Here is a 70,728-nt window from a genome sequence, read left to right as displayed (position 1 = left end):
CTGGTCCGAGCGTCATGACTCCCTTCTTCGCGGAAATACCTCTTCTTCTGCTGCCTCATTAGCATACATGAAGCGTCCAAGGTTAGGTCAGGAGCAGTCCGTACCGCGCTGGTTCCAACCGAATAATGAGACCCCGGCTCCTATCTAACCTACCTGTGGTCTACTTTAGCGTGGTCAGGGCAAATCTTCACGGGCCAAGGAAAAACCGATAAAAGATCAGACTCAGAACCATAAATTTCATTTCAAACCGATTATATTGCTATCTAAGGTCGCAGAACCATCTGGTTATATACAATCCATACGGTAAAGCCAATTACCGACATGGATATAAAGTTTTTACAGCGCTGAAATGAAACGTTGCTCGATCAGGCGTCGCTAATCATAGGCTATAGATGTCTGGATGAGTAAACAGTCGACGATATAACTACCCTATAAAGCTGGAGCAATAATAATGCTGTAAAAAAGACGTCTCTAACTATACGTCAACAAGACTTCACCTTCTCTGAATAGTAATCATTCATTGCAACTTGAACAGTACAGACCTCTACGTCCATTATAAATGGTAAGGAAATGTCTGAAGGAATAGAAAACTACCCACAATCTTCGCAACCTGTACACCTTTTGGCATCACGGTGTGGTGACATTTTGAGGGCGAGAAAGTGACATGATCCATGATATTTGAATTTCCTGGATCAAAGCAGCCGCATGGAGGATGATCACGACCTCTTAACTGTACTCTATTGACGTCACACTTCTCCGTGACTAAACCTTGGCGATGTTTACACGATCCTTTAATTCATGGCTAGAATGGGAGAGAACGGACGGTCATTTGGTGATGTAAGTGCATATTGTGCACGTATTACTCTATGCAACTTATATATTGCAAAATACCTGCTGTTTCAAAGAAGTTGCCATATTTTCAAACTATTGCAGACGTCCAGAAGTTAGCAGTACTATGTACTAGTAGTCGGGCGATAAATGAAGATACACTGAAGAAATGACTTCTTACTCAGACAATACGATACCCTAGACACCAAGGCAACTGGGCCAGACGACCTGACTTACTTATGAAGAGAATGAAATATGATATCTCTGATGCCTTGTGGCTTTGTATTTGATATTTCATCTTTGGATTGTAGAAATCAATGAAACTCTAAGACTCCAATAATCCTCAAGGTTTATTGCAGGTGATGGATGTACTCCTGGTTTCAAGGGCAGTAGTGCGCACACAGATCTCATATCAGTTCTGCCTGAAGTAAAGATAATGCCTCCCACACGGCACAAAATTTGTGAATTCACTGCTTTGCAACTTTGGTTTTCACACCTACATTGTTTTATTATATAACTTAAGTGTGTTTCTTGCATACGTTCATCATATCTTGTCATAACTTTATCAATTTTGTGCTGACTTCTAATTTTTGTACACTCCAATACTAGTACTACTAGTATGTCTGTCTTTCTCTCTTCATTTGATAAAAACACACTAGTGCTCAGAATATACAGCACAGAACAAGCTAAAAAAAGGGTCGGCAAATCAGCAAAGACTTCTAAAGCATTGTATCAAACTTATCATTCTCATTTCCAATGGTGCTTACGTGACATACGTGACTCAAGGAAGCATTGCTAAATGTGCTTTTCCCACAGATGTAATGAATTGTTACTCTAAGGAGTGAATGATGTGGACAAAAGAGTCCTGAAGCTAACAAATCACGTCTCCCTGTTCCCCGTGGTGTAATTCCATTCCGTCAGTGTTGATGAATGACAGTTGTTCCACAGATCAGGTCAACACTGATTCACTTCAACTCCGTAGCTTTTGCTTGGTGTGAATTGGGTTCTGACCTCTAGTACACTTCAGAGGCGTAAATTGTTCTTAACCAACAAATTTCACTTTTTATGACTAGCGGCATTTTATTACCTGGTTGCTAGTGTTGCCAACGTATTTTCTGATGAATCATTGGTGACTCGTGTGCACTTGTATTGCTTAGCGGAATGATTGCAATGTGCGTAAAACTGGCCATAATTCTTGCTTTTTATATCTCTAACAGCTGTTCATAGAAACGTATTACCAATCTATCATTCGACATACTAGTATTAATCAAAAAGTTCCAACAAAACTTTGTAGACGTGCTAAACTTCAAATTCCGTTGGGTGCCCACTTCGTAACATTACCAAAGGTAACTGTAATACACTACTGTCGGGAGTAAAACTACTCACCATTGCACTAGACCCCATGTGATAATCTGACAACCCTTTAAGTGGTTAAGGGCAACAATATTGTACTTTAAATCTAGTTTCAGCGAAGGGTGCGGACTCATAGGTACTTTGCCTGTATCCTCTTATCCATCACACCTCCAGTTATTATTAACCTTATCACTCCCAGTCCGGCTGTGGTATCTCTGGCGTGTGGAGTACGGATTACCTACTGGCAGATGGAGACTTCACCAAGGCTTCAAACCTGTCACGTCCCGCTCAGGAACGTCAAGAGCAAACGTGGAGCCGCCTCTCGGGCTAATGATGGAAAACTGCCGCCACTCCAAATTAAGCCCAGGGCGGACAATAATCTCACAAGTCAAACAAGTGGCGTGCTCGCAAACTCCACAGGGGATCGCAATTATCTTAACCTATTTATGTGATGAATGAAAAGTTGAAGCCAATTATACCAATACACCCAATATATTTCATGGTTGCGGACAAAAATTATAACATTTAAAGAATTTGCTCCTGGGAACCGTCTACTGAAACATAATGAAGAATTCTGACCAATGAAAAAAATTGCAATGCTCTAAAGCCTGTGCCACGTTGCGAAACGCATTTTATGTATTAACTCTCAGGCTGATTCATTATATGTGACGCCGTGGAATACAGAATTTTCATTTTGATGAATATCTTTTTATTATTTTTCAAACAAATCATCGGTGACGCACGCTGAGTAGATCACAGGGCAAAGGTGACTGTAGCCAGGAGCCGCCGGGGCCATTCACCTTCGGCCTCACCCTATCCACCACGCACCACATGACGTATTACATCGGTACAGATTGGCTCCAAACTTTCTCATAGATAGACAGGCCGATCTCTCCTAAATAATGGTAGAGTCCACACATGCCGGCCAACTCTACACTGGCAACTGTTCCGGTGAATATGTTACCTCTTTTGACAGGATATTCTGTTTCTAGCTCAAAGCTAACCTTGCTCACCGTAAAACTAAGCAATAAAAGTAAGTAAGATTACGAATGTGAGTAAGCCTCTTTTCAACTATGGAGTATACGGTACTCACGGCATTTGTCCTCGTTGCCTGAAAGGTTAGACGTTGTTTTAGCATGCAGATCTTTTCTATCCACTCTCATTACAGTAACGTAACGATTCCTGTGTGTGCACTTTGCTCAATGATGTGGCCTTAATGCAACTAAAAGGATGTAATAATAGTGATTTCCCCGGCAGTGTGCTGGGCGTGATGAGACCGGCAGCTCATACCTTCTGCTTAAGTAGCACTCTGGCGTACTCATCAGATCGTGCGCAATATCAGCTTTGACTAAAGGTGTAACTAGGACCAGCAGACCATCGGGAATAGAATACAGACTATCACTCGGTCTCGCTTGCCTGGTTTCAAAAATAACGGTTGCGTCAGTCCGCATTATTTCAGCTCGTCAGGGATGAGATGTCATTGGCTCAGAGCTTATGGCAGCATGCGCAGTACGGATTGCGCATCAACAGTTGTATTGACGCTCATTTCTCTCCCACATCCCCCAACCTGAACAGGGACAAGAACGCCGGGATCCGGGATGGAACTGTGGAAAGTTTTCCTGTGGTCTTTTCTGTTCTTCCAGTGCTGGTGGTATCCCAGGTGTCTAGCTGCGAGGGGTGAGTTCTTCCCTTTCCTATTATATATAACATTACCTTTCTGAACTATCATAAGCATGCGTCCTCTTGCGATGATGATACAATCTTATTAATTTCAAACTCAGGTTTGTTTCAGCGATTTGACCTTTCATTTGTCATTTTGCGACCTTCTATCAGAGTTGCTGGTGTAAATACCATGTGCAACATTATGGACGCTGAACATTAATTTAGGCATGTTCTAGGACGATCGCAAAGCTTCGTGTCAGATCCCCTCAGTACAGATACATCAGCATTTTTCTTTAACAAGCTTAAGCTATCAATGAATGCCGCCGTGCCGATGCGAATTACTATAGACAGCATCCAAGCAGTGTGCTCTGTCCATACCTGTAAGATGTAGTTGTAAGTATAGTGGTATAGCTAAACTATCAAGAATGCGCTTAAGAGAGGAGTGAAATTAATAGGAAAGACTATTCTACAAGTAGAACATATTGATCGAAATGACGTCGTTTGCTTAATAATTGATAAACCCGCGTCATATAGTTTCGACTAAGCCTAGTTTACTAAATAAATGATACCCTGTATCACCATCACAGCTACCACAGTATATCGAACGTTCCTATGATGGCTGGAAATATCTGGAAGTTGGCCATTTCCGCTGGCGGTAGAGTATGACATATAGTGTACAATTATCCCTCACCGTCCGTCCATATGCCTCATTTCCAGAAGAACAGTCTCAGACGGAATAGAAAAGTACCTGAGATTGACAAAATCGGTTCCAACTGACGAAAGCGTCGCGACTTTGGATTGAGGCAGGACCTTGTGGAGGTCACACAGCCGTTTGAAAGCATCAGCTCTTCATAATGTCTTGTGTATCATCCGGTAACCCGTTCGCTATAGATCCTAGCCTCCAGTACAATGTTCTAATATCGCAAATGTGCACTCTACACTAGTCACAGGCAACGTATGGGAATGTCAGATAACAACACGGATATCAATTGCTCACAAAGCGATCCAAATACAGGCGAAGGACGTTTTGTAGTATTGAATAGAACCTATATAGCATATCTTTACTTTTTAATTGACCCACAGTAAGTGAACAAAAACTAAAAAGAACACTTGAAAAACCTAAGAAGTGCGGGGAGGAGTATAAGGACAGATTTGTCATACAGCTTGGATTGTATAACTGTGAAATTAAGTGCGGCTCAAAGAAATTATATTCATTATTGTACACTCGTTATGTCATTATATGTAATAATTCAGCGACGACAAAAGTGGATGATTATATTGTCTTGCGAAAGCGTCGGGTCTCAAGAAGCTATTACCAAAATAACACTACCTTCAGAAATATGGTCTTCACTTAGGAAGCTAGTCTGATGCTATCGATCGCCGTGATATATCCAAAGTTCCGCATGATTGATGATGGAATACTTGGCGGGAAAGGTCAGAATTTCTAGAAATGGCTTCATATTGCGCATCCATTACAAGTACTAGTGGAAGAATATTCTCCATCCTTCAGCAGAGAACTGCCCGCTGGCTTACACTTTCGCTCAATCTCCGATCCTAAGGAACTAACAGAGACACATTCAACGGAAAAGTTGGGTAATTCAGTGTTGCGGAGTTCTGATAAATTTCCTTTTAGTGGATCCAATCCGACACGGAAGTGCGGCGTCTTCTTTTCGCATTAACAACAATCTTCCCGAACAGACATTCAGAGTATAGATTGCAGTGCGGACTGCAGTTCTGTAAGTATGCAGGGATAATTCCTGTGTCTAATAGCTGAGAAAATTGCCCCAAACTTCTCGGACGTCCTACGTCAAACGCATGTGTGTACGGTCAATAATATCTGGTAGGAATAACAAACAGCTGCACTTTACGCTGAACCAAATACATAGACATGAATGTTATATTTCTGACGCACTAGCATTCATTTAAAACTTTCATTAACGTTAAATGCGATGGAAAAAGCAGGAAGATCTCAATTACAGACACTTCTAAGCCGCCGGTCAACTATGACGCAGGAATGATTGTACGCCAGGTCCATCATTTCATCTTGTCGCAGCTTCGCGAATGGTAACTTAATCAGTTCCCAAGGTGCCCCTGGTAACAAGCTTCGGCCATAAAATGGCCTTTTGTGCTGCTATAAAGCGCCCTGCAATACTGTCACTAAGTGCCCTTTATTGCGCTCGCCGTACTTGGTTATTACATGTAATATGCGCGTGGACCCTGGGGTGACTTATACGTCTTTCAAATATGTTGCAAGGTCTAATATATATTCTATAGAGACCTACTGCCAGTGGCAATAGTATCATTTTAGGACTAACTGTACCTGTCAGTAAGCACGTAAAGCACTACCTGAAAAACGTAATCATCTCCTACTCTCTCTCAGAAAAAGGAAAGGGCATATGATACTCGTAGAAAGGTCACAATGTTCACCACCAACCTCAGCTTGGAGAGTAATCATCTCCAAACCACGGTGATTTCGGACGACTAACCTGCCCTTGGCCTTGTCGCCCCTGCTGTCTACAACACTCAGTCAAAGACATAGACGCCATTGTTTGTACAGTAACGTCAATCATTGAACCAGTGTGGCGATATAGAAGTTTCATTAACTTTCCTTTGTTCAGTACGGTAGTTAGGACATTCTTCTCGCGAGTTATCGACCTGCTGTTAGGCTCTGCAATCAGGAAGGCCATTAACCAATGGAACTGCCACTGCTGATTTCGTGACTGGATCTGACAGGGTAACCGTTTTCTAAACGGAGAATTGTCAGAGAAAAGACGCAGGCAGAAAACGTTGCCAAATTCTGTTTAGGCATAGCGCTCAAAGCTTATATCAGCATCATGTTGTCTTCATTCAAAATATGTCGTCAAAATATACTTTGATACGTTACTCGTTGGGAAAACCCCCTAAATGTCTAGCTGTGCCCATGCGTCGTTAATATGAATAGACTACCTGTGAGGTGAAAAACACCTGTTCATTCCTACAAGTCAATATATAGATTCACTCCCAGTGATTAATAGGCTAGCTATAGGGTCTTTCTTCCAGTAAAGCTCAGGCGTGATAGATGGATAAAGGAGCAACTTGTAGTATGTATTTCTAATCAATTACAACGTTTAGGATATCACTGACTCTATTTTATAGTACTTATTTACACGACGTTTGTATGCTATAAACAATCATTTGCCAGTCAAAAGCTGTACAAGTTGATGTCCGAGAAGTTAGATTTGACATCACGAGCGTCTTTTATTTTAGACTTTTTCAGTTTGTAAATATATGATATTGACAATTTTGATTAAACTATTGTCTGGAACAAACGGTGAAAGTTTTCCCGCATCCCTCAGAAAATGGTACCCGGCTATACCACCACCTGTTCAACCACTACAACAAGGCGCTGAGACCGGTCAAAGCGCCGGACGACATCCTGATGGTGGAGATCGGGGTTACCCTGACGCACATCATTGACATGGTGAGATTGTTGTTCTTGATTTGTAGCACGGGGTGTGACCCTGTATTGATCCTCTGCAACATACGCCATACCTCATCCCAACTTGGGACATCAAACTTGTCCGTACTTGGACCAACCTTTGAAGCAGTGCCAAAGTTTTCTCTTACATTACGCGTGGTTACAATCTTTGAGTTCTGTTCTACTTTTTCACGATTTTCACCATTGATTGTCGAAATAACTACCAAGAATGAGATTCGATTTTCTGTCTCAGTCTCTCACCTTCTTGCAAAGACATCGACTTGTTTTTGTTGAAGTCCTTTGACTTTTTGAAGTCCTTACTGCAGGTGTGTCCAGGGTGACAAAGGTTCTTATTAGATTGACTCAGATTATTATACATTCGGGTATTGCACAGTTTAGTCTGGCAGTGATACTGAGAAACAAGCGTCCAGGCAAAAGGAAACTCTCTTTGCATACGATTCGCAACAATAAGGAGAAGGAGAACAGAAACAGACCATCTTTCCAATCAAGAGAACATCAACTAGCTCTTGGATAATTGTTATCGGAAAAAGCTCTAAGCATTCAACTTGTTTCATTCTTGTGAGCTTCTGACGAGGTCTCTTGCATTACTACTGCTAAACATCGTTTTAAGTGTTAGTTGGGAGGTTCTGTACGTCCTCAGTGGTTCCCCAGAGTCTTCCCCCATCATCGAGCAGTACTGACCCCGATAGGACGTGTACGACCTGCCGGTCCCAGTACCCCAGCAGAGGATCTGTTCTAATTAATCATGTAGGAAATCTCGCCCTGGCACCTGTCAGTGTTCTCTGGACGTGTAGCCACCTGTGGAGTCCTCGTCTCTTGTGGGGTAATTACCCACACAGGAGCAGGGCGAGACGTGATCGGAATAGGCTATGTTACGAAACTTTCCTCCCACTTTGAAAAGTTCTGCTACACTTTTGAGGCGGCAGTTTCAATTGGATGGTGGAAGCAAAGGCGGATCTGTCATAATTGCAGATCATTAGAGAATGACGCAATGTCCTTGAAGCTTCATTAGAGGATACTCCATGCCCTTGGTACTTTATCCAGTCTTTGACCGCTTCAATTCATTTGATCGTTCGCGCTGTTAGATTGAAAAGAAATCCGCTTTGAGTGCGAACCGCTAGGTTCCATTGACCTTGGTGCAGTTCTTTGTCAAACATTACTCAATACAGAGGGTACGCTCGTGGCGAACTGTCTACTTTATTAACTGAACGTGGACACAAGATTTAACCAAAAGGATAGCACCTCCAGTGTGCTAAACTATCTTGTCAACGCTGATCAACGTGTGGACACATCCAAAGGATTCAGCCTGGTGTCCAGTCTATCGCGGTGTATGCGGGCTCCCTTCGGGCCTGTAGTGGTTCCCCGAAGTGGAGTTGATTAGCAAACCGCGGCGTGGAATTACTACAGCTCCGAAGAGAGCCCGCCCAAACCGCGATAAACTAGACACCGGGCTTATAGGCTTGTTTTATTTAGCTGTCGTGTACCCACTCTTCTTCCCGTTACATAGCGCAACTTTTTGCAACGGGACGGAGGCTATTTTTGTTGCTTGAGAGAAATTGAAGCACAATCAGATGCGTACCATATCATATAAAGTGCCTACCCTCACGTGAACCGCCCTGAGTGCCTACTAATGACGATGAAGTACATGGCAATCTACCAAGAGTAGAGAGATCTATCAGCTGAATCGTCACGCGACCATCATGCTTTTCCGCACCACGCAGTCCCGTAAATAACAGCGCCATGCCAGCCTGCAATATCCTAACTCTACAGTCGTAATGGAAAAGATACCAATCTCACAATTGCTACCTGTGTGCTGCCTGGAGTGCAATTATTAATGTAGGTTCATTATTCCCAAGGGACTGCGCAATAACTATAGCCTTTTGGATATGGAAAAAAACCTTTCAGTTCTGATGACAGATCCGTCTTGCGTCATATGACTTTTAAACCATTTTATGATTTAAGATTCAACATATTCTTAAAACTGCTTTTCTAGAAAGACGAATAAAGTCGAAATCGGTCACTCCGTCAGCACTGCCATTGTCCCAAAGTTACGAATGAGATTTTAAACATACTTACATGTATGGTGGTGGATGGGACAGGGGATATGATGGCACAGGTTTCCCATATGGAGTCCTGTGTTTTTCGCTAGTTGGGCTACAATGGCCTGTAACAATATAACTTAGTTTAGGTATACACCAGAGTGGAGAACACGCTTAGTTAGTATCATCATGGCTATTTGTCAGTACATGTATCAACATTACTTTCACCCTGTTGACTAAATATTGCTTCTGTCCTGCCCAGAACGAAAAGCACCAGACCCTGACTGCAAACATATGGATGACAATGGTAAGTAATGACACCCATGACTTCGTCTCAGCAGCTTGAAAACAGATCTAGCATCTAGATAATCCAGTGATAACGACTTCATAAGGTAGCCAGCGAACTTTCTACAAAAAGCCTCTCTCTATATAAACACTGGTGAGCATTAGTGTTCTTGAAAATCGATTCCATCGTCTATTTTAGGAACAGCTGGGCAGCAATTAGGTCGTCCTGACGCCCGGTTGACTGTATCAAAAGCCCCTCAAAGTGACCAAGTGATCAAACCAAAAGTCGGGAAGAAAGGCGACACGGACGATTTGAGTCCTGCAGGTCGTTAATTTGCAGTTTCTGATGTATGAATTAGAAATGGAGGTTACCAGGGGAGCTGACCCGGGGTGGAGAAAAGTTGGTCCGTATCAGGTGTGTCCATGGCAGGGATCCATAACAACTGTCCTCGGGGAAATCACCTGTCAGAAATGAGAGCGATGATGAGTTATTGATGACTGTCCTACTCACAGGGGAGATTCTCATTAAGTCTTAGATGGGTGTCTTGGAAATAATCACACCGGAGGGACACGGGTGCACCTTGTTGAGCTTAAACTTAAAATCTGCTGCATCCTGATGTGGTTTCTATATACACCGATCCCCGATATCAACGAGCTATTTCTCTACCTTCAAAGTCTTTCACGTTTCTGACGACATCAGTATACACGTCAGTATAAAATTGTAATAATTTTGGTTTACTGAATCGACTAGGCACAAATTTACATATAGTAACTACGAACAGTTTTAAACACAAATGGACATTTAACATATATACAAGCTCGAATTGTATGAAGCACCTGCTGTTTTTATTAGGATACAATCAAATGACGGATACATTGTTTACTTGATAAATTTGCACGATCACAGCAGAACAATTCCTTACTGTCCATTTGTCCTATAACTTACGTGACTGGTAAATTGAGTACAAAGAGTCATACATTATTTGGGATTGTCGTGGGGAACAGAATGACTGTTACTCGAACTATTACAATGAACAAAATTAGTCGATGGATCGTTTAATCAAATGAAGATGTACAATCATACCGGTCCCATATGTGTTCATTGCATGGATACTTTTATTGACCATTGCTGATGAAGCACTTCGATCACTATATCAATCAAATGTATCCCACTGTGGGATGTTTACGTGTTTCATGCTCTTTCGTAACACATTGCCTCCGCGATATACATCGACGTATTCTATATTGCGTAAGTTCCATCAAGGCAAAAATGTGTTAGTCAAAGTCTAGTATTGACAAAAGACGTTTAGATAATGCCCTCGGATCCTAACCCTTTTCATCAGCTTAAATAATCTCTCGAGTTTAATTTTGCCGAGTACACCTCGCAATGTGTACCTTGTACAAAACAACTTTTTACAATCCATCCCATAATTGATGTTCGATTACATCCTAGAAGGAGGTAACCCTTACTGTGTACAGATAGGCAAATACATCAAAGCATGTTTAGACCGCGCGGTAGAACGTAGTGTTCACGTTAGATTCAACATGTTGATTTATCCATGTACCGCTCGTACATGTATGTGTAAGTTCATTTCTATCCGTTTGTTAGTAGCATAGATTTGATGTTTTTGATGTTGTTAACGTCTGTGCATATATGTGTGCGGTCCGCAGGCTTGGAACGACTCGCACCTCACATGGGAACCCGAGGAGTTCGGCGGATTCAAGGCCCTCACTCTCCCGGCAGCCGAGATATGGAAACCCGACATCGTCTTGTATCAAAAGTGAGTGCGGTGGTTTCTTCAGAGATGTTTTCTTTGTGAAGTTCTTGTCTCTCTGTAGTTGCCATCGATCTCTCATTTGTACAAAACGGTTTTGGTTTTCCATTCCCTCTGTCGTTTAGCAGCCATGCGCTGTAGTTCTCACCAGTTCAAGTAACTTTCTGTCATATCCATGCTAGCTGTTGTATTTGTGCCTGTATAGTCGGTATTTTTGCAAACTTCCTTAGTTGCAACACACCAGCTCGTAGTAAATTACCGTATGGTATCAGCAAGAACTAGATCTTGTAATAAACTAACCACTGGGAAACTGTAATATTGCCAATCAGCTTGTATCCGTTGCATCTTATTGGCACTGAATGTTTTGTGTCTGTTCAGTGTTGATCCATACTTCAACGGGTGGTCGACTGACGACACGTACATCAAGGTGTACAGTACGGGGTACGTGCTGTGGGAGATGCCCACCGTCACCATGTCCTCCTGTCACCTCGACGTCTCCAGCTTCCCGTTCGACACTCAGACCTGCGTGCTCAAGTTCGGGCCGTGGATCCACAGCGGCAACGAGCTAGACATGCGCAGCATGGCTGACGAGGGAAGCCTGGAGAGCTTCATCGTGCACCCCGAGTGGGAAGTCGGCTCCTTCAAGGCAAAGCGGCACATGATCTGGTACGGCGAGGACTTCAACATCGGGACGCCCTACGCTGACGTGACGTTCCGGCTCGTCCTGAAACGGAAGTCGACGTTCTACGTGTTCAACCTGCTGCTGCCGTGCCTGCTGCTGACGTTTGTCATGACGGCCACCTTCTTCTTACCGAGTAACTGCGGGGAGAAACTGTCCTTCGGGGTATCGCTGCTGCTGTCCATGGTGGTGTTCCAACTTGTCCTGACCGACGTGCTACCAGAGTCCGACAACTTACCATGGATAGGTAAGGATTAACTTTTTGTCAGGCATAACGTAGCTATTTCAGCTACTCGTCTTTACATTTTTTCACTTATCTTCGCCAGAAACAATGATTCTACGTTCAATGGGTGTAAGTTAGAACCGCACTCATAACCAGCTGTGCGAAGCAGTGACTGAGTTTTCCTCCTTCCTGTCCACAGGGAGGTTTGTGATCATCACGATGATCCTGATGGCCGTGTCTCTCGGCATGTCTGTGTTCGTCATGTACGCCTGTGACTCCTCCATGGGAGCCAGAACCATACCGGACTGGTCCAGGAAGGTTCGTTACTTCCTTTCTCTATTACTGACTTTCATTATCTGTCTCTCACTTGCTTTCGTTTCCTTCTTCAACTCCTAGATGCACCGAACTTTCAAGTAATTCTGTCCTTTGGCAAAGGACAACGCTTCCTGTAAATCGTCCTTTTAGTAGTAACCTCCATTGTCTTTTTACCGTATGGAATAACACGTGTCTGTCTGACATGTCGTTCTCCAGGTGTTCCTGAAGTACGTGGCGACCCTGCTATTGATGGGAGACCTCTCCAAGCAGAGCCTGGCGGAGTCAGCCGACAGCCCGGGGGAGTACAGCCCGCCAGACCTCACCACGCTCAACAGCGTGGACAGCAACAAGCAGCACAACGACAACACCACCAACTCCAACGACAAGACCACGTTAGCCCTCCATCACATGGTGGACAATCTCCAGTGCGTGCAGCAGAACTTGGCGGGACTGCTGACGCACGCGCGCAGGGTGGAGAAGAACAGAGCCCTGGAGAGGGAGTGGAGGAGCCTGGCCAAGGTGCTGGACCGCATCTGCATGCTCCTGTACCTGGTCACAGCAACGTCGTGTCTGATCGCATTCGCCACAGCGGCCTGATTCACAACCAGAAAGTACACTCTAAGGCCCCATTCCCACTCGGATAAGATTGTCCGGATTGAGCCTGTTTGATCCGGCGTCGATCCGGCTCGATTCGGCTTGAAGCCGGATCAAAGCGAATCAATTAGGATCGATTGGGACAAGTTTATCCTAGTGGGCATAGGGCCCTAGGACATTCATCTCTACACCGATGACTAATCTCACCTGGGAGTGAGGATGTAAAAATAAACAGAGAAGGAATTCGCCAGAAAATACCATATGACATCGGCAGAAAGAAGATTTGAGTTGAGACTGAGTTGACAGTGCAACAGTAGATGGAGTCACGCTTCAAGTATGATATCATAACATGCATTAGCCTGATAAGTCCGACTGATAAGTGTATGATTGATAACACCGAATTCTGCGAGGGTGGCAGTGACTACTAAGATTGGTAAGCCTAATCCATACTAAGTAAATATACTCTGAGTAAGTTTAGCATACAGAAATATCTTCCAATAGGTACCTAACATAGAAACTAGATATGCATTATGCACTATATTGCCTGATGATTATAGTTTATCCTTGTTACACGAAGCAGTAGATACCTGTATCTTATGTCAGTGGAAAACAAAAGGAACTACGCGGTACTGATTTTTAACGCGATTTTACCTTGGTGTTCTTCATGAACCGTCACACTGTACATATATATATATATAAAGCAACAAGGCAGTTTTCTAAACCGAGACGTGCACGTGATATTATAGAGAAAACGTATGCACCAAATAGAGCCTTATATCATCTCCCAATGATCATGCTAGGTGGAAGAACTTGCAATCCAACGCTAGTAACGTTTCATACCAGTCCTTACACTGCGTTATGATGTTGGTTGGATTTAAGCTTCGTCCAGACTTCGTCACATGATACTGTTCTATCTTATCACAGCAATTATTCGTCATCCATGCGAGAAATGAAATATAGAGATGTTATCATTGAGAACGATAGTGGCGCTTATTCATCAATTACAGATAGCTAGGGAACCAAGACAGTAAGATCTTTACGTCAAGCAAACGGTGTTTGGTAATTAACACGAACGGGTAATTTTAGCTCTATTTTTCCAAATGGGAAAATAAACACACACTATTACATTCACAATTATCGAGATCTCTGTGGAATTCTTGCTCAGATGAGCTTTTACGTCATGTAATTAACAGAAAACATTTGTGTTGTAACAATCAATTACAAAAGACCATTACATATTAGGTACATTATTCAACTGACTATAGTAGACAGACGCAGCATTATATACGTAACATCTGTATATGAATATGTTTTATCACGTTATGCTGTCTGTAAATGGCAGAAAAATTACGTCTGGCAAAAAACATTAAATTCAGTTTTGCGTTTAACAACTGTACATAAACTTTACTCCTGTTTTCCTATTGTGTTTCATGGCAAACAAGACCTTTGATGGTGACATTTCCGGTTCATTTGATTTGGGCCATCAAATGATGACTGTGACTCATAAAAGTTGCCAATAATGTTGGCAAACTACGTACGCAATCTCTTAATCCTGACTCAAGCTGAAAGTCTTCACGCATGTTTAGAAAGTAGAGTTCCCAATTCCACGGACCACTTACTATGCCCAGTGAGTGGTCTCAACCACGGAAATGGCCTAGTTCCAAGTTGAACTTCTGCACCCGGTGTCTTTAGTTTTATGAGTTCAAGCCATGGAAGAGCACACTTGGCTATTTGGCGAGTCTCCAATATTAAAGGAATCAATGGTCAACAGCAACTAATACAGATGCATCAATCACGCTCAAAAGTTTAACTGTACTGCGTCGAAAGTTTGGCAACAACGGTCTCCAAGGTACTCACAAGAGGCGCCAATGGGCCGTTTCCCAGACATGCATAGGTCCAGCCTATTACCTTCTGCCTTGGAACTGGCGCATCCATGGCCATGGGTCAATATTGGATCTCGAGAGAGACAGAAGATTAGAACCAATACGTCTGGAGAGATGTGGAGCCTTAGTTATATCTCATACTCGTACACGGCTGTGATGACCGGTTGCGGTAATAAGGCAGCCAAGCACACAGCATCAGCTGGCAGACAAAGGAGACATGTACGTGAAACACTCACCGAACACAGAAAAAAAAATTACTGGCAATTGTAAAAGAGTGATTTTAAATGCAAGTTAGTTCTGGGTTTCTTGGTGTAACGTTATCGTAATTAGTGTTACCCTACTTCAGGGTCAGGGTTTAGGTTGTGCAGGGTTAGTTTAACCCTAATTTAGGGTTAGCTAACCCTTAGCCAATAGTGATAAGTCAAAGATGAAGTCAAAGTCATCAGGTATATTGCATATTTGAGCATGAGACATGATACTAGATATCAAATGTGTCAAAGATGATGTCGTCTATCATAATGACCATTCACAGTATCATTTTGAAAAGAATTTTCTGTACCAAACACTGTGGATGAAGTATTGTTACAAACCTTCTTCTATTGCAGCTATATCTTTTCACAGTCCATACTGGTGTATACATTAAAAATGTAACGTTACACATCACATCACAATTCCTTTCAATACTGAATAATGCTTTTTATTCAAAAGTGATGTTAATATCATCAATGCATTCAAAGGATTTTCAGATGTTCTTGAATTGCAACCAAGTATGATGCATCATAAATATTATTTTTATAAACATTAATATCCACTTTACAGAGATTTCTGGTGATGTCAGTATGAAAACAGTTGATATGATTATGAAACTGTGTAAAAAAAAAGGAGTTAAAAGATAATCAGTAAGAAGGTCCTTTGAAAAGTTTGACAAAATATTTTTTTTAATCTTTTACAGAAATCTACATCACAGTCCTTCTAGTGTGAAACTCCTTCCATCTTACATGCCAGTTTATAGCTATTCTGCCAGCTTAGACAGACTGAGACAGCAACTAGTGTAATATAAAACAGGTAGATGAAGTAATGTCTTGGCTATATTGCATGTTGATACTTTCCTTGAACCTCCCCTGCTGTTGACTGCTTTTCAGACATAGATCTGTTTGTGTTGTTTCATGATTAGGAAAGGGCATTTGAAATACTATCAATCTACCTTGCACATATGACTTTTTAAAATTAGAATAGACAATAGAATCTTCTAAATGGGACATTTCTAAACCTAAATGGCAGTGATCTCAGTCAGTATTATCTGAAGTCTGGTTTGAGTGTCCAAACACCGTCCCCAGCTGGACCTCTGTGGAAGGTACAGATTCGATTCAGCATGGAACGGAACACAACATTCTTATTGGTCCCTAGCTTCCCCTTGAACTCATTCAGCAGCTCATCAGTGGTAGCCTGTCCATCATGGCTTGCCTGGAACGCGATATAGTTTCTAATTTCCACAATCATCTCGTCATACTCGGACCCAACAGGCGCTGTCGGTGCTTCTGGGCTGTTATCCTCGTCACCGCTGTCGTTGCCCGCCTCCAGCGACAGTTTCATGTGATTCCGAAGGCGCATCTGATTGAGGAGGCTTTCTGAGGAGACGTCTTCTGAAGCAGATTTTGTACCAGCCACGTGGCCGCTGAAGTGCTTCTTCTTTGGGATGACAAACTTTGCAGCCTTGGCCTCTGGCTTTCCAGTTCCACAGGCACCTGCTGCAGCTGAGGTTTTCTTCTTACCAAACCTTGGTCTGTAGTGACAGAACAGGTTATCAGAACAACTTCATCAACGATGAAAGAAATGAATAATCTACAGATCTTAACATGCCAAAATAAAACATACAACTGGCTATAAAGTGCAGAATTTGATGTTTACACTCAGTTAATCTGCACTTCCTATGCTCAAGCAGATATAAAGCTTGCAAAGACACTGCGTCAATCTGCTTAGTATGCTGAAAGGAAATATGAAGCACAGACTGCTAGGCCGTCCCACAACAGAAAAGAAACTCTAAAAGCTAAGGGAGCTCGTGAGACAGAAGACACAGTGGAAAGAGATAAAGAAAGACTAAATGTAGCTGCAGGACGTTTTTGTATGACTGCAGATGCAGAATACAGTGGATGATGATGAATCTGCACTTACCTTTGTTTGACACCAGGAGGCGCCCCTGAGCCACCGTGTCGGCCTGTCCAGGTGGGCACACCTGACGAGGCCCCCAGACACTGCTGTCTTGTCCGCTTCAGGGTCCTGGCCGCCTCCTTGGCCACCCGGTCAGCCTCCCCCTCCACCAGCAGGTAGTCTGGGTTGGAGGACATCATGATCTTGTCGTGCTGCAGGGCACTGTGAACTCCTGAAACAAACATCTGCATTAATGATGTTTCCACACATCACAAAGGGAGCACATAAAATAAACTATAAAAATCTTTCTGTTCAGTTTGTGCCCGATCAGATCTTTGAAAAGACTCTTAATCAAATGACATATACCAGTACAAGTGGAAAGATTTCAATAAGTTCCAATCAAATTTACATGAAAGCACAATCAAATTTCAATAAAGTTAAATGAAACTGCCCCTAACCTGACTTCTTGAAGAGTTTCTTTAAGACATAGTCCTCAGTAGCCTTGTGTGAAGCCTCCTCCTCTTGAGCTGATGACCGATAAGCAGAATGACGGGCGAGGTATTGTATCCTCTCTCCTTCCAAAGCTGAATAGGAAATTTATAACTAAATCAGGACTTGTCTATACCAACTTGAATACATAATAAATTAAAGAAACGACTGCTTAAAGTTTAAAACTTAAGACAAAGCCATAGTAAGATATAAAGATTTCACCAATGAATGAAGTTTTGTTTTGTTTTGCCACAACAATTGGTCTATAAACTGTACCTACCTGCATCCTTCCTCTTCTTTTTCTTTAGTTTCTTTCCCCGCTCATGTGATGTTGATGGTTTGCATGCACGAGTTGATGCACCAGTTACCAACTTGGCAACGATGGTAGATTTCTCTGGAATGTTGCTCTGTGAGGTAGTTACTTGGTTCAATTCCTGAGTTTCCTGAGTTAATGTCTTGTTGTCACCATTACTCCTCTGCTCTTTGCTGTTGCTTTCACTTGGTTCATCTCCATTGCAGACAGGACTGCTGCCAGATTCCTCACCATTTGCTGACACTTTCTTCATTACTGAGTTCAAGGTGGAATTTCCCAGCTTCCATTTTGCCAGGAGTCTGCTGACTGTTGCCTTGTCCTTGGGGCTGTCTGGCGACGACCTTTTCTCAGCTGTTTTCTCTTTCCTTCTGGGCAGCAACTTCCCATCAGGCTTTGCCACTTTCTCTGCAATCTTCACCTTTCTTGTGTCAACTTTGACCTCTGACCCTGTGCCGGCAAAGATGGCGCCCGTCTCGGTGCCTTCCTTGTTGTCGTCGCAGGTCAGGGTGAACAGCTCGTACATGTCGTTGGACTTGAAGAACCGCCGCTGCCGGGGGTCCTTGAGAACCCGGTTGGTCAGGAACTGTTTGAAGATCTGCCGGTGGTAAATCTTCTCCTCGATGGTGCCGGTGGTGAGCAGGCGGTAGATGGTGACGTCCTGGTTCTGGCCGATGCGCCAGGCCCTCTCCCGCGCCTGCATGTCCGTGCTCGGGTTCCAGTCAGGGTCAAAGATGATGACGCGGTTGGCTCCGGTAAGGTTGACCCCAAGGCCACCGACTCGCGTGGTCAGCAGGAATACAAAAATGGAGGTGTCCTGCAGAGACATTAGTAATTCAAATGCAAGGTTAATTCAAACAGCTCGCAAAGCATAGGTTCCTAACATAATATCTAAACATCAATCCATAGAAGGAAAGCTTTCTATTGCTTCCCATCCAACCATAGTATACAGTTACACAATATCAGACTTCAAATAGAGACAGATGAAAATGATTTGGTCTGCTATGTACAAGTGATCAGAGAATGTTGTAAACTAGACCCACAGACATCAAGTAATCCTATACAACAGAAGTAGACGTGTACCTTGTTAAACTTGGTGATTTTAGGTTGTCTGGATGAGATGGTGGTTGTTCCATCCATCCTCATGTAGGTGTAGTTCTGGTCCTGAACAAACTCCTCCATCAGGTCCAGCATCTGGCAGGGAGGAAAGCAGGTAAAGTCCTTCAACATCACAATAGAGTAATCCAGCCTACGCACATTAAGATAGATCTCAATCTTTATACACACTGCCCTACGGCTTTTGGAAACTCAGCACAGTGTATCATCCATCTGATAAAGGTTGAAAAGTTTGACTAAAAATTCAAGGCCAGTTCCCTTTTGTGTTAGATCTTACCAACACAGATGAGCTTTCATTCAGATACTGCCCTACATAGTGGAAAATTAGACAAAGCTTTGACAAAAAGTAATAAACTATTAAGTAATGAAACTAGTCATAAAGTCTTTTTGTTGAATGTGATAGTGTGATTGTTGCCCCACCTGTTTGCTCTGAGAGAAGAGCAGGACCCTGTGGCCCTGTTTGTGCCACATCTTCAGCAGGGTGTTGACAACAATCATCTTCCCCGAGCGCTTCCAGTACCCGTAGTGCTGGTCCTTAGTCAGGGTGCTCTCATCCGTCCCCACCATGATCCGTGGGCCTCCCGTCACAAGGTCGGGATGGTTACAGATCTTCCTCAGGGTTATCAGGCCTGCAAACACCTACAGTAGACGAGTAGAAGATGTGGAAGTAAGTCAAGATGTGATTTCCTTCAGTAACTCATCTGTATACAAGTTACACTTGTGTTTACTACTCATTTTCAGTTTCAGTAGTAAATACTCTCTAAAATGTCTGGATCTGACTCTTCAGAGGATTTGTCCAGCTAGCTACTTGATTTATTTATATAACAAAAATGTGACTATTTGACGCATGTGCATGATGCATTTTTTAAAAGACACCACAATAATTTCTATCCAAACCAATAAAGATTCATTTTGACACATGTTAATTTTATATCAAGGTATGGAATTCCTTGCACCTGATACTGGCCATCCAATATCTGCTGGCATTCCCTGGACCCCAGGTAGTCCTTGTATGCCTCCTTCTGTTCCTCAGTTATTCTGCAGAAAAGCACCTGAGAGGGATAGTGAATATGTCAGGCATTAGTCCAAATAGACCTGAGAAGACCCAACAACACAAATAGCATTGCTTATTATCATCATACATACAGTAATGATCTGCATTTGTGGGCCTACGAATAACACAAGAATACATTGTACCTGTTCACTCTTGTTGGGCAGATTGAGGTTCATCTTGACATCATTCTTCATCCTCCTGAGCAGGTAAGGGTTGATGGTGTCCCTCAGCACACAGGCACACTTGTAGGCTGTCTGGACCTGAAGATGGCAGAATTAAGTAACTCCATAAGAACAAACTGCAAATACCATTTTATTACAATACTTTACATAGTTTATTACTTTCCTGAACATGTCATAATTTTCAACTTTAACTGCTGATACAACGTTGTCTGTACAAGTCAATAGTAGGGAATAGGTACAAAATTCGGGTGTGTTTTATTCAAACAAGCATGCTTTGTGCACTTGAATCTATCATCTTGTCAGCTAAAAATGACCATACAAGTTACCATGAACTCTGAAATGTTTTCATAAAAGCAGAACTAGAATTACATCTTCAAGTACCACAGATGTTGATGTTACCTGTACAGGTGTGGCGTTAGCATATCCTCCCTGAGTGATGGGAACTGAGAACTGCTCCATGAACACTGGCAGTGTCCCCAGTTTGCCAGGGAACACAAAGTCACACAGAGACCACAGCTCACGCAGGTTATTCTGCATGGGAGACCCTGACAGGATGATCCTGGGAACAAAGCATTGTAGTCATGAGTCTCACTGGTAATGTGTCTAATAACTTAGAACTAATAATGTGGGATTTCAGATGTCACAAAATATCAACATTCAAGATGTTCAAAGCACATCCATATCAGCACAGACAGTGATAACTTATATGCATGACTGCAAATGTCCAGCACATCCCTACTAATTGAGTACTAGTCTTCTAAAAAAGAGATTTTCAAGAGAGTCAATGGTTTTGTTTATTATTGGACCAGTATTAGAAATACTGCTCCAATGATAAACTACTTGTTTGTACCTGTGAGATGTTCTGAACTGTTAACAGGCCAGTGTCTTACCTGTGAGGAGTTCTGAACTGTTTACAAGCCAGTGTGACTTTAGCGTCAGGGTTCCTGATCTTGTGTCCCTCGTCCAGGATGACATAGTGCCAGTCGTAGTGCAGGAGGGAGTCCTGTCTCAGGTTCACCTCCTGATAGGATGTCACCAGCACACCACGGTCTCGGGCAATCTCACGGATCAACCGGTCCTGATCAGACAGTTCACACAGCACTTGAGTTAGCTTTGAGAAATATTGATAGTACAGCAAGTTTGCAGTTATCCATGGAGATCTTGTATTCAAAATAATGCTGGTCAGTTATTTCATCAAAAGTGATAGAACACCATTGTACAGTGTATCACATAACGTAAGTGATTAAAGTCAACATTATGAGTAAATATTAGTAATCTTATGAGGACCCTTATTTTTGTAAGACTGTGAGGTTACCTTGTAGCCTCTAACAGGTTTCAGGAAGTGGCTGGAAAGAATAGAAATTGGCCAAATAGATAGAAAACATGCCAGGGGAGTTGGCCTAGGTTACAGTTTGCCACTCCCAAAGACCAACTGCCCTGGCATTTTATCTGTCTATTTGGCCAATTTCTACTCTTCCCAGCTACTTCTGAAAACATGGTAGATGCTAGTTACCTTTGATGTGGTGAAGGTGCCTGACTCGTGCAGTATGGCCACTCTCACACGGGGGAACCAGGTGTGGAACTCACGAACCCACTGATGTAACACTGTCACAGGGGCAACAATCATCACCGGGCCCAGACCTATATACCTGTACAACAATACATACAGGTTAGAAACATCAATACACATGGAACTATCACAAATACCGCTATAACACTGTCACAGGGGCAACAATCTGAACTGGGACCTACATCCTACATACAACAATACATGAGAACATGTGTAGCATTTATACCTGTACAATAATACATGTACATACATTTGTACATGTATATGGACTTCTCACATTATGTGTGGAACTATTGCAAACACTGGTATAACACTGTCACAGATAACAAGGGCACTGGCAAAAAGATCTTCCTACTTACAAAACAAAAACAGGTGCATAAAAATGAGTTACAACTGTTACAATATCATCAAAATTTTTAGCAGGAGGAACATTGCTCTAGTGTATGTGACGACTTACTTGGTCATGATGCCCCTGTTCCTGACCTTGCCGTAGTGCAGGCCGTACAGAAACACGATGGCTTGGATAGTCTTCCCCAGCCCCATCTCATCTCCCATGATGCCTCCTGCCTGCTGACTGTGCAGCTCCCACAACCACCTCACTCCTGTCTGCTGGTACCTGCCACAGGACAGAACAAAAAGACAGAACCTTACATACCTTTACTGTCATTGATGACATGCATCCGAAACAGAGATTCATCAACAGTCTACATGAAGCTCAACATTAAGTACCTAGTAGCTCCAATGCATTAGCTATGGCATTTATCTTTTCTTGGAAAATTCTAACCTATAAGCAGATCCCTCTCGGTGGCAAAAAGACAGTATCAAATTGGCCAGGCAGTATCCATTAGCCAGAGAAGGTCCGCGGCCACCGACGGTGGGGGTCAGGACAAAAAGAAACAGCCATATATAAAAATGTAACGATCATTCCCCCACAACCTCTGCTTGGAGAGTAGGAAAATTCCACATGTGCACAAAATAAGTGTATTGACACTTATAAAGACATTCTGTAAAAGCCTTAATTTTTTATACCCCATGTATACCTGTACAGTCTACTACCCAAGTCCTATCAAAGAGAAGATTTACCACTTGAAACTATCTCTATGTCTACCCCGTACTTGTAGAGTTTGTTCCATGTCTCCCCTGGCAGTTTGAATCCCCCGTCCATCTCCACATCTGACGCCTCACTCTCACTGTCCTCACCAGCTTCCTGACGCACCTGCTTCTGTCGTAGCTTCTCCTTGTGATTTTGCCTGGACAACAAACAACAACGATACTTCATAAATAAAACAAGTAAAGCTTCGGAAGTTGTTGCAATAAAATATAGCTACCTGATACACATGTTCCTGGGGTACTAGTGGCCTCCATGGATCAATGCCAAAAACAGTTTAACCTTCCTTGCTAACATACTGCATATCAATCTTTATTACTAATTTGGCCTTTTCTTAGCAGTCTTTTAGTGTTCATTGTACAGTATTGTCTTCCTATTTATTCACATAAGAAAACACACAGATACATGTAGTGTACTTGTTTTGTATTTCAAATAAGAGAGTGGTGCTTGTTACATCTACGTGTACCAAACATGGCCTACTACTCCTTGTATGAATAAGGCTCTATCTATAAAACAAACCCACCTGAGTCTCTTGTGGAAGTACCTGAGGTTGCCATCATCCCTGCACCTGTGCTGAGATTTCTTCTGCTTTTCTTCCTCCTCATCCTCCCCACTGGAGTCATGGGGGCCGGCCAGGCCGCTGTAGTCCATGTTGTGCTTGGACTTCCTCTTCACTGCTTTCTTCTTCTCAGATGCATCATCTGTGGACAAAAAAGTCCTGTTTTAAACACAAAAGTTTGTCACATGCTATGAATGCCTGAAAATGGTTCACTTTGCAGAATTTAGCATGGTAACAATGACTTTATTGATATCTGGAGTTACTTGCACCATCTAAGCAAGCTAAGTCTCACCAGATAAGTCTCTGATGTCCACATCGTCTAACCAGGAGTCCTTCATCTCTTGCTTGGAAGGCACATACTCATCATCACTGTCTGACCAACCACCACCTGACACATCACTGTCATCACTGTTCCGTATCCTTCCACCCAGCCTGGGACTATTGCCTTTCCTGATACGGGGAGAGGAACTGTTGGAAGAGTCATTCCACATATCTGGTGATTCCCTCTTCAGTTTTGGAGGTGCAGATTTTGACTTTACTAATGTGGGACTATCAGCAGAGCCTTCTGATGCTGACAAAGACTGTCTCCTTCTGCCTTTTTCATTATTTGACATCTTCTTAGATGTCTTGTTTTTCTTAGTAGGTGTCTCTGGGTCCTCACTGTCATTTCTTCTTTTTGTCTTGACTTGCTTCTGCTTGACCTATTTTTTTCTTTTGCTTTGACAGTTGGTCTTGTTTAGCAAGGTACTTCTCAAAGTCTGACATGACGTCTGTCACAATTTTCTTTGGTCCTCGAGGCTTGGCAGCGTCAGCTGTGGCAGGAGTGGGGTCAAAAGGAGTGATCTGTCCCGTCCTGATCAGACGTTCCCTCTCAGTCTCCTGCTTATTAGCACCTGACATCAGGCCTTCCAGAGCTGATACATTATCTGTTGGGTCTGCGGAGAAGAAAACACCAAACCTCAACAAAGACATATATGCAGACATGTCTACACTCCTTGCCTAGTAATAGGGTTAGTATTGTTGCATGCATGTCAAAGAGTTGGGACTTTTAACTGTGGGTATGATTTGAATTCTTAATGATTGAATATCAGAGGAACAAAAGTGGACAATTTACTGAATACTCAAGATAGGCCTGAATAGCACAGGAAGAAAGTGTTCTTCTAAAACACATTAAGAAAGACAACAGTCTGAAGTACCAGGTTCCTCCTCCTCCTCCACATCAGGCTCATCAGTGTCCCCTCCCAGGATGTTCATCAGCTTCTTGTGTTTGGCTCGGAGCTTCTTCAACTGCTTCAGCTGGAATAAACACATCAACTCATCAATGCCTGGAAAGTATCCTGTTGGGTTTTCAATATTTCCTTTCATATTTTCTTCATTTTTCCCAGTCTTTAGACTATATTTATCCACTTCAAATCATATTGTCATTTTATGACACCAGTGCATTTTATGTTGTCTGTCCTTTCAAATGATTTATGAGAGGTAGGATATAGAAACTACAAAATGAATCTATTGTGTGACTTGTAAGTGAGTTCACCTTGTTTTCCTTCTGTCTCTTGATGCTGTCCACCCTCCTCTGTACATCCCTGTTGTTCAGCCCAAAGGAAGCAGGCAGACCTGAGATGGCCCTGTCCATCCGAGTCACCTCCTGTTTCACTGACCTGCATCATACAACCAACTCCATTCAAATTTGGTAGACAAAACCAGATAAATGTATTGCATGAAGGGTTGCTACAGGCATATTTAAGAATACTATAATTGTAGGTCCCACCTGATGTCATCTAAGACATTCTTGAGTTCTCTTTCAGCTGAGGCCTTTCTTTTCTGTTCCATCTCTGCCTGCACAGCCAAGTCCACCTGGTACAACAGAGGGCAACTGGTCTATACATATGCATCTTATATATCATTATATGTTCCAAAATTGACAATGTTTATCATTATATGTTCCAAAATTGACAATGTAAATCTCAATGCAGCACTGGTTACAACACAAGTGAAATGTCCACAGTACAGATCAAGCAAGCCCACTTGTATAAGTCCAAGCTAAACTTAAGTAAAGTACTGTATGTGTCTCCCTACCTGACACATGATGCCATGTTCCAGCGTCTCCTGGTTGTACACATCCACCCCCAGCCCCTGCAGCTCCGAGGCCTGGTCCTGGGGAGCCACCGCCTGGATCTGACTGGTGTCTATACTAAACATGGACGGGCCTGATGGCTTTCCTGTGGTTATACCCTTGCTCAGGGCTTCAGCCAGCTCTAACGCTGCTTTGGCATCATCATCTAGAGCTTCATTACTGTTTACTGTTTCCAAAGTGAAGTTACTTGCTCCATCTACAGGTTCTAACTTTGGTATTATTTGCATCATTGGTGTTTGACTAGAATCAGTCATGGGCATCCCAGTAAGAGCAGCAGTGATACCAGGGTAGTCTGAGGACACAGTAGAAGACATGGGTTGTTCCAGTGGCAGGTTATTACCTGGTCCCAGATACACATTGCCCTGTCCTAACATATGAAGCTGTGGGTTGTAAAAACTGTTTAATGAACCAAAGCCATCATGCATGGCAGTACTGTTACCTAGTCCCAGATCACCCTGTCCTGACATTTGAAATTGCAGGTTGTGAAAACCGCTGAGATGTCCATCCACATCATTGCTGTTGCCCAGTCCCAGATTACCCTGTAGTGGCATTTGAGGTTGTGGGACCTGAAAAGTGTTCAAAGAACCAAGGCCATCCATGACATTGCTGGCAGCCTCCATGTTGAGTTGTTCTTGTTGTTCCACTCCTGTCTGGAACACAGGAGGCATGTCTTCTAGTGGAGTCTCCATTTCACTCAGGCTAGAACCTACATGTATGACACAAGAAGTAAACACAAGGTCAGGACATTTAAAATTTACCTGTATACAAAAGGTCATGGGCCATAGTATACAGTCTTGTTTAGGTAGTAGGGTGAGCTTATACTGTAAGTACTCTAATTCTTTGGGTTTAGAAATCACAAATAACAACAACACATATCTTGACAACAATATTGTATTCAAGTCTTCACCAAAAACTGCAAGTTACCATATCTTGCTAGTAAGTTGTTACGTTAGAAATTATACATAATTCATATTCTATTTGTGAGTAGTTGTTGTTTAATAGTTCAATATGCAACTGCAGCAAAATGCCTCCTGCTGTCCAATGTTGATTTCATAATTAGCGATTATGTAAACTAAAGATCAGTATAGTACCGTTACATCTAGGAATCAAAATGAAATCAACACAAACTTTAATCTGGGAAGGCAACGGTTTCGACCAACAGCTTCTATATATAAATAGGAGACGAAAACCTGTGTTTGTGGAACCGTGTTTGTGGAACCGTGTCCATGGAAGTGACTGTCCTGGGATGGCTTCGCATAACCGGTTATACAAGCAAATTGCACACGATTACGCAAGGTTTCTGCCCGAGTATTGTTGGTATAAAGCATCTTGTCGGGAATCTACCTGACCCTGCCTCTTCCTAATCGATCCTGATGACACATAGACTTGTGAATGATAAATAGGAAAGGTTTTACTCACCAGAACCACAGGAAAATACAAGGAATCTCCAACGTTTTTGTGGCAACTCCTGTCGGCTGCCGCCTGTCCACCATCATTACTCCGGATAGGTGTCTATGGTAGAATACATTCTGCCTGAACAATAGCGTGGTACTGCATATCCGCTTATACAAAAGAAATATTAGTTTTAAAGAAGTCAAACTCAAATTCTAAAAAAACAAAAGCATTTTGCTTGCACAAATTTTGCTCTAATTCTTTTAATCAACTTCGTCAAAAATGGGTTATACAGGCACAAAAAAGAATGCGCTGGTTGAACCAGGCCGGATAGCTGATCACAGGAAACGGAAGAAGCATTTTGCTGCCCTACATGTAAACACCAGCTCCGCGTGATCATGGCGAACCTTGTTTTGTTGAGCCTGATTTTCGTTACTTTTGGTGCAGGGCAAGGTTTCTCAGTACGGGACGCACCTGAAGTAAATGACAGGCCGATCATTGGTGAGTGCGGCAGAGTTGCAAGCTTCTTCCTTTGTACTGCTCTTCATTTTGCAGTGTCATGCATTTTGCATGCTAATTGTACGTAGCCAGAGGCTATTGCCCCCAAAAGAAAAAAAAATAGAGACTTTTTCTCTGTAAATGAGCTTTTTTTTGCTGCCTGTCAATAAGACCATTTTTTCCAGGTGCGAGATGCAGACCGTGCCTTTCAATAAGATTTTCACTAGTGACAAACTGTTACTGTTTAATAGTATAAGTATAAAAACACATGTAACCTATTGGTAGCGACTCTAAAATCGGGCGCTTTGTTGGCTCTCTTTATAATTATAGGCAATTTATAAAGACAGCCAACAAAGCGTCCAATTCCGGAGTCGCTACATGTCATCCATGTATTAATTGTTGGAATTGTTCCCCTTCCTCAAACACTCATGTGATTGCAACAGGTGCCTCATTACTTTGCTTTCATGTTTTATTAGATTTTTGCTTCCTCTGCAGGTGTACTTGCACAGGCTGCATATGGAGCAAAAGCAAAGTTTGGGAAAACCTACATCCCAGCTTCCTATATCAAGTACTTGGAGAGTGCAGGTGCACGAGTGGTGCCAATCAGGTTTGCTTCTTAATGTCAAATGTTGTCTGTTAAGTCCACTAAATATCATGTACCTGTAGTATGGCAGCATATGGTCAAATAAGTGACATGAGTTGAGTTGATGTATCTATGCAGGTACTGGTCTTTCCACTGATAACAAATTGGCCACCTTTGATATGTCATTTGCCTACAGGCAGCTAATGGTTACAGGTGGCCAATGGTTCCAGGCAGCCAATATAGAGTCCCCCCCCCCCCGAATCTGCTCGGAGATATCTAAATACATGTAACTTATATGTATGCTTGTTACAGCAACATGTTACTCCTTTGTCTACAATACATTGACACCATTTACTGTCCTCAGGGTTGACTTGTCAACAGCTGAATACACCAAGCTCTTCAACTCCTTAAATGGGTAAGTAGAAAAGTCATGACAGTGTGTAATCATAAAGCAGTATCGAATGGTGCAAGTTCTTGCCAGTCATTCACTATAGCTTGTTGTATTGACCACTAGTGACGCAGCATTTCTTCCTGTTGTTCAGAGTGCTATACCCAGGGGGCGCTGTTGACATGTTCACTTCTGGCTATGCCAAGTCAGCCAAGATATTTTATGATCTTGCTCTCAAGGTGAGGTTTACACTACCTTTTCTCGTCATCATTGTACGCAAGTAAAGACACTCTTCCACATTGTAATGTAGCAAAAGAAACTACTAGTAATTTTGCAGTGTGAGGGGCAATTTTCTAACTGATGAGAACAAAGGTACTTTTAGACATGCTATATTGTCATTCCTTTTCTAGATCTCTGTGTAATTTATCCCCTGGTCAGGTATATTTTGTACATCTCACTGAGTGACACATCTTAACCCTCAGGCCTTTGACCAGGGAGATTACTTCCCTGTGTGGGGGACGTGTATGGGGTTTGAGGAACTGACCGCCCTGACCAGTGGCAGGGATGTGCTGGCCAACTGCAAAGGAACAGAAAACAGATCTTACAAACTGAACTTTACCCCAGGTATATTAAAGGTCCTTAGATAGCCTGGATTGTGTAACAGGTAATGAATGAATGAACGAACAAACGAACGAACGAATAAATTAACTGGTAGCTCTGAATATCAAGGAACATCATCCTTCTTCAGGTGTGTACTTTGTATGAATGCCAAAGATGATTAGAATGTCTGTTTATTATCTGCTCTGGTTCTAATGAAAATACATTAGGATATGATAGGACCAAAAGTACCAAATGTATTTTAGTGGATGGATAGATGGGTGTGATTGTGCTAAAGTCGATCCTTTCTCTCCCCTAGACTACATGTCCAGCAGGATGTATGGTAAGGTTCCTGTGGACATCCTGACAGACTTGGCGACTTTACCTCTCACTTCAAACTTCCATCAGTACTGCCTCACACCTCAGGTAAGTTATAATAAGCTGGAAGAGTTTGTCAAAAATGTTAAAGGTGACCAAAAAAGTCTTGCAGGTAACAAGGTAGACTTAAAATATTTATTATGACTTTCTAAAGGATCCTGGGTTTTAACACCAATGATTTATTTTGAAGGGAAACAAAAAACTGTTTATGTTAATCTGATCTTGTAGTTGGCGTGCTACATGTCCAAGAGTGATAGACATTAACGTAGTAAAGTTCTTGACAACTCCTTTTTTGCTATCTGGCAGGCAGCTCAATGGAGATATCAGTTTTTAGTAGAGTATTAATCTTAATATTGATACATGTTTCAGAATGTCACAAATAATGCCAAGTTGAAGAACTTTTACAAGATTCTGTCAACAAATACTGATGACAATGGTTTGGAGTTTGTATCCAGCATGGAAGGTATGGTTTTGGGAGTTTTCTTTTGGTTCTAAAGCACTAGATAGAGGACATCATAGATAACCACAATTTACATTATACTATAGTGTTTATGCAGCTATAGAATAGGTAGTATTTGATGTATGGATTTGAATTTTTAACTGTATGGAAATTACAGCCTTTGGATTTCATGTTTCAAAATTTCATTATGTTTGACAGTGTTGCATTCTACATTCCACAATAATGGGTTACTTTATTACTGGTAGAGTATCACTGATAAACTTTTTGTATTCAAAATTTGAATTACTAATCTAAAGACTGACAGTAATCAACAGTCAGTTTTGATAAACTGACTTGACATTTAACAAAATTATTTCAGTCATAAATTCATGTATAACAACTCATGGTGACAGACATCTGGCCCGGGTTTTGCTGCGTGCACCAGTAGTGCCGATATAATTTTTGTTGTTTCTATTGCAGCTGTCAAATATCCTGTCTATGGCGTCCAGTGGCATCCAGAGAAGAACAACTTTGAATTTGGCTCTTTTCTGAACATCACACATTCAGATGCTGCAACCAGGGTGTCACAAGCCATGGCAAACTTCTTCATTAGTGAAGGTGGGTTAAAAGTTACTTTTTTCCTGTGTGATATAAAAGTATGAAAAGTGACTACCCCCGGTATCTGTTGAAGGCTACGATGAAACCTGTCTTCCTCCATTTGCTGCCTCAGTTCCTAAATCTTTCGCCAATAATTCCAAGATCAACTTTCATTCTTTCAATTTCCTATGATTGACTGAGAAGTTGCTTAACCTGTCCCTTTGATCCATAAAGTTAACTGTAGGAGAGCATAACAATTTCCATATCCCTGCTTTGCCATAGCCAGGAAAAGCACCCACAGGTTCCCCACCCCTGCAGAGGAAGTTGATGCCCTGATCTACAACTACCCGCCAGTGTACACCGGGAACATCAGCATCAATGATCAGACATACTTCTTTGACTGAAAGAGGTGTGTGACTTGCCTTAGCAGCCTGAAGAGATGAACATCTTCGGCTTATTTCTTTCTACTATCTCACTACCTGACTTACTAGCCTGCAGCCCCATTTCCTGGAGTCCTGGTTTTGCTGTCTGGATGGCTCACTGCGTTTCTAATTTACCAGCTGGCTTTCATTATGTTTACCTTTACAGAAGGAAAACATAATGTTTTTGCTCAGTTTCTTCTTCCCCACTTCTTCTCCAAACAAAAAAGTCAATGACCTGGACCAGACCAAGGTAACTGATGTAGCAGACACCCCGTGGTGTTGGGGTACATTTTGTAGCAGGACAGTTGGAGGGACAGGATATGTGCTTGACTCATAAATACAAACAGAGAAGTAGTTTGTTGGGCTAGACCATGTGAAGGTTAACATTATGCATTTACTTTGCAAATGTTACCTTTCTAGTTGACAATTGTGACTCGATTGTTGTTTTACATAGCCTCCTCTACCTGGCATTTCAAGGCTAACATATGTTTTGCTGTTCTGTGTTGACACATGCATCTGTGAACGGAAATGATGCAAATTTGATAAACAACTACATGTACTCATAACTTTGTCCTCTTCATTTCCAATTGGCACCCAATGCTGCAACTCTCATGAATCTGTATCAGCATCTGCATAGCCAGCATAACTGCCCTTCAGCATAACACACCTGCTTTGCAGGCACGCAGAGCAGCAAATAACTCTTCAAGTATGTTTTCAGGTGTTGCACACCAGTACATTTAGACATCTTATCAGGAAACTACCCTTTAGTCCAAGTTCAAGTGTCTATGACAAAAAGCTTCAAATAACAGACCTTTTGTCTTTATGTTGATCAGTCTTTTTTGTCTTTTTGACCCCAGCCAGGAGAAGTCAGCATGAGTTTCCCAGCCCAGAAGAAGAGAGAGCAGCTCTGATCTACAACTACACACCTGTGTACACCGGGAACACAGACACGGCACACTTCGAGCAGTGCTACTTTTTTGATTAGGAATCTATATCTAAAGGTTATTACAGGATGAAGGAAGTTATAGAATTATATGGTGGCATAGGGGTGTTAAAGGTAAAGGTAAGGATCGTTAAAGCAATAAGAACATAATGAGAGGCAAGACACTATTTTAGGATTTTAATTCTTCAGTCCATGTTTTTATATATATATGAGTGGTTTATTTCAATAACCGTTGCCACATACATAGCAGCCAAAACATTGGCTGAATTGCGTAGGGACAATCACAATTCGGATCGCAACGTGATTAAAACATATTACCTGCAATACTGTCAGCACTGTAAAACAGTGTATAGAAACGTGCAAATTGTACTTATATATCCGATGTTATGAATCTGTGTGTCAGTCAGTCTCAAAAGACTGACTTAACTGTCCAAAACAGGATGCTACCTCAGGAATTGTCAGATAACTTTCAGATAAAAATGATGCGTTAACTACAGAATTTTTGTACTTTGGCAGTGGTGAACATTTAGGGGTACAGATACATCGTCTGTGCTAATAATACTTTTTAGACTGAACTTGAATCCTATGTCATTGATGGCGACAAGAAAATTGGGGTTTTATGTCATTTAACTCATATTGTCCAGCTGGCAGAGTGCAAAACTTAGCATTCTATCTATATGGCTGTGCAAACTGTGGTTGTTTTTTTTAACCAAAATTTACATGTAATCTTTATGGTAGCCTGTAACAATCTGTGTGACAGTATTTCATATCATATTGCTGCTACGACTTGCAATTCGCAATCTTGCAAATCTTCATGAATTCAATTGTCCTTTGCGGTGATTATTATAAAGAATGCACTTTGGTAATGAAAAGATTTCTTGTGTCATTCTTTTTTTTTTCATTTGTGTAACAATAATGCCACATCATTTGCAAAGGTAAAGACGTTGATAATTGTGCGTAATTTGGAACAGGTGTTAATATCCAGGTGAATGCCAGAGGCAATGAAGCCAGACACATTCACATGTAGATAGCACAAGCAGCAGGGACACCCAGGGGATGGGCTGGGATCAAACAACGCATAATTGGTGGGTATAGGACACACCTGTGCAATCTTAAGTACCATACCCCCCCCATCAGATATGGCTGTTACGCCTGTCTCTTTCAGGGCAAACCATTCTGCCTACAACTGTCTATAGTGTATGGCACCTCTGCGGTGTACCAGAGGAATACTTCGTTAGGATTGAACAAAATTTAGTGTTTGTGTTATGTATGGGAGACTGTTTACATTGTACATCTGGACACTCCTTTTTACCCAGTTAATTGCTGGGCTGTCCTGCCTGAGGGTATGCAGACTTCCCTTTGTTTATATCTTGGAGCAGGTGGGCAGAGGGCCACATCATCCATTGCAAACTTTACCCAATGCCAAGAATTGTATTGACACTTCATTTTGTTCTAAAACCAATTTCCAAACCTTGTCTGTTATACACAAGTTGTAGAGGAATGCATGTTTCTGCACTAAAATATTATTGGTATGTGGGCACTACTAGCTAGATCTGTACTGATGACTACAGCTCAACCCTACCTTTGCATCTTTATTCATGACACAAGAGCCATAATTACAATCTACAGATATTTATTCAAGTGTGTGAATGAAGAGGTCCTTTCTGTTGGACCAGAGGAGACATCAAAGGAATCATAAGCATTTCTAAAGGGAAATCAAGTACAGCTTACCACAGACAGCTCTTTGACTGGAATGTTATTTACAATGGAAAAGAGGGGTTACGGCTTACGCATACAAAAATAAGACACCACCAGCTTCTACAACTTTCCCACTTTAAATAAGTTCACCTTTAGACTAAGTCAGAATAAGTAGGACTTTATATGGAATTTACTTTTAAACACTTCCCTACTGGGTCCCTAGTTCATGACATAACAATGAAACACACCGGATCACCTGTGTGGCTGATAAACTAATGTCTGGCCACTTAAACACAGGTGCATCTGTTTTAAGCACATCAAGCTATAAACAACAAAGTTCTTCTCTTGTAACTTCACTACACTGAAGACCAACAAAAAGTCTTCTGTCAGAGGGACAGTGCATAACAAAGCTGCTGAAGCAAACTTAGTATTGTGTCAACAGCCACTCTTCAGAGTATCACATGTCTACTAATGCTTTCAGTCCTTTTGTATATTAGTCAGTCCTTGTTCACTCTGTTCCTACATTTGTCCCTTCAGGACATACACCTCAGACATGAGGTCCTTGAGGTACTTTATTTCCCTCGTCATTTGATCAACCTTTTCCTTTAGCTCAGCGTTGCGCTTTTCCAGACCCTCGTGCTCTGAGAGCAGGTTTTGCTGTTCTGAGCGTTTCTTCTCACGGTAGCGCGTAGCTGCGTTCTTGTTCTGGTCCCGCTTCTTCTCTTTCTTCTGCCGTGGGCAGCCTGCTGCTGCTGTGCGAGCGGCGGTCTTCGTACGCGGGCTGCGCGACTTCTTGGCCTCTGGCTGTCCGACGGACGAAACATCAGACACACTTGAAGCGTGGCGTTTGCGGCCAGTGGGACTTGACGCGGGCGTTGACAGGTAGGACTCAGGGCTGGATGGTGGGGTAGGCTCACTGGTGGGTCCAACCAAAAGCTTTGCAAGCAGCTCAGTGGAGGCAAAGCTGTGCTGGCTTGGGGAGGAGGGCGCAGACACAGGAGGGGTGGACACTGTGCTGGACACTGCCGATGTGGTGAGGAAGTCTGCTCCGCTCAGGGAGGTGGCCACTGGAGTCAGGTCGGAGTAGCTCATGGGGGCCGGGAGCGGGCTGGGCTCTTCCTTCACGTTGGCCAGCAGAGGGAGCAGCTCGCTCGACCCTGGGGCCAGGAGGGGGCTGCCGATCCCAAACTCTGCCAGGGGCTTCTCCTCCACCATGTCCATGCCAAATGTGGACTCCAGGGTGAAGGGGCCCGAGGACATGGCAGACATGCTGTCCGACAGGGTTGTCGGGTTGGGCATGTTCATGTCCTGTGCCGTCTTCTCAATGAGAGACTCCAACAGGTTGAATTCTGTCATCCAATCCGCTTCAGGGAAAGGATCATCACCTGCATTAACACACAGTAAAAACTTCATTAGTACAATCTTATAATCCTAACAGCTAAAAAATAAAATAAAAAAAAAAAGGGACAAATTCTGGTCTGTTACCAACAAGGCCTATTGTCCCTATAGGAGCCATCCAACAGATGTGATCAGATCACACAAAACCATTAAGGGCTCAGGTAGGGCTGGGTAGCAACAGGGCTAAAAATAGCACCAATAGGGAAGCCCTGTCATTCCCTTTCATTTCATGCTAATCACCTGTTTTTCTCAAACAGGTCAGCTGCGACCAATGGGGCTTTGCATTTTGATGAATCTGTTTACCAGAAAGGAGCCGAAAACAGCTGACTCAGGGAAATTCAACAAGCCCCTGGGGAACCGTGACGTATCAGGATTCAAAACCTTGAGAAAAACATGTTTGTTCGCACAATGGCGCTGAGAAAAACAAGTCGTCACTTCCTGTCCCAAGGTCTGCTTATAGACAAAATGGTTGGTAACAGCCGGTGACATTCTATTTGGCAGAAAAAAAAACATTTTTAATGGAACTTACCAAGAGGAGGCAGCTCCAAGGGGCCCGTGAGATCGATGCCGACGGGCTGGAGTTGACTGCCTCCCGCGGTGGCTCCTGTGTTGCTCCCGGTGGCTTCAGGTTGGCCACTACCTTTGATCGGCGAGAACACGTCGTTGGGGAGCAGGTCCCCGCTCAGCAGGGACAGCTCGTCGCTGTACAGGCTCATGCTCAGACTCATCGCTCGTTTTTATTCTGAATACAGGGAAGAAAAGCTGACGTTCGGGTTCACGTTCAAGCTCAGTTCTGTCGAAGTCCGTTTCCGTTTGGGCCAAGATTATACTTGGTATGATGAAGCCATTTTGCGAACTGTGGGGACAAAAAACAAACAGCACAAATCAGTTTATGACCTTTTGCGATGATGGTAAACAAAATGCCTTCGCCAAGCCGCGCAAACCAGTTTCCTTTTGTGTACTGCATTATGACACACCATAAGCTGATGATCTCACCATGAAATATGCTACCAAACCATCCCGATACACAAAGGCACAAAATATTATATAAAACATCAGGCTGACAGTTTTACCACAACATCAACAGACACATAACTGACAAAATGTATCGTCATTTGAGTCACTCAAACAAGCAGTGAAGTTTAATCACGTTCACATAAGTCTTCCAAGAAATGCTGGGGGAAGAAGGAAGTGCGAACACGCCAGGCAGTAACCTATTTCTTGGACAAGCGGATGGCAACCCATTCGGGCTTTTTATTTTAACACCAGGCTGTCGCACACAACCAAGAACTGCTACATAACTAGATCTTCATATTATGTGATGCCTTAGAAAATACATTTTACTGGCATTTTGTCAACATTTGGACCAAAAATTTGGCATAATTAAAAGGGCGCCAAATAGTAACAAAACCGGATCTGTCTGGTCGAGGTGGCCACCATATTGTATTGCGACATAACCTTGTTACGAACTCTCTCCCTCTAAAATACATCATTTACGACACTAAATACCTACAGATGTTGGCAAAAGTGAATACTTACTCCATGGTGTGAAGTGCAGCGGTTGCCAATGCAATCCGCGGTCCTGTTATACGGCCATCCTGAAAGGATTTTCCGAGCAATCTGAATATACTTCTTCGTCGGTTGTGCATTGAGAGAAGAATGTAGACCAGACGGAGGGTCGGGGTTTTCAACTCCACATCACTTCTTGAACCGTGTATATTCCTCCGCCACAGGTACAATAATTATAAAATTCCGTATGAAAGAATATTTTTCAACACTCTAAGTCAATGTTTAGGCAAAGAAAATATTGTCTGACTGATGAACTGGTGATTTTATCCCTAAATTTATTAAAATTATTTTTATGAATGAGAACTAATTTTCGTACAGTGGGCAATAGTGCGCCAGGACAAACGGAACCGGGGTTGTGCAGCGGCAGATGTTGCATCAGCCGTCTGTACGGCTCCGACGTCATCAGCTGGGATCATGTGAGAGCTGGCAGCTGATTGGTCAGGCAAGGCGCCAGCCACGTGGACGGGGCCGGACACCGAGAGAAAGTGAGGGTCCAAAGTACATATGAGGATAAGCTTGGGCCAGGTTTTTAGAGGGTATGTTTGCTTTGTTCACGTGAAACGTTGGGACAAAGTATCGGTCAGTAACCTCAACAAGTCGTCCTTCTTTCCGTTACATAAAGCAGAAGAGGGCCACAGTTTACTAGAGATATTCAGTGATCAGTAAAGGTAACAACGTGAATAGAAGTAACCTTACAGTAGATGACTATATTAAACAAGAGTTTGAAGATGTTGGCAGGCGCCATACACCTCTGGTACCTGGTCGGCATCGTAACGTATATTTTCCTTCATTGTCTACAAATGCATTTAAAAATGCCAAGTCACGATTTTTGCCGTGCAGAATGTGCATGACAATGCCGAAGGAGAGGTGAACCATGTCAGACTAGGCGCCTTTCAGAACACATTGAGTCATCCCCAAATAAAGGCGGTGAGCCACACAGGTACAGGTGAATAGCCTGGTGTGTACTTGTATGTATGGTGTAAGCACCATATGGCATCACGACATTCAAGTAGGGGACACTTAAATTACCTTTGAATTAAATAAACTTTGTGCGCCATTGAAAGTTGCATGGCGTTAACCTCGGCAGACGAAGTATTGTTGAATTCACTAAAGAGTCCTAAAATTCACAATCTTTTGTTTTACAATTATCTATCACATTTTCAGTTCTTTTGTTTATACTGAACTATTATAGAAGGAACCAAAGGAACTGTACCTCACAGATAAGAAGTACTGTACCCTTCTTTGTGCGCCTAGAAATATGAATGCCAGTTTGGGTGCGTACGTGCGTGTGTTTGTGCGTGTGCGCACGCGCGCGATTGTGCGTGGGTAGTCCAAGTGCAGTTTTAGCCGCCCGTTCACTGGCCAGTCCTCTTCGCCATTAGCCTTAAGAGCCACACGGAACTCTTATAACAGATAGAGCAACAATTCACACTCACAGGAGTCTCCCAAATCTACTCTGCGAAATGAGAAAATAGGAGGGACAAGCCATGTAGCGCTATGTCCCGCTTAGCGGCCTTTACTAGTACTTGAGTTTGCATAGGGGACTTTTGGAGGGGGTGTTTTCAGTTATTCCTAACAGAGTCTGATCGCTTCCGAAGCCACAACAAAAACATGCCGGCCACGAGACCTTTTATGGAGGCTAGTTTTCATCCTGAAGAGCCCTTGTGTATTCCGGACCCAACCAATACAACGGCAGCTGATCAAAGAACTTGAAATCCACGAGGCTAAGTAGTACTCACTTCAGGGCCTACTCCTCACGAACACTGTTTTGCGGAGGGAAGTTTTAAGGGTACCTTTTTTATGGGGCGAGAGGTAAAGATACGTTGAATCTGCCCTCCTAACATCTGCTTGAAGACCGTAACGTTATCTTGTATGTGCTGCAGGTCGATCGCAGCAGCTATGAGATTGACGTCCTACCGGTCATTGACACAGTACCGTGCCAGCTACTAGCGGCACGCCCAGGGACGCCCGACTAACTCGGCAGCGAGAGAGAGTGTGTAACGCTAATCTCCAAGCAGATACTAGTATTTTGCTGGCCAGGCAGGCAGTATCCATTTGTACCAAAAAAGAGAGCCCGATAGAAATCGCCTCAAATAAGCCGAACCCTAGACTTCTGTTTTGAGAGCAGTGACGCTGGCTCGTGGTATAGATATCGGAGCACAATGTTTCTGGCTACACTGTTTCGATGCTTGGTTTAGATAGCCAATCCCAATGCAGCCTCTGAACAATTTGAATTTACATTTTATCGGACTGCTACTGGTATGAAATGGTGAACTAGCAAAGTAAATCACACTGTTTAACGTGGATCTGAATATTGAATCTGGAGTCTAGTATAGTGTTGTTTGTAGCTCTAGTCCGCTTCAAACGGTAGCTACCCCATGACTTGAAGCTAACAAGACTTGACTCCAGGCTCCTCCTTGGTTCAACGATTGTTAACGTCTCAATGTCTGATCATGTCTGTATGTTTCTGGGATGGACCATTGCTAGCAGTCTCTACAGGGACGGATAAAAAATCGCAAAAGGCAAACCATCACCAATCGCGATCAAGGGCAAGCTAATGCCAGCAAATGATCACGGACACTTGATGCTATCAAGGACATGTCCTTGGTCCATTGATTGACTTGTGGTCCAAGTGATCAAACGTTGACCGTACAGCAGTGTCACCTGCCGAACATTTTGAGAACAGCACCATGACTTTCAAAAGAATATGGACCGTGCGCCAGCGTCATCTGGCGGACGTTAACAGTGCCGTACCTTACCAAGGAAGAGACTGTCGAAATCTTTAACATAGCCAAACTCTAAAGGCTAACATAACGGGCTTGTTTGACTATCAGTCAGGAGTTGCTTTTCATTTCCAAACATGTAATGATGTCATCATATGCATATGTAAGCTGTAGTTACCAAGGGCGAGATTTTAGCTGTTGAATATTGATGCTGTACGTACTTATATATTTGTTGTGTACCATCTCCTCACCAAGACAATTGTAGCTACAAAAGCGTACCACTTAATTTCCACTTCCAAAAAATTTGTTGCGGAAAATAGACGGGAAGTTGGTAGAACTCAATGAGATACAATGTACTTAGCACTGTACTTAAAATGTGCATATATTTTTCCTGTCATGATCATGTCACGTTTTATTGTTCGTGGTTACAGGTTACCTCAATAAATGTGACTAATTGAAATCATTTTTACTATTTTGTTATCATTTACAGCTAAAACGTTTTTTCATTGAGGAACATCCTACAAATGTGCTGCCATTTACGAAGTCGGATGCAGTAAAGAACTATATAATCATTATAATGATTCAATTAGCAAACCATAAATAACTACAAAAAACACAAACAACAGTATGTTTGAAATATTAGAACCTACAAAGGATAATTTTATTGATTTAGGCATCTTTAACTTACAAAAACAGTTCATAGTGGGTGAGGCATGTCTATAGTAAGCCATCCAAAGTTATAAAAGCAGTTCCATTCTACCATCTTCATGACATTATTCCTTATCTGCAACTGGCTTGGACAGTCTTTCCACTTCAAGAGCAAAAACAAGCTGTCATGTCTACCAGATTACCAAGCCTATCTCATTTCATCTGGAAATTCAGATTCCCTGGTTATGTCACCATACCTATCTTACAATATGTCACTTTAATAAAAGGAAAACAGCCTAGAGTGTTTTTGTCTCTTCTACATCTAATTGCAAGGTAGAACCCATTTGGCTCTGGTCCATACAATTTCCTACACACAAATGCAAAACATGTACAGAGCATCTATCTTTGAGATGGTGCAATACCTCTGCAGTTCGTTGGTACTGAGTCAAACAGATTAAATGCATCATATGTAAGCTTTAAAGACAATATAAAGGGGTTCCACGCTTTCAAGGAAGGAGTACAGACTGATTGCAAACAACTTACAAGAGATGAAAGTGTTTCAATCATAGTGATGAAACATGCCATGTCTGTTTGAAGAGACAGGCATAATACATGGTACATAAAGATGCAGGTATTTCATCAGCAAAAGTGTCTGGTAATTATGAAGTCTATCAGCCCACACAGCTAATCAGTATATCTTAGTACTAAGCAGTGAGTAAACTTTTCTACTCTCATGCCCTGTGGACATGTATCTAAGTGTATCTTAATCAATTATACAATTTCATGTAGCCTCTTGTTCTTAGCTACAATGATTCTAACCAAAGGACTGTGTAAATGAAGCATTACCTAACAAAGTAAGGCTACATAATGGCAAATATAGATATCTCTGAATATCTAACTGTTACAACTTACAATCAAATCATTTTTTTTCTTTCCAATCATCATTCCTTTAAGCTGTGAGAAGTTTCAGCAATAATCCCAGTTGAGAACCTAATACTTTGATGTGACACAGCTTAAGTCTTTTCTGAAGGAAACATTTCTTTGGTAAGAGTTGTTGTAATCTTCGGCCCAAAGCCTGTAGTAGACCTCTTTTAGGAGAAAAACAATTCTGGTTGAAGCAGACATGATTAGATTGCCTCCAGCAAACTTCAACATGTTCCAAATACATAAACATGTGGTCTGTTACTCCCATCTCTGTGGCAAAAACAGCTAGCTCTAGGAGTTATATTTGTAATGTCTACCTCAAGTGAAATGGTGAAGGCTGACTAGTTTCTGTTCGAGTTTTTCATTCAAGAGTAATATCATGTAAGTATTACATTATTTTGGGCCAACTAAAGTGAGAAGAATTTGAGGATGACATGACACAAGCGAGGAACCCCGATGTCAAACACACAACACGTTAAAAACTACATGTACTAGAATAAATAAAATTGCAAACAAATTTCTAAGGTCAGGAAATAGCAAATGCATGGTGAAAATACCGCTCATAAATTAGAGAATAATTCTTAAAGGCAGTATAGTTGTAGGTAAGTTGAAACAACTGAAATATAATATGCTGATGTCTTGTTCCAAAGTCTAATGCCAACATCCCAACTGTTTAAATCTGGACAGCCATCTGACAATGGTGACCACTCCTGCATTTTCTGTTCTTTCAAAAAGCAGTAGAGATTGCATTATTCTTATTTAACACTGGTGACTTGGTGTGACAATTTGGCATGAGTTTTCCAACTTTTGCATCGATCCATAGACAAGACACCACATTTGACAATTACAATTTTTGGTACTGTCTTGGCTGAGTATTCGTAGTCTTTCATCATGTTTTTTCTCTTTAGCTGTAAGTCACACTGATGCCTGAAATAGGCTGACTCCAATTGTTCATTTAAAAATGATAGATCAATTTTGTATGAAAGTATGACACACTAATTCAACACTGAGGCAGTCAGGCTAGCCAAGACAGTACTAATGTTAGGATGCATCTCCAGCCTTTTCTCTCTTCTACATGATTTAGGTTGCACTAATTCTACCACAAAAGTGTCCACTGACTGACGACAAACTAAAACTGAGGTGTCCCTACAAGCCTATGCTCTGAACTAAAACACACATGCACATGACAACAACAATGAGATTCATTAAAATCACTACTATCTTGCATGTGTAGACTCCAGTGTATTGGAATGCAGCTAATGTTATATTCCCCACTAAAGACTGGGTAGTGTAGGTGATTCCTGTATATGGATTAAGCACTATGCAGTTAAGATTAGCTTGTTATACATTACGACAATGTAAGCAGAAGTTAGAAAAGGCTGGTGAAACAGGAGTACAAGGCTGATCATTACAACGGGTCTAATTTTGCTAAGAGCGGTTGGCTCATAATGAGGGAACTTGAGGCAATACAACAGTGGACCTCTGTTGTATTTGAAGGTGACAATAGGGGCATTCCTTCTGTACTGGAGCGCAGACCTCACACATGACGTAGTGATTGCAGGGCATGACGGCCACACAGCGATTCCTCTCCTGACATATCAAGCACTTCATGGCCTGAAGCTGGTAAATAACCTGCAGAGAGAGAGGCAGTTTCATTAGAATCACAACATACAGCATCACAACAAGCTACTGGAGCAAGTTATAGTCTTTATGAAGCAGCAGGTGGACAAGAAATTTGCCATTGAAAATTATTATCTGAAAGAAACAAAGCTACTTTTAGTATTTGATCCATTTAGCTGTTACTGACTTCAGGAATTTTGTAGTGTGTCCTATAGTAGTACTATAGTCCTGTTATCCAAACATAGTAAATTATCAATAAAAGATTAGTATACCAGACACAGATTGAAAAAATCAAAATTACCCAATTTGGTATGTTATACAAAGTTGGAAACAGCAGGCAGTGACCACAATTTACACATGTAATTCTGAAGGCTAAACATGACAAGTTGGCATTGTTTGTTATGAAGCCTACATTTTGTAACACCCCGCCCCACCTAATTAGTGATAGTGTGAGTGAACCAAACATACATTTTTGTAGCCCTAAATGCTTTCCTGAACCACATCTCACCTTGTCTAATCTCTCCAGATCTTGCCTCAGTTGTTGCTGGTAACTTCTCAATGTTGTAAGGGGAAGCTTCTCCATGTCGGACAGCTTTTGCAAAACATGTAGGTGTGGCCCGCCACTCAAATTTTCTATTTCTTTTCTCAGCACCTCTGCTTGGTTTCTAACCTAAATACAGGGAAACAATAATCAATGATTAGAGGAGGATGACACATGGTTTACTACTTCTTCTATGGATTGCTCATCTTTTACTGCAAATTTAATTTCAAATTTTACACATAAAAATGAACACACAAGAAAATAACTACTGTATGTGTATATTCTTCATACTCACCTCATCTCTTTCCACTATTGCCTGTAACTTTTCTTTTTCGGCAGCTTTGGCCTTTTCTGCATATTCAGAAGCTTCCTTCTTCCATGCATCACATGCCTGTGGAAGAAAATTTAAGACATGTATTAAGGACACACATGAAGTAATAGCTCTAGACAAACATCACATATCAGGGCTTGGTGCAGGTAAGGTTGGAAAAGTGTATGGTATTTCTGATGTCTACCTGCACCTAACCTGTACCTAATTCTGATTGGTGCAGGTAAAACTTGTTTGGTGCAGGTTAGCCTGACTAAATCGCGCTCCTGGCGGCCGCCGCCCTAGGTTGCCGCCCCCCTAGGTGGGGGTGGGGGTCATTAACGTCCAGCCGAGAGCTTGTATACACAGGCTAGGTGCAGGTAACTTCGAATGTTGCTGTGCAGGTATGGAGACAAAAGTATTTGCAGCCCTGCATATGAATTGAATGGGTGAAAAAAAATCCCATCCTTCAATAGCTACAGAGGAAACACAGTGTACATCACTGACCTGTTTTGCCTGCTGCCAGGACTCCTCCCAGGACTGTAGTTTTGTTCTACATGCATTGAGTTCGTCCTGTAGCCTCTGCACCTCACTGTTGGTAGAATTGGTAGATGAGAATGTGGAGTGGCTGCCCCCGACAGACAGCAGCGGGGAGTGAGGCCCCCGTGTTGAGAAGTTCTGTGAGCCCAGGTCCATGAAGCCCAGCGACCTCATCTCAGGAGCAGGCTGGCTAAGGAAGGCTGCTGCTGCCTGTAGTAAACAGAAGAAAAAGAATGAACTTTAGAAGTTACACAAGCAAAAATCACAATAGATTTATTCCAACCATGCATGTAGCAAACAGAACAAAAACATGGACTGTAGAGCAAGCAAAAATCAGGGCAGATTTACGCCAACCATTATAATAGAGTGGAAGAAATCTGTCCTGATTTTTGCTTTTGTAACCTCTACAGACTTTATAAGAGAGCTAGGGTCCACTTTCAAACAGACAGGAAAACTGGTTCACTTACGCAGTAATCTTTGGTCAGTAAAAGGATTATTCATTGAAAACATTTATTGCTCTACCAACGAATGAACCTAGACTGACCTGTTCTATTTGCTGCTGTTGGTGCTGCTGCTGCTGGATGTGCTGTGGTACAAAGGCAGGAGGCAGCTGTCCTAGAGGGGAGGGGGGCGACTGGGAATGTGTGGACGACGCTCCTAAAGACCCTGGGATGCTAACAGGGGTGGAGCCTGCCCCACTCAAAATGCCTTGACTCAACGAATTTGACAAGGAGTTGGACCCCATAAAATCTGGAAGAAAAAAAAAACAGTCTTGAGACACTGAGTTTCTGGAAGCTTATAGCTCCTACTAAAGATAACAAATGGCCAAACTATGAGGAAAGAACACATTTTTCTTAGTGTTTCCTGATGCTCACCTAGCCCTAGTCCTGCACTGGAGCTGGCTGCAGAGCCTGACTCGTTGTCCAGTTCCTTATCTATTGCTGACCCAACATCAAAATCATCCAGGTTCATGTCCTCTAGAGCAGAACCTACACACAGAATGGAAAACACCAGTCAGTTATAGGGCACGGTTAAAGACAACATCTAAATAATAAGACTCATTCACTCAACATGAAAAACTACTTCTTTGAGTGGTTGTTAATCTATAAATCAATCCAACAAGCATCCTTAGATCGCCAACCAATACAGTGAACAAAAACTTCAGCTTTGACTCTTCCTGTACATGTACCTAAGCTTGCACATGTTATATCAGTTAGATTTCATTCAAACAAGAAAACATATAAAAGAAAGTTTCAGTATTACAGCTACATGTATTTCCATATCAGTGTTCACACGCACCTACAACAGACTCCACTGTGTCAGAGGCAGGATAAAAAGGCCTAGCTGTTGGGGTTAACGTTGATGATGTGACCATGGTGGTCATAGATGATAATGAACTAGACAGAGGCCCTGAATTGGCGACCGACGTCACGACGGCCGTAGCCGTGCCCAGGAGGTTCTGTTTCCTCCTGAGCTTCTCCTGCTCGTCCAGGTTTGGGTCGCTGTCGATCAGCTGCAGCTGCTTCTTCAGCTGAGCCTGGAAATGGAACGGATTGGTCCATAACTGCAACGTGCAAGGGAAACAAAAAACAAAGGATGTAGCAAAACAAGCAGTGAAGACAAGAACATCTGAAGATCTCATTAATTAACACATGAGGGGACTCTAATGTTTAACATGGCATGGTCTAAGGGTGACATACAGTATAAGATATCCTTACAATTTTTGTTGTCAGGATATTGAGGACAACTAAAATGAGACTGTCTATATGTAAAAAGTTTATGTATGAAGTTTACAGGGAATCTTACCCATTAGGATCTACGCTAACTTATAAGTTATACATGTATTTTCTTTCAGTCATCATTCATATAACTACAGTGTACACGTTTAAATTTGCTATATGTTTCACCCTGTCTTTTCAATGTTCTCCTTTGAACAATGAACTTAAAACTTGGATTTGAAATATCCTGTATTTTGAATGTGAGCTTCAACTCCATTTGTAAAGGAATTGTACCATCCTGTTTTTGTATTGAGAGTGACTGACACGGGCTGTCTTTTTTAATGTTAACAAGAAATTGTTGTTCCATTTTTTTTTTAATTTGCTACTCTCCCTAACTCAACTAAAGCAAGCACGACCCAATCCTACATTCCACCCACCTGACTGTCTTCCCTCTCCGACCCCGGTGCCTTCTGGTAGGTTGACCCTGACCCCAGCCCGGTGTCTGAGGAGAAGCTACTGCTGGTGGAGGAGCTCTGGGAGCGAGGTTTGCCGATGGGGTTCAGACTGGGCGGGGTCAGCGACTCGCTGATGGAACTGAACACCCCCGACACAGGGGCGGAGATTGGCACCTGTACGGCAGGGGAGAGCTGAAGTAAATCCTCAGTAGAACAGGGATGGTGAGGGACAACACTGTCACTACATGGTAAGGGTCAGAGGAAATGCAGCAGGGAGAAATACTGGTGTGCAGTGCAGCTATGCTATATGTTAGCTGGTTGAAAGGTGCATGCTCACACATTCATGCAGTTTGGACAAAATGCATGTTTTGCTGCAGAGCTCATTAGTCTGACAATACAGCTTTGAAAATGAGCAAAATCAGGTGAATGAAACATTTTTGTAGGGTGTAACACCTTTCAACCAGAGGTGATTGTACAAGTAACTACCACGACACTTCTACTGTTGATGAGATACCTGCAGACGGAGTGTTGGCCTGTGTACTAGTGGGAGGTGGTTATTGAGGGACCACATCTGGTGTGGAAGCAATATGAATCAAAGAGAAATCATCAGAATCAAGGAAAGAAACAACAAAAGGGTAGAAAGTAGTTACATGCTGTCATCAAATCAATTTCATAAAATCATAGCAAAAGTCAGATGGAAAAGATAAAAATGACAAATTGTAAGTAAACATCATTGATTGTTACATGCAAGCTTTTAGTTGTCATGGTTAAAAAGGTAGCAGTCAGGATAGTGGAAAAAAAGCTGTTGAAAGGATTTGGTATGTGGTGTCAAAGTGGTGACATTTTGTATATTGTACATGTAGGTTGTTACACTGTCCATGGTAATGGTAGGTTGGTGCAGATGCATCCTAATACTTCAACATTTGTAAATATTTGATTTTCCACATGAATTGAATAGTACATAAAAGCATTCCTAAAACCTGTGTTTTGGAACAAGAAACAACAGATGAAGTCTCAGGTGCTGTGTTGCCGCTGGCTGTGAAGTGCTGGGCTTATGGAGAACTTTGACATTTTGAAAATGCAATTTTTAATGTCTTCATACCAACTCCAGGGATTACATGTTGAGTGTCTAGTACAGTACATAGATACAATAATGAAACATGGAGTGTTTTCCACTCAACCATTGTCTGGATTTTGTATTTAACCTTACCTATAATGTTATGTAGGGCTGGAAAAGTGTGTTCTCACCTGTGACACCTGTGCAGGTGTGCCTATGGGGAGGGGCGGGGCGGAGGAGGGGATGGGAATATCATCCAGACCAGTCGAGGAGCCGGCTGTGTTATCTTCTGCAGGTGGAGAGAGAGTCATTGTCAGAACACCTGAACATGGAACATGCTGACTTTCCTTGTCAAGTTCTGCAATTGGTGCTTATTTCTAACAAGTTTTATCACAAAACTGTAGCAATATGTAGCAAACTCATTCACAAGACAGGTACAGACATGTGCAGGTAGGATGGCCTTCAGGTTTGGATACTGATGACCTCAACTTACAGATAGTAAATATGTTGGTGTACTTCTCATAAAAAGACATCAACCTTTGCATTTAGTACTCTTGCATCTTAGATGTCAACCACATGTTACTGGTAGCAAAACATATCAAATACATTTAACACTTGTGAAGACGTGTACAACCTCAGCCATCCCTGCCAGATACATGTACATGACTATACTGCACACAGCATAGTGAATGGAACACATGCAAGGTGTTGAAATATCAAAACTGGAAATCTATATGAGAGATTTTCTAGGTCACTGTCCACCTTGCAGTGTGTTGTAGCGCAAACATTATACTGATGAAGAGGAAGTAAGTGTGTATACTAAGTAAAACACAGCTGCAGGAAGATATTATTCACTATCACCATGTAGTAAGTATTACCGGTAAGCTTGGATTGATATTGGTATATGGAGGAGAAGCCAAAGAAATTTATCAAAATGAGGACAAGGGATGTGAAAGAGATGTCCACACTGACAAATGGATTTCAGATTCCTTTGTAAGCCTTTATATTCCTTGCTGCTTAGTAGCTAGGGGGTATAGGTCTACACATATTAGATGATTACAGATTGGATAAATCAAAGTCTTTATAACTGAAGTGCTGGGATTATTATGACGTTGTCTGTGTTAGATGTTGAAAATGTCAGTGCATTTGTTTTATCTCATCACAGGAGCAGTAGGGATGACAGCAGGCTAACATGGTTGGTCATCTGTGTCAGAAATGTCTGAATACTGTTCATTCTGTGGAAGCTACAGTTCAGGAAAACAAGAGTCACAACATAAAGAATACCATCACCAGAGTATTTTTGTATTTGTCAGCCATGTTGATACAGTTTTCATCTACAACAAAATGTAACAGACATTGACAGACATATTACAGGTGAAGGTATATTTTGTAATACTTTCACCAAATGATACAAATTGTGGAGAGGTGTGATTTTGGTGTTTGAGACTGTTGTTTTCCTAGGAATGTTGCTTCCTCTCACGTGTACAGGTAAGAACAGGTGGCTTGCCTTGAAAGGGGGACGCATCCAGCAAGTACATGTAGTCTCCTGATAGAGGGGCGAAATTCAAGGGCATTCATTCAACAACTCACAAGTAGGGGACTGTTCAGCAGTCAGGCAATTCCAAGGTTACAATACTTGAAGAGGGAGAACTAACTGATGTGTTACATGTATTCTACAGAGAGGACATGACACATAAAGTACACATATTGTTGCATGCAAGATGTAATTGAAGCTTTACCGGTAGCTTTTCTTGCAGGATAGTTTACCAGATTATTCAAAATACCATAACTAAAGAAATGAGGACATCCTGTGGTCCATATGTGTAACATTAGTTTAGATGTGTTAACATCTGACTAGTAAATCTTTGGTAGACTATCCTGCTGAAGTGCTACTGAAACTTGCAAATGAGTTATTATCATAAAATACATGTAGTTATTTCAAAAGAGATTCACAAATGCCAGAAATTTCATGTTTGAGGTGATAAAATCATAGACAGATTGAGATGACTCCACTTCTAAGCAATATTGGACAATAATGTCCTTTTCGAAGACTAGAAATCCTTCAGTAGCAGAAAAGTTTGTTCCAAACTAATCACGGAGTCAGAGTTTTTTTCAATCTGTATTGTAAAATCAAAGATTATATTGATGTTATATGATCATTAGAAGTAATGTTTCTTATTGCTGGGGTAAAAACAAGGATGAAAGTAAAACTGGTCAGACCAATTTTATAGCAAGGACAGTTTCAAAAGGGATTTGAGTGCTCAGATCTTTTTGGTAAACAACTTTCAAAAAAGTCAGAAATGTCCTTGTGAACAGAAACTTTGGTGAAAACAAAAACTTTTTGGTTAGTTTTGTCAGGGACGGTTGGACTCCATGCACGAGGACAGGGGAATGAGAAGGGCGATACTCACGTTCAACATGTGCAAAGGCACAAAATGGTCCACGTGGACAATAATTTGTCTGCTGCATGTCGTTACATTTGGTAGACTTGTAAATCTGGGGGGAAGAAAGAGACACAACAACATGAGGACATTGGAAAGGCTACGCATCAGAATTGCTCAAATCTAGTCACATCTAAATTGCTCTGACAAATGTTGCTAATAGGTTGACCGATACACTAAAAGATACAGCTTGACAGACTGACAGGAATATTGAACAACCTGTTTCTTAACAGATCTAACAGTGACACACCCATATACACCTCTAGGTAGAAATCAGCTTCTGTTGTGACAACCATTGCCACAGACAAGCATGTTCCTACATACCTCTGGGTGGAATTGCTGCTCTGTCCTAGTGTGACAATACTGACAGTTGTCCCCATTCTCACACAGAGATGGATCCCCCCACTCATCACCATGCTTCACATTAGGACAGGGTGTGGACCTAGTGAGAAACAGACAAACATCAGCATCAACAAGTTAATGCCTAAATTACCCGAACGGAAAATGCTGCACAAAAAAAAGAGTTCATGCCACTTCAAGATTTAAACTCAAAAATCAAAACAACACTCAATCTGTTGAAAGTATCTTTAAATACAGAATCCATATTAACATGTACCTTTCTACAGATACAAATATATCATTGGTTAGAAATAACATACAATAGAAGCATTGTTCTGTGGATGTTACCTATACTTAAACTTGCGAGGACTTCTCCTACGATCTCTGGAATTGTGGTACTGTGGGCAGGCGTACCCCTGTCGACAGAGCCTGGGTGGTCGTTTGCATGATTCTGTCTTGTAATTTGCTAAAACAAAGTTGGTATCTGGAAAAAAATTAGGTCAGAATCAGTAACTATGGCAATAATCAAAATAATAGTAAAAGTAGTATTACTATTTTAAATAAGGTTAGACACCTTGCTGTAGTTTGTAGGTCAAATCATACTACAAATGGGGAGCTAAAAATTTACATCAAGAGTATGTGTGCTTACTTATTCAAGATACACACTTGACATTCTTCTCATAGTGACTCCAATATTTACACATGCATTTTCAGGAAGAGTGAAAACATGAACTTGAAGATACTTTCAGAAACAGTTTATAACTAAAAGTTAGAAATTACAGAAGAAAAGTATCCCAAAATGTGTGTGCCGTGTGTGGCAGTTGCACTCACCATTCCACTTTGGGTCTTCATTAACTATCATATTCTTTTCTTGTTTCTCCGGGAGGGAGAGCCCATTCGTGTCGGAGGGATTATTCCCCGGCGTTTGCTGCTGAGCCTGCAGCTCTCGGATATCGTAGACCGCGGGCCGGAGGTCGTGAGGGCCGTGTGCAAACGCACAGTGGGGCCCGTTTTTCACGCAGTAGCCTCTACTATCTGTCTCATGTACACAGGTACTGGTTTTGTAGTAGCGTAGGTGATATCTCCGTTCTGTGTCTCCGGCCGTACGGTGTAAATAGGGGCAACTGCAAATGGAGGGAGGACAAAAACAATGTCAGATAGGAAACACAGATTTCACAGGACAACCATGGGTGGAAGTATTTGTGCTAAATTTAAAAACGAGATCTTTAACTGATAATAACCATAACATGTCACATGTACATACGGTTGGTGAATGTAACTTCAAATCAAGGGTTCACTGCTCACTGTGCATAAAATATGCTTCATGCATGATGTGGACAAAATAAGAGAAACATAGATTTGTGCAGGACTTTGTTACATTGTGTTATCAACATTACAGTACGTTTCTGATTATACTGATTACGTATAACACTCTTACATCTTCATGAATATCTAGCTGGAATTTTCCAGCTATAGCAAACAGGTCCGCCTGCCTTGTCTGAAGCATTCCCTACTCAGTCAATATGCAGATATGCATTAACCATTCAGAAAATTTCAATTACAGCTACCAAGTATATTCCAGTCATAGGTAACATTTTCTGCAAAATCAAGAAGATTTCAAAACAGTGCAGGGAACAGGATTAGTGGCCAGGAGTAACAATAATGGCATAGTAGATTCAACAAGTACAGCTTTCAACATCAATTAAAATCTATGTGAAAATGCCAAAAGTATCAAAGAATATTCAAAATGATATTCCCAAAGAGGCCATATTGTTTTAGACTGACAAAATCCTGTGTTGCTGTAAATATTACTTCATTTACCTAGGAAAACCAGTTAGTATTGCCCTGAGGAAGGTACATGTAGCAGGGGGACTACCAAAACATAAGCAGGGAAAAGGCTCTGGTGGTATACAAAGAACGTTACTCAAATTGATTTACAATCATAGATAATGCAATTTTTTACCTAGAGAGAAATTACCTATTAGTGTGATGTCGTGTTTTTTTTTTTCAAATTTGAGGAGACATAAACAGATTAGAATGACAGAAGTTTGGCCACAAAAATTTCTCTCCACCTGATACATTGTAGGTGTCTTTGAGACATCATCATCATGTGCTATCTATACTAAATCTATAGTTACGACAAGCTACTTTTTACTGCTGTGATCTTCCCCCACATTTGCTCTTTTCCAAGAAAGATGGTAACTTCATATTCATATGCAATCAAGGGACACGTAATCCAACCCACCTGCTCCCACACTAGTGCCTACAGCACAATGCCTGATAACTAATCTACAGTTGCACAGTACTGTACATATCATGCAGATGAAGGCAACTTCTTACCTTATCTGTCCTTATGTTCACCTTGTTGTAGACTTATCTATAGCATAGACCAAAATTTGCAATGCTATGGAGAAACTAAGCATTGTAAACAACCTGTTGGTGGTATGAACTAAAGAGACTACCACTAGGTACATGTTTATTCCCACTTTCTGCAAACAGAAATATTGGAATACAGTCAGGGTTGGACAAGTCCCATTGCCCACTTGCCCAGGGCAAGTAAAAGCACTGTTTGGGCAAGTGCATGTGCCCCTACACTTGCCCGATTGGGCAAGTAAATTTTTTGGATGCAAAGTATAGCCTCTACGGTGTTTGGAGCAAGTCAAATCACCTTATTTCCATAAATAAAGCATCCAACATTATCAACTCCAAAATAAGACAATTTTAAAATTGGTGGTAGTAAAAATGCATTGAAATTTGTATATTTTGGGCAAGTAAAAAGTTGGTTCGGGTAAGTGGAAATGACCTTGTACTTGCCCGATAGGGCCAGTGGATTTTTTAAAACTTGTCCAACCCTGATTACAGTATATGTAAATATCTTTTCTTCACTGAAGAAAACTTGATGGCATTTCCATATTGAGGCATCTTTGTAACTTGTAGGGCTGCACAAGGCCTTTCCCATGTAGAGAAATACATGCAGCGCTAGCTCGGCTCCACCTTTCTCACATAAGGTAAACAGACTAATTTGAGGACATTTCGTTCTGTTGAAAATGGGAGTAAATGCAAGTTTTCAAAACATAATATCTTTCTTGGCCAAAAATCTTACATTTGATAACCAAAAACGAAGCCTATGAAAATCAAACTGACAAAACAAAATCTTTGGCAAAATGTGCTCATCATGTTAATTTCTTCCCAGTCAATTATAAAAGCTTCAGTCATCTGAACAACCATAAATGGTGACCTCATGAGGGTCAGAGGGAAAGGTGACTGAGTGTTGTGTTCAAACTCTATTCGTACCGTACTCAATACTTAGTTTAGTACACAACTTGAAAGATTGCTCTATACAGTACAACTGGGTCTAACATTTACCACTGATATTTAGCTACATATGGTTGGGCAAACAAAGCTCAGGAAGACCAGAAAGCATACATCTCATGTACAAGATAAGGTACAAACCTCCATGTACATGACAAGGATAGGCACAGTATCAGGAAGAGGTACATTAGTCAGAACAAAGTACCCACCTGTTGCACTGCCCAGCCCAGGTAACCATATACATTGTACCAAAAAAAAAAGCCTGGCTGTTACAATGGAGGTACTAGCTACAGTTACAGTTAGACAATGTTCGGGTAAAAACAAACAATGGTAGATGTAACCAGGAAGGTAAGCTGTTTGAAAAACATTTCCCAGGTGACGCAGAAAGCTTTCCCTTCTACAACATTGTTACTTCTGGGAAGGTTCTGCATTACGTTTGAATGGCTCATTGGCTCCAGGCTGTAGGAGTGATATAAGCCTGCCACGTAACAGTATCTTCTTGAGTCTAGTCTATATGTATCTACTGAGCTTGTTAAATAGCACATCCCTGAATACTGACTGAATGTTGTGAAGGTTCTTAGAAATTACTGGTAGTAGAGACAACAACAGCAGCCATCATTTGTAACATATTTGTACATATAACTTCGTCATGCTCAACTATTATCCCCGACAAGTAATTCATCATGTGAATTGACTATCATCATCACCTGCCATGCAATAACATATATCGTACCTGGACTAACGATATGACAGAGGAAAGGGGTACCTGCAGTTTACAGCCACCAGTTGCTTCTGTACATGTACAGCATTCTTCACCAGAGTCTTGTTCAGTACAAGACAGTGGCCCATACACAGTGCAGGTGAGACTGGGAGGCCTCTGCGCTCTGTTCCCAACCTCCCATTCATCCCTACTGGCCTGTCGATTAGTCTGCACAGCGCTCCAATACACACTCTGCCCTTATACATACATGTAAGCAATTATCCCTCCACAACATCACAGTTCTACATGACTTGATTGTCTGGGCTCCTCGTCATTGTTTTTTACCTCCGCGGAATGGATAATGCAACAATGTGTATCTTTCATCCCGCAGCCGCTGGTAGAAATAAAGGCTCACAATATGATATGAAAGGCGTCGTACTGCCTGCAATCTTTGATTGTCCTATGATTGTCTCAAACTACCATACAGCTGGCGAGTCCAGGGACCACCTCAAGAGTTCATATGCCTGCGCTAGGCAACATTTTGTAAGTACATCAACCTTAGGTGTTATGTTGAAATTAAGGACCAGTGCATAAAATAACACCTGCTAAGAATACATGGAAAAAATTGTGACATTATCCCTGATAGAGACTAGTATAATACTTGTACACAACCAACCAACATTGGTAACTTCAGTTTTAGTCACAATGTTGACCTTTAAACTACCTACATGTACTGGTACACCACTGTCTAACTGATAAGTATTTTCATGTTGAGAAAACATTTCTAACAGCACTAATCAGACTGATAACCTCTGCTGAAGCAGCCCATGTTTTCCAGACCACCTGTGTCCTTATGTTTTATGCAACTGCTGGAAATGTAGGGCCCTGTACTGTAACCTGATACACACTGTACATCTGCAATCAGTACCAGCTACTCCTGTGCTTCCGGAATCATTACCTCTGGCATATTTTCACAGGTAAAACATTTGATTCTCTCCACCTTTATGTATTGTGGATATCAAGAACCATATTTTACAACAAGTAACTCAGTTCTTATTAATACATTATATCAAATATTAAGTCTACATGTAGGTATATCATATTTTATTTTATTCATTTCCATGAATATGTATGTTGCAATTGCTTGCAATCGCAATCACATCATGATTTTGTTTTTGCTACCATTGGCATTACACTGGTTGCATCTGAACCAAATATGTATCAACAATTTTTGATACTAAATATAACATTTAACGTGTTTACCTATGTTTCTCTGATCATGCAATTGCCTAAACAGATGCCTAGCACAAAATAACCTCCTAATAAGAAACTGCAGTAATTGAATATGAAAAATTGTGAAAGAAATTCAAGTAATTCTCAGATAAATTGTAGGTCTTAAGTCCTATCAACAATGACACATCAGCTTTCAATTCCATCGTATCTGATCCTGACATGAAAAATATTGTGGCTTTTTTGCTGATTTGAGCTCTTTTAGAACTACAGGAAGGTCTACTATAAATATGCACATACTTCATGTATTCATCCAAGCTTAGTATTGAATCAAATGCCTTAACTTAACGGTATATTGTAAGTTTCTTTTTCAAACTTTCAATACAGAAGCCCTACATATATCTGGCTGCACACCCTTCCAATTATTCAGTCTTTACAGTAATACTACATAGAAGCACACTGCCAAGTTTTTCACAATATAAGTCTTATCTGTCTCTTATTTGGCTGTTGGGAACTTGTCCAAAACATTATCCTACTGACAAGACAGTTATAGTGAGGTTCCAAGTAAGTCTGATGGAGTGAGCATCAGAGTAAAGTATAGATTACTAATATTCATAGAGATGTGACACCCATTTTTTTCACTATTACGTAAGGTCTGAGACAGTAGTCATAAATCATGCATGTGATTTAGATTTGGTGTGATATGGAACTCAAAGAGTATGTGACGACATATGTGTTTACTGTAAACAAAACAGCATGTTTTGAGATAATGATCTCTTTTTCAAGGCCATGCATTTGATTGATGGAAAATAATATAGTAATGAGAAAAGTGGCACTACCTAAGGACAGCATGCAAAATTTGAAGCTTCTTTAAACTGTACAGTATATATATTTTTATCAAACAACAATACATTTGTATTACAGTTTGGCCCCTTCCTTCACATCAGTGATTGGAACTTAGGCCATGTTGATTTGATTATATGGATGACATCCTCTGGGAACCCCAAAACTGATGCGAGCGTGCGAATAAAAAAAAAAGTTAAGCAAAAAAAAAAAGTTGCTTTCATGATGAAATCCACGTGGTCATGAAGGTTAAACAAATGACACAGAGTATGGTATGGCGAATAATCTACTCCTCAAATTCATTTCTTTACAGTTTTGTCTTTTTCGTTTGATTTTGGCATTCTGCGACATTGGTATCGTTTTCCAATATTTATTTTGCAACTTACGGTATATATTTGCTCATTTTGCAACGGTTTTGTACGATTTACAGTATGGTTGAAATTTTTTTTTTTTTGGAAACGGCCGAAAATTCATGCGCGCGTGGATGTCATCCATATAATCAAATCAACATGGCCTTATGGAAGAAAAACTCATTCTGTTCTTTTAGAACCTTCAGATACTTCAGGCTTACTCTATGATTATTTCTTTTGTCTGAGAAATTCCTTGAAAACAGCAAGCCTGCAAAGAAGCATAAGATTAAAAGAAAAAGAACAAAAGAAAAAGAGTAAATGTTGTTTTTCAATGACAACAACTCAGCCGAAATTGCCACAGTTGTCCACACTGAAATGCTGATGTAATCAGTAGGAAAAAAAACTACCAATGATACATCATATTGGCAGGTAATCTGAGTTAACTCTTGAGATGTTAAAATGGAGTATCAAGGCTCTTTTTTTAAATTTTATCATAGGCCAAGTTACCACAGCAAATTGTTGTCTGAGAATGAGATTTACATGTGTAATCACTTTCTTTGTCTCCTCAAAATATTCTTTGGTAACCATATCTCAGAATGTCTTGACACAAAACACGGTGCAGTTCAACTAGATGAAGTACATGTTCTTCTTGGGCCCTTGTCGTCCTGCAGGACCATCTACAGTACATGTTACAACCATCATAATTCAAACAAAGTGCTTAATTTTCCCTGTCTTGCTCAATAGATACCATGGTAGATTTCATTACTGCACTAACAATAATTGATATTGCATTAAAACATGAAATATTTCCTTTGCCCAGATAGCGAGTAAGCAATCATTGATGGCCAATGCAGTCCCAGATACATGTGTACCACTGATATATTTGCCTAACTAGTTGGCGCCAGAGTGGACTTTTATACAGTTAGGCAGGAAGACAGGAAACTAGGGGCAGCTCACTAACTCTTTGGACTGTTCCATTTACAGGGCACAGGAGGGAGGTACTAGTTCTTGAATTTGAAAACATATTCAATAATGATGATCCACTATAAATAATACTCTTAGCTTAGGAATAACCACTGACTTGCCCATTTTTTGTTTAACTCATGAGTCATAAGCTTTGCACACTTTTGCAGAAAGGTTGACTCATCTCTAAATATTTACAATGGAATAGTCCTTAAATGTTCCTTTTCTGTCATGTACATTGTAGTACGTATGTATGTATGTACACATTATGTATGTCTGTGTGTGTGTGTGTGTGTGTGTGTGTGTGTGTGTGTGTGTGTGTGTGTTCCAGTGGTAAAGTATACTGTATTTAAACCCACTGTGATCTGGCCTTCCCCACTCTTAACATGTCCTGCTAAACCGTTCACACCTGGTTTTCTAATTTTAGCCTTTAAGTTAGTATACAGTACATTACACACATTACTGAACTATGTTGGAATCATGCTTTCTGCAGATACACAATTTAGAATGTGCGATTCACATTGCTTACTAAAAAAAGTATGCTATCTTGAATGAAAAAAAAATTAAGACTAAAGGTTGGCAACAACTATCTGAGACATATTTGATATTATTATGACTATTGGGGTTGGCCAATTTCAGAGATACATGTATAAAGGTCTACATCCAATAAGACAAAGTAGAACAGAAAGGGCTTTTCTAACTCATGTATGTATCTATCAAACTATCCTTTCTTTCCTCCTTCATAGATGTATACACTGCACATGTAAACACTGCACATGTAAACACTGATAATCATCATGTATCAGAAACTAGGTCATTTAGATAATTACACAATTGGATTTAGGCTCATTAGTTGTTCCTTATGCAAACTTGCAGGACTCTATCCGCTATCATAACCAGGGCCCACTGGGAGTAGAGCAGCATTGTTGACACCTCTGATATTCATCAAACAATCAACCAATATGTCAGACACAGTTTATATTCTCTACAAGACAACACTGACTGAAATTGTGAAAAGTATCAAAATCTAGAGAGAATGACATACTTGCCAGGAGAGTTTGGGCACTCTAAGATTTCAGTTGGCAGTGGGCTTACTCTCCCAACCAATTATTTGCCCTATTTTTACTGAATCAATAATCAAAGTTTAAATTTGAACGTGGTGAAGAGGCTACTGTTTATATAAAGATGACTACAGAAAGAATTGTACTAGTCTAAATAAATAGTAACCCAAATAGAACCTTTATACATATAGTACATATGTACTTCCATTATACTTTTCAGTTATCAACTTTTTGTTTCACACACACACCACCCATAGAAAAAAGCTTTCTAATTATATTTTACAAATCATATATGCTATCCCCAGGGCTACAGAACTAAATGACAGCACAAAGTTGTAGCGAATGACCTGGATGAGATGAACTTTTTCTTACCAGCTCTATTTGAAATAAAAAGTTTTCCTAATGACTAACATGTATGTAAGAGAATAGTACAACATACTGAAGTCAGTCCTATAGGACTGGTATATTGATATGAAGAAGTTCAAGGACATAACAAAAAAAGTGAAAAAAGACCCTATGCTATAATTACATGTACAAGGAAACTAAGAAAAACAATACCCACAAAATGAATTTCAGTTTCTTAGGAGAGTCAGTGAAAAATTAAAAATAAAGTATTAGTTCATTAGTTCATAGACATTAATTCATTCTAACTTAAAACTACAGAAATTTCTTGGCATGCCCGAGTAATACAAAAAAAATATTTTTCTACGTCACATAGGGAAACAAAAACTACATTCTCACTTGAGTTAACATCAATCCTATTCTACACGTATGTGCTCAAGTCAAGGAAAAGAAAGCAATGAAATCCACAATCAGCGACATAATTACATTTCAAGTTGCCTACAATGACATCATTGTGTATCCAAATGCAGAGGGGACATTGAGCGTGGAGGACAATTAGATTTTCCTTTATGTCGCTATTAATCTAATCATTGGGTGATCACGATTTGTTTACATAATTATTTGTCCTGAAATAAATGATAGAAATACAAACACAACCCAGAAAATATGCAAAAGGTATCAGCAACACTATTCCAGACACAGCATATGTACATATTTTCTCTGTTGAAAACATAAATTCAAAACCAATTGGAGGGGAGAGTAGATATGACATCATGACCACTACTTACTTTTCAGACACCATGATTGAAATATGATCACAAAAATACTATATCACATTTCACACAAAAATACCACCACCAAGTGTCATAAAACAGGACAGAGAGAACAACTAAGTGTTTAGACATTGGCAAACCAAAGGGCAAAACATTCATGATGTCGCTCCGATGCGACCTAGTTGGCCCATATGCAGAATATTTTGGTCGGCCCATGTACGATGCCAACAATAGCACAAATGTAAACTTCCTGTTTTGGTTCGCGACCCTGGTTAACCCTAAGGTCTTCTATCACGTAAAAACACCACCTGTGTAGCAATTTATAACTTCCTTAAGAATCTAGGGCAAAGATCTATGGAACAGAAATAACTTAAGTCGTCTCGGATGAGTATTTCAGAAGCTAAAAGAAGAAAAGTCGAGAAAAACCCTCCCACAAGATTTTGAATCAGGCCCGCCATTTTGGATAGCGATATTGTTACGCTGAATTACGTCAACATTCTTGGGGAAACTTCTGAGCATGGAGAGCCTTGGGCTGACTTTGAGGTGATCAGAGATCAATTCAAATTTCACTAAACCATGACATATTTACAAAATCTAGTTTTTAATATCAAGAGAAAGTTGTGAACACATCTATAGTTAGCTCTACGTGACCCCAAACACATAGGCAGGGGCAGAGACATGGTGACCTCAGTGGTCTGACAACCCGCCAAATTCGTAAAATTCACTGAGCAGAGAAATCAAAACACAACAGCCCAGCCTGCGTAAAAACACATGGAATAATTCTCACTCCCCCAAACACCAAATATTGCACTAAAATACACCAAACTTAAAGAGTTTAGCGAGGAAAAAACAAGTCCGGAAGCGAAACTAGCGGTACTTTCCCACTACGATATCAACTGAAATCTACGGCGAAAATGGTCACCATCAAACCCGTAAAGATAGTGAAATCGACATTAAAGTCCATTTCTGTGCACCCTACATCTGCCAAGGTGTTATGATGGCTTTCAGATTCAAAAATTCTAGACTAAAAGGAGCAAAAAATACTCCAATATTGCATGAACCTTGTTGGCTTTTACTACTGTTTACGGTAACAAAGTAGTAACAGACGCAAATGTTCGGCGCCTAAGTTTGTTCTAGCATATCAAGGAAATCGAAGGTTTTAGTAAACTAACAAAACCACAGGCTAATAAATGGTGTTATAGAGACCACATGGAAACACTTGGTGTGTTTAAGAAAAGTAAAATTCCTGCTGTCAAACACTTTCAAGATCAGGTCTACATGTATAAGCGATCGGGAAGTTTGGCGAAGGGGGAGGGCCGATGTTTTGGCGGCCAGTTGAAATACACTTTTACTCACTCGTCTCCGTTCGGACAGATGCCTGACTGCTCGTCAAATTTATCACAGTAGATGTCGGGGCTATAGTTGAAGGTCCCGTCTCTTCTCCTGATCGGTCTTCGTCGCCTCTGGTTCATAAAATGCCAGTGGAAACAGGTAAAGGGCCGATGCTGTTGACACTTGTGCTGGAGAAAGTCCTGACACTGCTGCGTTCTAAACTCCTTCAGATACCTGGCGAAAACAAGCACGGATTAGCACCAAACTCACCAAATGACACCCTGAAATGGTCTCAGAAAAGAGAATACTGTCGTCCAGATGCTTACATGTAGTGGAAGGGTTTTTCGGGAACATTTTGAACGACGGCAGCTGCTGTTTTGTTGTCCTCCGACGGCATCTTGGCTAACAACACGGACGCGCGCCCACCCAGCCGCAAGGACTCACGGGAAATCTGGGGGTCACGAGTCAAACGTAGTATAGTAAGGGACAGGTGAACGATATTTTGAAGGAGGTTAAAAAACAAAATATGAGACGTATCTCCAGACAGATTTACCAACGACCTAGATTTTACGCTCCTGTACATATTTCTCGATGCGAAGTATACAATGTGACACTTAGAATAAAGCTGTCACATTTTGCTGGTCATCAAGACGTGGGTGCAACATAAAGTTACATATGAATAACGTTACATATAACGTCATATAAAGTTATATGACCTGTATATTACAGGCTTGCAATCACTAGAAAGGGTAAAATTAGCATCTTCAGGATCCTTTTGCACCTGCTCTACTGGCATTAATTCCAACCAAGTAAAGGCGGTTAATGGGTAACACTAGTGGTAAAAATAAGATATGAAAATAAGCATGTCTGAAAGAAGTTTAGGCCATGTATGCAGCTCTCATTAGTAATCTTAGATCTGTGAATATGCAATTTTTTATATCGTAAACATGAACATGATGACTTATTTTAATACCAAATTCCACTTGTGAGCATGTTTCAGACATTTGAAATTAAATGTGCACATGAAAAATCCACTGACAAAACAAATGCAAACCAAGAAGACCTGTACATGTATCACTACATAGAAACTGTCGAAATTTAAATTGAAAAACTAAGCATGTTTCACTATCGTCTTTCTCAAAATGTGACCCGAAATATCATTAAGGGAGTAAATTAGTACGAATTCTTGGTCTGCCTTCAAATACTGCTGTGTCACAAATTAACTGTTCAACAGTCTGACATCCATACAACTGTTTTTCCAGATGGCAAGACAAGGCTTGTCAAGGTTTGCTACAATACTACACTATCATGGTCAAATGTTAGCTACTGAACATGGTGATTGCCAAATGGGATTTAGAATGAGGAAGTAAAGGAAGAGGGTTATGGAGAAGAAATTACTCAACAGGAAATGGAGTTGGCTCTGAAGATGCCTTGGTAGGACGCTGGAAGGAAAGACATACGTAAACATCACAAAATATTTGGCTCCTGGAGGAAGAGGAGGAAATGAGGGAACAGTAAACAGCACTGAAGGATTATTGTACAGACATTATGTGCACTGAGACTTGGCAAAGTGATTTTACAAAATCTATGTTAATTCTAATAATAGCAGTAACTACTAGTACTACCATTTCTGGGCTATGATTAATGACATCTTTTAAACACTCAGAAAAGGACAATGGCTTTGTTGGGGTCGTTTTAGAATTCAATGAGCTGTATAAAAACTGTCTGCAAGCTAAACACCAGATACTACAGGTATATGATTATCTTGACATTAAGAATATTACTCTATCACACCTCTTCATTTTACCTGGCAAACAAGACCCTAAAAGATATGGCATATAAAGGAATGGTAATCTTCAGACCTGAAGTAAAAATTGATATAGGGATTGTCTTTTACACAACCAGTACTGTCTCTTATCTTGCTTTACATTTTCGGAAGTAAAAAAATTACAGTATACAATTGGGAAAGAGAAGAAAGCTAATTTTTGAAGAGCATCCCCTAGCAGTCAGTGCTGCAAATGCAGTGGTAGCAATTGCTGATACATGATGTACTAACATTTTATTTTTTCCTGGTTGGGTGCTGATGCATTAGTTGTGATTGTCACATTTATATGAATGTCCAATTGTGGTCTATAATAATAAGGCCGTACTATTCATAACCTAATATTTGTATTTCTAAACATCCCTTACCTATTAGTGGGTGTGCAGATATACCTCAGTATGATGAACCTTTGTTAGAAAACACCTTGAAATAAATCAGTGTCTTACCAATTGCAAATGTTATGCATTTATTATGTACTCTTGAATATTGCAAATATTTCACACCACTTTGTACATTTCTTTAACATTTGAACGAACCATTAAACTATGTAAAAGTGAAGGGTCTTTGGTCTCTTGCTACCTTCTGATTTGGTGGCAAATCAGTGTGATTTTAGTCCTTACGATAGTAATTCTTTCTACACATATTGCAGGAGGTGGAAATAGGAATACATGTGTTAATAGTACTTACTTAATACCAACATGCCTTAAATACATGTATAGTTGACTCTCCTTCACATGTCACAAATTTGGCAAACAATGCCTGTGGCATGCTAATTATTTTCATTACAATTCTGCAAATACAATTCAACCTGTAAAATAATGTATTTGGAATGTATTAAAAACTATGCAAGTTAGAGAACACTTTGGGGTTACAGGAACCATTTTACTTGTCAGGCAATTCAAACTAATACTAATCGACAGCATGATAACACTGTTGTTAATAGTGCTTTTTACTGTCTTCCTATTGTCTACCTGCCATAATGTCATAACATGCAATGAAATATGGATGACAGGAAGTGGCCATTAACAATGCCAGTATAGATATATAGCACACTCTGACAAAGGCAAGTTGTTAACAATAAGATGATAAATAGCATAATGCCATGACTGGCAAATATGATTGACCAAATAACTCATCTCCAGTTAACTAAATCCATATGATAAAATATTCATCAGGGGATGATAGGAAGTGTTAAGTCCACTTTTCTAAGGACATGAGATGGATGGTAGATCACACAACAGGGTAGCCTCCTTCGCAGTCTTGTTGGGCGTGGGCGTAATTTTTTCTCTGAGCGACGTGAGTAATATGCCGCCGCGAGGGACGATTTGCTGCCGAGGGACTTTTGCCACGGAGAGAAGGTTTCCGCGCTCCAACAAGACTGCTTCCAATCGGCGACTCGTCCCTCGCGGCGGCATATTACTCGCGTCGCTCAGAGAAAAAATTACGCCCACGCCCAACAAGACTGCGAAGGAGGCTACAACAGGGCAGGTATGGACCATTCCATTTCAAGTCTTAAACAGGTGGCTACAGTGAGAGTAAAAACAAATAAAAGACAACATTAACATATTTCAGCCAAATTTATTATTTGTTTCAACCCTCCTCTTTAACTTTTAAAAACTATCATATTACAATTCAGTGAGCTGTTTCGTATTTTTTTATATCTATGATACTAGTAATTCCACAAATCCCTGAAAAAATTCATCCGGTATGTAGTTGGCCTGTCGATGTCTCCAAAGAGAGAAGTGTTTATCACACAAGTATGTCCGAGCAGCTGACCACATCAAAAGTCTTTATTGCGACATCCACGCTTGGTGTGACCTGCAGCGGGAAAGACTTGTTAGTACAAATATACATGTGTTTGTGGCAATGTCAACACGCAGAAGCTACATATGTAATGTAAAGTAGAAGATAACATAGCACCTGCTACATGTAAAATACAAATTGCAGGCATTCTTCAAAATTTCAACTACTTAATAAGACATGCTAAGAGTACATGTATTCCCACCTATTTCACCACAGGAGCCACATTTTGGGGGTTTCCTCTTCCTGGAGTTCTCCTGATCCCAGTCTCCGTCACTGCTGTTGCCACAGTTACCCCTGCCCCGCCCTCGACCTCCCTGACTGCCCCGTCCACGACCGGTAGCTCCCTGTAAACCTCCTTTGATAAAAGTGCACACACAAAAATGTACAAATCAATTCAAAATATCCCTTAGCAAAAAAACGAACAAATGCTAGAATAGTGTATGCATTCACACATTCATCAATGCTGAACAGATTTGTACTATCTGAAGATATTAGGTAAAACAACACTGCATATATACCGAAGGATGAATACCAAGGATTTGGTAAAAGCAGCAAAACAGCAAAAGTTTAAGTACCTCTGAAGCCATCTCCTGCCGCCCTGTTATCAGGTGCATCTGTCCACTGGAAGTAGCCACACTGCTCTCCCATGGGCTTGGCACAGGTGTGGAACTGTCTGCCTTTGTTGTTGCCTTCCTTCTGCACCGTTCTCCTGTGGAGGAAGGAGTGACATTACACAGTCTAGTCATAGAAGTACATGTAAATCACAATAGTCTTTTTTTTTATAACTCATTCTTTTTATTGTTTCTAAAACTCACACAAAAGAAAGCATGGCACAACGAAACAAAATGAAACCACATGCATAACTACAAAACTAAATAAAAACCAGTAAACAATATAGATGATATAACAGAGTGTTACAAAGTATTAAAAAAAAAAAAAGCCAACCCCAAATACAATTTATTTATAATTTCTTCAAGGAGATGAAAGTAGACCTATTACTATTATTAGCTTTCCCCATTTTCCCCTGTGTTTTTTTGTCTTGCCCACCCGATTGGAAATAATGGTTTCTAACTTAAAGTAATATGTTACATAAGAAATAAATGATTCTATGTTAAGTGACCAAGGTCGATTTTTAAATATAAAATATTTTCCCAAGAGAATAATGAGACTGGACAGGACTGGGCAAATCACAATAGTCTTTACTGCCCTCAGCTATCTTCCAAATACTCACCAAAGCACGAGATAAACTTATAAATAATTATAAATTCAAACTTAAAAGTTTGACATATGATGTTACTTAGATGCAAAGCACAATGTACTTAAATGTAAATATACATGGTACAATTCCTACTTCTGCTAGGAAATTGAATACATGTACTTGTAACTTGGATGGATGGCTCAAAAGGTAGCATCTTCTTTATAAACCACTTTTTTTGTGTGGTTGTGACACTGACTGTGGTGATTGAGAAGTAACGGTCTTACAAAATGCATGTAGCACATGTACCGTCATTTGCAGTAACTGAATGAAGGGCAACCCGACTTTCAGACATATCAACCCTATACACATAAGCTATAACTTACGTCACGCTGGGCTGGCCACAGTTACATTGTGGGACATCTCCATCAAAACCATCTCCTCCAAACCCATCACCCGACGAGTGGCTCTGTCGACCTCCAAATCCTCGCTGGTTGTTGAAGGTGCTGTTACCACCACCCCCTCTGGCATTGTAGGTACTGTTGTAAGAAGTGTTGGCACCCCCGCTGAAGGAGTCCCCTGCTGATGGGGGGTTATCATCTGCCCAGAGGAAGAAGTCACACGGCTGGTCCATACGGCTGCACTTGTAGAACTGTCGACCTTTGTAGGTAGAACAACAGCAAGATCAGCATCCTTACACCCTCAGAGCAAATTGGGTAGGGCACTGACAAGACTTTCATACATTGGAATAAAGCAGAGTTACAGACGTCCGACCATTATCCAGTGATCTTCATCAGTGTAAATCAAGGAAACTTTACATTCAGAATGTACAACGTACCACAGTTGTTCCCCTCCTTCCTGACAGTCAGTAATCTGGCATTCTGCCCACAGATACACACCACAGCATTACCGTCACCAGCACTGAAAAATATAAAACTTTAAGTTTACTTCCTGTGACAAAACATTGAGTACTGGCAAATGTGAAAATCTACAGATCATCTTGTAAGCAAGGTTTATTCTACCTTTGCACGGCTGCCAGGGGAGTGCGTCCAGAGCCTCCAACACCCAGAAAGCCCATATTGCTCTGGTTACCGGTGTGAAAGTCTCTGCTGTTGCCTCCGCCTCTGTTGTTCCCTCTATCATTACTCCCCCTCTGATTCCCCCTGGCATTGCCACTGCCTCCTCTTGGAGGAAACGGACCATTATTGTTTCCACCACCTCTTGGAGGGGATGGGCCGTTCCCTCTGCCGTTGCCCCTCCCTCTTCCAGTTCCTCCGCGGCTAGGTTGGACAGGTTGACCTCTACCAGCCCCACCTGTTTGGTGACGTGACAGAAAGGTCAAAATGAGAGGATGAATTCAATTCACTACAGTAATCAAAGTTCTTGATTGAGGTTTAAACATTTCTTTATCTTTCATTTACCTCATTAGCCATCAAGGCAGCACTGGTTTCAGTCAGTTACCTAACTGATTGGTAGCCTTGATACAGAATGATCCAGGAAAAGTGAAACAACTTGACACAAAACTCACCCCCACCACGTGGCTGTTGCTGCTGTGGCTGAGGTCTGAGATAGTTCAGGTTGAACAGCTCACGTACTGTCTCGTCACAACCACCAATACAGCCTACATACCTGAGGGGACAGAAAGTACACGTAACAACAATATCTTGATATCTTTCCTTCTTTATGTAATTGATGTTACAGTTGCACAAAAGAGAAGCATCGTTTATTGTGAGATGGGATAACCAGTTGAGAAACCAACTGACAGACATACAAAAGGAGACATAAACAATGTCTTTTTTACACTTTTCAGACAAAGGCTTTCTATTTGGCAACTACATCAAGAGTAGATAAGACATGTAAACTATTTGCAGTCAGTGGTTTACCCGAATATGTTATAAACGTATACATATACTGTACTTACTCCAGAGGAATCATGGGAGGAACAGATCCCCTCTTGAATTTAAACTTGACCTTGTGGACTGGACCAGGCTGACACTGCATAGACGGAACACTGTAGGTTATTACTTAGAATTTCTTTAACTGCCTTGCTGTTCAACCAACAACAAATCACACTCACACACTCATTCCAGGCTCCTCATTCACTACATATTTTTAAATGTTGTTGGTTGATCATGAAATTTTACAACTGGGAATAGATTAACATACACTATTCTATGACTGTAGTAATAGTCATCTGTCAATGTGTCATGGATTGTCACTTTTTAAACATACTGTACTTGTCACAACCTGATTTGTTGTTGTGGTCCCAATAGACAAAGATGCTTTTTAGAAGAAAATCTCTGTCAAAAGATAATTTCAAGCTAAAGCTCATAACTTCTTAATCTACTAGTATAATTGGCTGATGGATATAGTTTTTATCCTGACTAAGCTGAGGTGTACGCACCCTTGTACAGACTGCTTCATCACAGGTTGCCTCCAGGACGCCAGCAGGGAACCAGACAACAGCTCGGCAGCCAGGATAACCCATACAACTCAGCATCAGGCTGTGGGGAACATCACATGTCAGACACTAGTCAATATTCATGATGCTGGGAATAAGTTCAACAGGTACATGTACAAATGTACATGCATATCCATGAAGAAACATGGTACAGTGAAGACACCTGTCAATTTTCAGGTGAACTGCAAAAACATGTTCATTTCAAAATAAATCAATTTTGACATTAATGTTTACCATTGGATCTAAAGCCCACAACAAATCCATGTCAGTATCTTTACTGCTAAAAAACATGCTCTGTATCTTGTCCTACCCGCCGTCCTTGCGTGTCTTGATGACCATGCTCTCCCCACACTGTGGACAGGGGCGTATGGGAGGGGACACCTGGGCTGGGTTCATATCTGCAGTGGACAAAAACAAGTAGCAGGATTCACACCAGCAGCATAGCATAGAAAATTAACTTTAAAATAAAGTTTCAGATCAATTTACATCTTATTCTCCATTTTTATCAGCAATGGGTACCTGCTAGATATACCTCTAGTAGATGTAGTTACAACCTTACTCAGAAAAGATATTCACTACAAAAGCTACTTAGGAAAAACACAGATGAGAAGAATGCCGTACCTTGTTCTACAAAAGGTTGTGCTTCTCCAAAGTAGGTTCCCAGAGCCTCGTCTAATTTCATGGCCTGCAGTTTTTGGATAAGAAAAGTCTTTACAATACATGCATTACATACTAGTATTCAAACTAAAAATAGAACAAAGTTAACAGATAGGATAAAAACCAAATTAATATATTTGCTGACCTGGGCACAAGCCTCAACGAACACCTCCTTGTACTTTTGTACCTGCTCTGCTAGCACCACTGGAAAGGAAAGGCAATTTTGGAATGAATAATATAATTTTCCATTCCAGTAGAGATGTAGCTATTCTAAAAATCAAGGTAATGACCCTTAGTTTACCAGATGTAAGATTCATACCCTGTACTAAGAATGAACGAAATCAAATGAGAAAGTGTCACACAAATATCATGAGAACCAACAAGAAACATTCATCACATGTTTTAAGTAGAATACAGTTATGACACAGAAGTGTATTAGATATACATGTATCAAGACTTGTCTACATCATGGGATGATATAGATACCTCCTCTGTACTATAATACCTTTAGGGTCTTTCCTTCCTTCACAGATGAGCTTCAGGTCAGCCTCTAGCTCAGCCCTCAGGTGAGGTTTGGACATCTCATAACCCATGGCATCATAGCCTGGTAAAATATACATGTGTACAAGCAAACCATCAATGAGCAATCTAAAAGAGTCATTTATAAAACTGCCCTGGACAATGAACATAAAGAAGTATACATATGTACATGTACAGTATAGTACAAGTACTACCAAATGAGAACAAGAATATTAGCATATACCAATACATACAGTATAACACCATTGCTAGTATTTGCTACAACAGAAATACATGTAGTTACCGAGTTACCTTCCACCAGCCCCATGCCAAGCTCCCCAGGTACAAATCTGCCATCCTGTTGGACTCCCACATACATCCTGGACTTGATAGTCTCTATGTGTTCAGCATGGGTGGCATCTGTGCCTGAAATACACAAAGAAAAAACACTGTCAGCAGACAAGCATGTGGTTGAAGTATGGTACCAGCACAAACAGAGCAAAAGGAAATGCCAACACAGATAGTACACAGTTTCTCATGATCAGTTGTTAGGATTAGCTTACCAATGCCATGTTTATCCATCAGAGCAATCAGATCAGCTTCAGTCAGCAAGGGGGGAGGGCCGGTCTGTCCCTGGGTCATCTGTGGAGGCATGGGGTGGAAACACTTCAATCTTAAAGAAAACATAAGACTCTACAATAAATTGACAGGTAGGAACAAAATCCATAAAAGCTACTCAATCTAAGAGTAATTCTCACCTCAATGACTGAAGGCTGGAAGGTTTCTCCTTGGTTAAAGACTGGGATCACCTGCAAAACAAAAAAATAATCATCATCCATAATTAATAACAAATTGAATCTATAACAGAAAAGCATAACCACATTTGACACAGAAGTACATGAATATCTATTTACCTTAGCATTCCACTTGTCATATGGGTAAACATCCAGGTAGTTCCTGGCAATGATCATCAGGCCTTGTGCAGTGAACTATGGGGGAAAATAAGGATGGAAAAGTAAATGGAGAAATTCAAGAGTGTACATCAATCTTTCAACAACCAACGGTTGAACCTCTGCCAAAAATCATGTCTTCAATAAGATGGAAAATGACCAAATTCCATTCAGAAACAAGTTAAGCAGCACATTCTTAATTTCTATACCAACCTTCTCTCCATTGATGTCTATCTCTACTGTGGTCTCCTGCCCCTGTGCATCTTGAGATAGACAGGCCAGGAAGTGCCGAACGATAAACTCATACAGTCTCTTCTCATTGCCCTGAAAGGATTGGATGAAAATCGTTATTGTAACAGTACATGTACAAGAAATGACCTGATTGCGGACCAGCTTGCTGAACACCTTTCTGGAAC

General features: G+C 41.1%; 6 protein-coding genes across 10 annotated transcripts in view; 2 read left to right on the top strand and 4 right to left on the bottom strand.

Moving 5' to 3' along the window:
• The first annotated feature begins 5,246 nt into the window (after window positions 1–5,246).
• LOC109481901 (neuronal acetylcholine receptor subunit alpha-10-like) lies at window positions 5,247–13,315 on the top strand. Its single transcript, XM_019784529.1, has 7 exons — window positions 5,247–5,277; window positions 7,179–7,303; window positions 9,623–9,667; window positions 11,317–11,426; window positions 11,799–12,346; window positions 12,522–12,640; window positions 12,854–13,315. The coding sequence occupies exons 1-7, from the start codon at window positions 5,247–5,249 to the stop codon at window positions 13,232–13,234; spliced, it is 1,359 nt and encodes a 452-aa protein (XP_019640088.1). The 3' UTR covers window positions 13,235–13,315.
• Window positions 13,316–15,518: 2,203 nt separating this feature from the next.
• Window positions 15,519–26,501, bottom strand: LOC109484002 (DNA excision repair protein ERCC-6-like). Its single transcript, XM_019787161.1, is given in 20 exon segments — window positions 15,519–16,897; window positions 17,287–17,494; window positions 17,721–17,846; window positions 18,032–18,878; window positions 19,145–19,255; window positions 19,598–19,816; window positions 20,134–20,229; window positions 20,375–20,491; window positions 20,813–20,972; window positions 21,304–21,491; window positions 21,927–22,062; window positions 22,441–22,599; window positions 23,099–23,233; window positions 23,615–23,792; window positions 23,943–24,351; window positions 24,353–24,585; window positions 24,847–24,946; window positions 25,185–25,308; window positions 25,419–25,504; window positions 25,727–26,501. Coding segments are annotated over 20 exon segments (4,866 nt in total). The 5' UTR covers window positions 26,474–26,501; the 3' UTR covers window positions 15,519–16,410.
• Window positions 26,502–27,509: 1,008 nt separating this feature from the next.
• Window positions 27,510–32,134, top strand: LOC109484058 (gamma-glutamyl hydrolase-like). Of its 2 annotated transcripts, XM_019787271.1 has the most exons (10): window positions 27,510–27,677; window positions 28,170–28,281; window positions 28,622–28,672; window positions 28,800–28,884; window positions 29,128–29,269; window positions 29,562–29,668; window positions 29,990–30,083; window positions 30,540–30,677; window positions 30,939–31,065; window positions 31,936–32,035. In XM_019787271.1, exons 1-9 carry the CDS (start codon window positions 27,575–27,577, stop codon window positions 31,058–31,060), a joined length of 954 nt encoding a protein of 317 aa, XP_019642830.1. In that variant the 5' UTR covers window positions 27,510–27,574; the 3' UTR covers window positions 31,061–31,065; window positions 31,936–32,035. The 2 variants fall into 2 exon arrangements, with proteins under 2 accessions (XP_019642830.1, XP_019642820.1); XM_019787261.1 differs by lacking the exon at window positions 30,939–31,065 and having other exon boundaries at window positions 31,936–32,134.
• Window positions 32,135–33,637: 1,503 nt separating this feature from the next.
• LOC109484052 (cyclic AMP-dependent transcription factor ATF-5-like) lies at window positions 33,638–36,793 on the bottom strand. The gene is made up of 3 exons (XM_019787247.1): window positions 36,657–36,793; window positions 35,647–35,973; window positions 33,638–35,104 (listed from the first exon to the last, which is right to left on the bottom strand). Exons 2-3 carry the CDS (start codon window positions 35,843–35,845, stop codon window positions 34,239–34,241), a joined length of 1,065 nt encoding a protein of 354 aa, XP_019642806.1. The 5' UTR covers window positions 35,846–35,973; window positions 36,657–36,793; the 3' UTR covers window positions 33,638–34,238.
• A 3,242-nt stretch (window positions 36,794–40,035) lies between these two features.
• On the bottom strand, window positions 40,036–61,352 carry LOC109484012 (RING finger protein unkempt homolog). 4 transcript variants are annotated; one of them, XM_019787172.1, is made up of 17 exons: window positions 61,232–61,352; window positions 60,930–61,139; window positions 50,831–51,123; window positions 50,348–50,483; window positions 49,985–50,102; window positions 49,631–49,715; window positions 48,727–48,765; window positions 47,411–47,508; window positions 46,677–46,733; window positions 46,145–46,336; window positions 45,289–45,553; window positions 44,865–44,978; window positions 44,534–44,739; window positions 43,957–44,199; window positions 43,438–43,533; window positions 43,110–43,271; window positions 40,036–42,613 (listed from the first exon to the last, which is right to left on the bottom strand). In XM_019787172.1, exons 1-17 carry the CDS (start codon window positions 61,300–61,302, stop codon window positions 42,425–42,427), a joined length of 2,574 nt encoding a protein of 857 aa, XP_019642731.1. In that variant the 5' UTR covers window positions 61,303–61,352; the 3' UTR covers window positions 40,036–42,424. The 4 variants fall into 4 exon arrangements, with proteins under 4 accessions (XP_019642731.1, XP_019642748.1, XP_019642740.1 ...); XM_019787189.1 differs by lacking the exon at window positions 46,677–46,733; XM_019787181.1 differs by lacking the exon at window positions 48,727–48,765.
• Window positions 61,353–65,097: 3,745 nt separating this feature from the next.
• The window catches only part of LOC109481887 (DNA topoisomerase 3-alpha-like), an 8,365-nt gene continuing 2,734 nt past the window's right edge, over window positions 65,098–70,728 (bottom strand). The window contains exons 4-19 of the mRNA XM_019784519.1: window positions 70,526–70,636; window positions 70,277–70,351; window positions 70,121–70,171; window positions 69,926–70,004; window positions 69,675–69,788; window positions 69,349–69,447; window positions 68,989–69,047; window positions 68,808–68,871; window positions 68,497–68,584; window positions 68,130–68,229; window positions 67,647–67,720; window positions 67,254–67,354; window positions 66,748–67,039; window positions 66,564–66,646; window positions 66,112–66,385; window positions 65,098–65,239 (exon numbers count right to left, since the gene is read on the bottom strand). Of these exons, the coding sequence (XP_019640078.1) occupies window positions 65,098–65,239; window positions 66,112–66,385; window positions 66,564–66,646; window positions 66,748–67,039; window positions 67,254–67,354; window positions 67,647–67,720; window positions 68,130–68,229; window positions 68,497–68,584; window positions 68,808–68,871; window positions 68,989–69,047; window positions 69,349–69,447; window positions 69,675–69,788; window positions 69,926–70,004; window positions 70,121–70,171; window positions 70,277–70,351; window positions 70,526–70,636 (1,806 nt within the window). The remainder of the gene's footprint in view (window positions 65,240–66,111; window positions 66,386–66,563; window positions 66,647–66,747; window positions 67,040–67,253; window positions 67,355–67,646; window positions 67,721–68,129; window positions 68,230–68,496; window positions 68,585–68,807; window positions 68,872–68,988; window positions 69,048–69,348; window positions 69,448–69,674; window positions 69,789–69,925; window positions 70,005–70,120; window positions 70,172–70,276; window positions 70,352–70,525; window positions 70,637–70,728) is intronic.

This window comes from Branchiostoma belcheri, unplaced genomic scaffold (genome assembly GCF_001625305.1).
Source record: "Branchiostoma belcheri isolate BF01 breed outbred unplaced genomic scaffold, Haploidv18h27 scaffold11, whole genome shotgun sequence".
In the NCBI taxonomy this organism is placed as follows: Eukaryota; Metazoa; Chordata; class Leptocardii; order Amphioxiformes; family Branchiostomatidae; genus Branchiostoma; species Branchiostoma belcheri.
This window is presented reverse-complemented; position numbering and strand designations above follow the sequence as displayed.

What these genes read in the sequence shown, in the direction of transcription:
- LOC109481901 (XM_019784529.1), top strand. Translation starts at nt 5,247, where the DNA reads ATGATTGATGATGGAATACTTGGCGGGAAAG. An exon ending in GACATCGTCTTGTATCAAAA is followed by an intron (nt 11,427 to 11,798) that starts GTGAGTGCGGTG and finishes GTGTCTGTTCAG; the next exon opens with TGTTGATCCATACTTCAACG. An exon ending in CGACAACTTACCATGGATAG is followed by an intron (nt 12,347 to 12,521) that starts GTAAGGATTAAC and finishes TCCTGTCCACAG; the next exon opens with GGAGGTTTGTGATCATCACG.
- LOC109484058 (XM_019787261.1), top strand. Translation starts at nt 27,575, where the DNA reads ATGGCGAACCTTGTTTTGTTGAGCCTGATTTTCGTTACTTTTGGTGCA. An exon ending in AAATGACAGGCCGATCATTG is followed by an intron (nt 27,678 to 28,169) that starts GTGAGTGCGGCA and finishes CTTCCTCTGCAG; the next exon opens with GTGTACTTGCACAGGCTGCA. An exon ending in AGTACTGCCTCACACCTCAG is followed by an intron (nt 29,669 to 29,989) that starts GTAAGTTATAAT and finishes TACATGTTTCAG; the next exon opens with AATGTCACAAATAATGCCAA.
- LOC109484052 (XM_019787247.1), bottom strand. Translation starts at nt 35,845, where the DNA reads ATGAGTCTGAGCATGAGCCTGTACAGCGACGAGCTGTCCCTGCTGAGC. An exon ending in CTTGGAGCTGCCTCCTCTTG is followed by an intron (nt 35,105 to 35,646) that starts GTAAGTTCCATT and finishes GTGTTAATGCAG; the next exon opens with GTGATGATCCTTTCCCTGAA.
- LOC109484012 (XM_019787172.1), bottom strand. Translation starts at nt 61,302, where the DNA reads ATGCCGTCGGAGGACAACAAAACAGCAGCTGCCGTCGTTCAAAATGTT. An exon ending in GGATGCGTCCCCCTTTCAAG is followed by an intron (nt 47,509 to 48,726) that starts GCAAGCCACCTG and finishes CTCCACCTGCAG; the next exon opens with AAGATAACACAGCCGGCTCC. An exon ending in CGGAGAGGGAAGACAGTCAG is followed by an intron (nt 45,554 to 46,144) that starts GTGGGTGGAATG and finishes TGCACGTTGCAG; the next exon opens with TTATGGACCAATCCGTTCCA.